We start from the raw sequence: 72089 nt of genomic DNA on the forward strand, positions 1-72089 counted from the left end.
TTTCGGAATATTTATATTTAGGAGTATTCCTATACATTGGGGGCGGGGGTAGGGAGGCGCTCTTGGTGTATGCCTATGGTGACCGAAACCCTTAATCAGGCCCTAGGTTTTCTGTAGTTGTTTTATGTTTTCGCACACAGTCGGAACAGGATGCTTTTGTAATTCAAGCAAACTGATTTGCACAACAAGGGAATTGATCAGGGTGGGCAGAAGACAAAGCGTGATACACAAGTCTGTGCTGCTGCTTAACATGTTGGACTGCATCAGCAACGCCACTTCAGCGTGCAACAATATCGCGCATGGAGCCCACAGCAGGTGGGCCTGTGTGTTTTAAATGCCAGGGCTGATTTTTAGTCCCAGTCCGGCCCTGTTCAGAATTAAGTATTCTTTATATCATTCACCAAATATTCTTTACTTTGTTACAATTCCACAAAATTTACAAAACATTACAAGGAGTGTTACAATTCTTTATTCAGTATTGTGATGTATTTGGGTTAATTCTCTGTTGTTGATCTGTGGTAATGAAAGCCCAAAAAGGCTTTTTTACTTTGATGTATGTTATCACTGCAAACAAATTTAAGGGGGAGGAGGCTGAGGAAATGCAGCACTGCATTTATATATTTATTATCATCTACTTCTATAGCGCCAATCATATTATGCAGCTCTTTACAGGGAATATCTAATCATTCACATCAGTCACTGCTCCATTGGAGCTTACACTCTTTATTCCCTAACAACCACACACACCCATTGAGGTCTATTTTATCAGAAGCTATTTAACCTACCAGTATTGGACTGTGGGAGGAAACAGGAGCACCCAGAAGAAATCCACACAAACACAGAAAACATAAAATTCCAGATAGAGTCCTGGGGGTATATTTACTAAACTGCGGGTTTGGAAAAAGTGGAGATGTTGCCTATTGCAACCAATCAGATTCTAACTGTCAGTTTGTAGAATGCACTAAATAAATGACAGCTAGAATCTGATTGGTTGCTATAGGCAACATCTCCACTTATTCCAACCCACAGTTTAGTAAATCTAGCCCCTGGTCAGAATTAAACCCATTAATCCAGTGTTGTGAGGCAGCAATGCTAACCACTGTGCCACACATTCACCATTAGCTATACATGGTAGCCCGTAGCATGTTAGTCACCTCAACAGCTTCAAAGTTATGCTTACTAGTGCTAATAGAATTTAATTAAAGTTGCAAGAAGGGTATTTTATTTTAAAGGAAAGCTGTAATTCAATTTAATTGTCCTTTGTCAAGACCAACAGAACACCATCAACACCCTTAAGTACCTTCAAGGTCAGTGCTAAAAACCCAACAAAAAACAGTAGTGTCTGCAGTCATTGGAGGATTAAAAACAAAATAAGAATAACAAATTACAAAATATTGAAACAATGTAGTCATCCTATGGCCTGACAAAAGGGTTAATAATAAAAGCGAAACTAACTGTAAATGATATCAGTAATTATATGTTTATTTGCTAATCTATGCGTCTAAACCATTTATTACATAACTTAATATTAGATTCCATTTAGAAGATTATTAACCAAATTAATCTGATTGGCTCTCTGTGTCTATATATTCTGAGTAATTATATTATTTTCAATCATGTTATTGTTTTCAGTGGACAGAAATGACTGCATCTTTTGGTGTAAATGTGGGCAAATCTAAATGGGCCCCAATATTTGGCTCATTTAAAACATCTAAACTCTAGCTCAACCTTTAAATGCTGTTCTAAATCTATAGTATCATATTTTATTTTTATATATTCTTGCGTGTTTGCATGGGTTTCCTCCAGGTGCTCTAGTTTCCTCCCTCACTCCAAAGACTAAGATTAGGTTAATTGGCTTCTGGTAAAATTACCATATTGTATGCGTGTATGTGTCTGTGTGGAGGAAATATAGATTGTAAGCTCCACATTGGCAGGAATTTATGTGAATTATTAAATATTTTCTGTAAAACGCTTCATATTTATCAGGCGCTATGTAAATAACTAATAATACCAATATTAGTAATAACATTTGCTTTTAAATCAAAATCTTCATCAGTTTTAATTTGCATCCTAATTTCCTTCTTTCATTGACCAATATAATGATAGATATATATAAAAATTACAGTGCTTCATTTAATAATTATGACCAGTCTAAATATATAGAAAAATATGTATAATCTTTTTATTTTGATATATTGTGCAATGTATTATGATGCTTTGTTTTATTGTACAATATACCCACTATTTTTACATGCAGTTAACAAATTTCTTATATGCTGCTGATTTGAATTGTTTAAACTATGATCATGTGAATATTGTATGCTAAGTAAAGAAGGCTTCCCCACCACACCAATATACATGTTCTTGTGCATGTACATGTTGAAGAGTCAATATCGTAATATGTTGCTTTGGATACATGTTTTCTGGCTTCCTGTTCTGTTTATCCCAGGTGAGTCTTGATTCATCATCATCATCATCATCATCATTAGCTATTTATATAGCGCCACTAAGTCCGCAGCACTGTACAGAGAAAACACTCACATCAGTTGATAAAACAAATATAGCTGATGTAGTAGGGAGCAGCCTGTGTAATAAGAAAACATGCTCTATGTGCTGTAAAGCACTAGAAACAGCGCTGAATGCAAGAAAGCCCGTAATTAATAAAAAATAATATACAATGTGAGTTCATGAATATAAATGAATAGCAAATTCATTAAAACCTAATACACATAGATAAAACAACTCTCACCAATTCCTATGTAAATTACTGTTCAAAAGCTAAATATATACCTCTAAAATAAACATATTCATATAAAAAAAGAAGCAAACACTCCAACAATAACGGAATAAAGTCACAGTGATCAAAGATATAATAGCTGCATATAATCACAGTTCATACATACAGTCACCATTCAGTGATTGAGCATGGGGAAACTAGTATATGAACAGAGCAGAACATTCCTTTAATAAAAGTCCCGATATGAAGGAAATTTGTAGTCTCATCTAACGAGTTTCGACAACAACTCCTATGACTTGGATGGTATAATGATAATAATGATCACCTGATCCTCCAGCAGAGTCTCCGTATGTTGACGAGAAAGCAACTGATTAGAAAATGAAAACAGATGCAGAATTTGATGCACCAATCATAGAGATATATAGCTTTTAAGGGAGGTACTCCAATGGATATAATAAAGTGACAATTTCCCGTCGAACAGAATAGTATTGAGCAAAGGTATGATGAATGATCACCCTGAAATAGAAGTCCACCTTCACAATTACATGGCTGGGCAAACCGCTAGTGCTATAGAGCACACACACTCACGGTGTGGTATCTCTTTGATCCAGCTCCCTTCCAATCCATAATACAATAGGTGAAAGAACTTCATTTGAAAACAAATAGTCCGTGGCAGGAGTAAACACTGTGATGAATAAACAGTTGAGGCATTCAAATGAAATATTCGTATGATGACATCTGTCCTGATGCGTTTCATCTTTAGCATGATTTCATCAGAGGCAACATGAGTAGTCTGTATATTCCAATTTCCAAAAGCACCTTTATAAAGGCCTGCCCATTAATTAAAGTTTCATCCTGTGTGTCAATCTGAAATTGATTTGTTTAACCCATTAATGGTGGTCCTTAAGATTTTATCTATACGATGCATATAAAAATGACATTATAAACAATAAAATTAATTCATAAACTTGCATTATAATTTCCAAAGAAAATATCCTTCACATATAAATAAATATAGAAAAAAAAGTCCTTGGCGCTCCACAAATAAAAAGAAACTATAGAATATAATAAATGTTAAATTTTATATCAAAATGTAAAACAAGTGAAATCACTCTGGCCAGAGTCTAGCAGCATAGACAGGCAAACAAAAGACACTGATAGGGAAAAAAAAGCAGGACACAGTTGTGTCTCGTAAACAATATGAATCTTCATACTACATGTGCGTAGAAATGAACCTCGGTGTCCCAATTAGTATGAACATCTAACAACGGTGTCCGTAATGTATATGGATTTATTGGATGTGGTATATCGCCAATCCAACCAATAAAATAGTCTAAAAGCAACTCACAGTTTGTTGGGGAATGTGCTATCCTGTCAGTGACTCAAAAGGTGCTTCTTCCGATCCTCTTTGAATCGATCGAGAGTAGTTGCAGCTTCCAAATTTGGTTGGGTTGGCGCATGCGCATAGGATTGTAGTGTCCCGGAGGTAGAGATTTCTCACAGCCGGCTGTGCAATCTGCTCCGAGGACTCAACTGGGTGTTATAATAAATGCTCATGAATGTAAACCAACGACAAGCTTGAGTGATGGACGAGTTGATGTTTGGAAAAATGTATAGACAATATACATTATTATGTATATTGTCTATCCCCCAATCCAGCCAATTTCGGAACACCAAAAAATCCTGCTAGTAAGTCCCAGAATTATGAATATTTAGCTAAAAATCAATTCATTAGGGGAAGTAATAAAATTGAAGAAGAAACCCTAGATAGGAAACATAAACTGTTGAATCAAATTAGAAGAAATTTCAACAAAGAAACACAGAATGTGGAATTTTCTTCTGATCCAGATAAATGTATGGACTATTTTTTAGAAATAGCAGGACAACAAGAACCGTCCCCTCCAACACTGGTAGACAGAAGGTACTACACACCAAACAATCAAAAGAGAAAACTAGAAAGACCATCTAACATGCAATCAATCAAAGGTTGGAAGGAGAGACATTTAAACCCATGACATGCTCTGCACATTCAGACTCTTTATCCCTGAGGAAGCCTTGTTAAAGGTGAAACGCGTTGGGTCTGACTATCGATAGTTTATTTGTCTATACATTATTTCCAAACATCAACTCGTCCATCACTCAAGCTTGTCGTTGGTTTACATTCATGAGCATTTATGATAACACCCAGTTGAGCCGGCTGTGAGAACTCTCTACCTCCGGGACACTACGATCCTATGCGCATGCGCCAACCCATGCCAATATGTAGTGGAAAAATTCGGAAGCTGCAACTACTCTCAATCGATTTACAGAGGATCGGAAGAAGCACCTTTTGAGTCACCGACAGGATAGCACATTCCCCAACAAACTGTAAGTTGCTTTTAGGCTATTTTATTGGTTGTACTGGCGATATACCACATCCAATAAATCCATATACATTATGGACACCGTTGTTAGATGTTCGCACTAATTGGGACACTGAGGTTCATTTCTACACACATGTAGTGTGAAGATTCATATTGTTTATGAGACACATCTGTGTCCTGCTTTTTTTCCGTTTCAGTGTCTTTTGTTTGCCTGTCTATGCTGCTAGACTCTGGCCTGAGTGATTTCACTTGTTTATCGTTGTGATATAAAGTTTATCATATTAATTATATTCTATAGTTTCTTTTCATTTGTGGAGCGCCAGGGATTTTGTTTCTATATTCTGAATCTCTGAATGGGAGGGAGACCATTCACATCCCTAAAGGCAGCACCCACATACATTATTGATTCTACATTGAAGATAGACAGCGCTTGGTTCATTATTCATATACATATAAATAAATGAATGAACATTCAATACAATAACTCATAACAATCCTAAAAAATCTTAAAAAGAATGAAATAGAGAGAACACTTATAATTGTATTATACAGAGGATTAAAAAATAATAATTTTAAAATCATATCTAAGTGATACTATTATATTATAACATAAATTTGAAAAGCAACACTATAAATAAAATCACATATATGAAATAAACCACATACCTATATACAAGTACATATGCAAAGAAACACCAAATATTCATAAATCTGTAAACTATATACTATATGTAGATAAACTTTAAAGCGCTACGGAATTTGCTGGCGCTATATAAATAAATGAAGATGATGATGATGATTATAAAATTGTACCAATAGCTACAACATCTCCAATATTTATACATATGTATTTGTGAGCTCACTTCAATGCACAAGAGAAGCTCAAGAAAGAACTTAATTTAATTCTAACCCTTCATTCAATCCCAAAGAGCTTAGTGCATTAAGTTGATGTATCTATGTGCTGTGACAACTTCATTACTATTGTGAGTGTTATATTATATTCTTTTTAACATATTGAAATCCCCACATCATCATCATCATCATCAACATTTATTTATATAGCACCAGCAAATTCCGTAGCGCTTTACAATTGGGAACAAACATTGATAAAACAATACTGGGTAATACATACAGACAGAAATGTAAGAGAACCCTGCTCGCAAGCTTACAATCTATAGGACAATGGGAGTTAGAAACACAAGGGTATGTGCTACATCATATTGCACAATGGACCAGCTAGAACGCAAAGGTAAAAGTAGTGATTGGGCTATGTGTGTTGCAATGTTGGTCAGAAGGTTGTTGTCTTGCGTTAGCAGTGTAGAGGATGGTAATAGGGTAATCTAGGGAAATTAAGATGATGGTTGAGGAATATCATAACCTTGTCTGAAGAGGTGGGTTTTCAGTGTACGCTTGAAGGTTTGAAGACTAGAGGAAAGTCTTATTGTGCGTGGGAGGGAATTCCACAAAGTGGGTGCAGCCCGGAAAAAATCCTGTAACCGAGAATGGGAGGATGTGATGAGAGTGGAGGAGAAACGTAAATCTTGTGCAGAACGGAGGTGTCGAGTAGGGAGATATTTCAAGACAAGTGAGGAAATGTATGTCGATGCACTTGATCTTTTGCAGGTTTTTATCCTTTGTTTTTGTCCAGTACCATCCATTGAGATATCTACACACATATGGTTTGTGTAGGCAAAACTTTTCTAAAAATTTAAATAATTTCCCTCTCCATCTACATTTGGACTCCACATATATCCTGCCAACTCCCAGCCTTAATGCGCCAAGGCCTAAATTACTGGCCAGCTTCTGGCTTCAGGGAATGGACAAGCTCCTCACTACTATTTACATGAGGTAACGTTATATAAAATATGGACAATCCCTCTAATGTCATATCGATGGTTTTAATAATTTCCAAATACTGGCAAAGTATATTTAAGATACTAATTTTTATGCTATTGTTCGGCAACAACTATAAACCAATAAGCCTTATAAACTATAAGTCTTGTACAGCAGAATGTTTGCAAATGAATTACATTTTTTGTCACGATACAATTTATACGTCAGTGAATCATGGCTATACGCTTTTTCAAGGTGGAACATTTGTGGCATAGATAAGGTGGAAAACTAAACATAAAATAACGTATATGTCTCCATATGTAAAAGTGCTAGGTTGTTTATCAGTACAGTTGTATTTATTATTTATTTGGCTGTAAAGTTAGTATTTTCCATAGTTAATCCATTTAACTGTACATTTTAAGTTACAGATGGCAGAGAGGACCATACTTGTATCTACAGTGTGAAAGAATATGTCACAAAGAGTTGCACTGACAACCTGCAGTAGTATCCAGTAAGGAGCAGACTGATTAAAATGCAGCTGCAGCTATTCATGATTGTGCTTTCTGTGGAGAAGCTGGACAATACCCAGGGGAAGGTGAATCAGCCTCCAGCTGTATTATGTTACAGAAATTATGTCATCTTAGACTTAATAATTGCACAATTAAATTAGAGGATCTGTTTTTATCATAACACACAATCCTCTGTGTTGCTTTTTAATCTTCGCATACCTGAAATCTGTTCCTCATTACCATGTATAGTAGAAATTAAATAGCCTAATATTATAAGAAGTATCTGTCAATGAGATAAACATTCATAAATTCTATATTATGTGTATTGTTATTTCCCAGCAGCCAGTTATTAGGCTGGTTTCAATCTGCAATACTTCACTCCAGGAAAAACATTGCACTGCTAATAAAAATAAAGACATAATTATTATGGCAGCTAATATATAAATATCTATAAAACTCTTATCGTTAAACTAATATACAAGTAACAAGATACAATTAAATAAAACAAGATGTTTATTCTGTTTTTTGTTGTGCTCTCTTGTTTTTCACATAAGGATATTGTGGCTATGCTAACACACATGCGATAATGTACCTCTTATTGTAAATTAGAAACAATATTCTGAAGCCACTGAACAGTTCCATGACCATTTAAGATACATGTGTATGTAATACATACTGATCATGGAAATCTGAGGCGACTTCTAATATCCATACAATTTACTATAAAGCTAAATTAATCCTTACACAGTCATGGCCAAAATATTGCCACCCTTGCACTTTCTTAAACTCACAATTTCCTCTAAACATAATTGGAAATCAAGAACCTTATTTGGGCATCACAATCCTCTCTCTGTTACTATTTCATAGCCGTTGCTTTTAGCTTGAAATTTAGATTCAAATTTTAATTCTGAAAATGAAAAGAAATGGCATTGACAGAATAAATGGTATCACAGCCTTTGGTCAAAATAGCTGCAATCAACCGCTTCATTTAGCCATATGGATGAGCTTCCTGCAGCAATCTACTGACAGTGTTGTCCACACTTCTTGTGCAAACTGGTCCAGTTCTCCCAGATTAGAAGGGTGCCTTCTCCCAACAGGTGTTTTCAGATCTCTCCACAGGTGTTCTATGGGATTTAGATCTGGACTCATTGCAGGCCACTGGAGAACAGTCCAGCTTCTTGTCTTGAACCATTCCTGGGTGCATTTTGAAGCTCTAATTTTGTCACATCTGTCAACAGGGCATTCTCCTAGAACAGTGGTGGGCAAACTCAGTCCTCAAGGGCTACCACCAGTAGGATTTCCAGTTTAGGATTTCTTTAATCATGCACAGCTGAGTTAATCTATTTGGCTGGGTCAGTAATTATCCCACCTGTTTCTACAGACAGAAATCCTAAAAACATGAACTGTTGGTAGCCCTTGAGGACTGAGTTTGCCCATCACTGTCCTAGAATGTTCAGGTGTGTTCTAGCAAACTGTAGCCGTACCTTGTGTCTGAAGGTTAGCTTGAATCTGTTGGTAGATAATGAAGGTGCTTTCTCTAGCAATTGAAAAATCCTGTGCTGCAAATAAGTTTTTTTTGTAGGTTGGCTACAGTGCAAATAAGAACATTAAGTTCTCTGGAGATTGATTTGTAGCCTATAGATGCTTCCTACAATGTTCTGTCTGACCTCCTCAGACAATTATCGGTCTTCTTTTCTTTTTTCCATGCTCATTACAGTGCACACAGAGGGCCTGATTCATTAAGGATCTTAACTTGAGAAACTTCTTATTTCAGTCTCCTGGACAAAACCATGTTACAATGCAAGGGGTGCAAATTAGTATTATGTTTTGCACATACATTAAATACTGATTGTTTTTTCATGTAGCACACAAATATCAACTTTAAATTTCAGTGTACAAATAAGCTATCAAGTCTTTGTGTGTTACATGAAAAAACAGTCAGTATTTAACTTATGTGCAAAACAGAATACTAATTTGCACCCCTTGTATTGTAACATGGTTTTGTCCAGGAGACTGAAATAAGAAGTTTCTCAAGTTAAGATCCTTAATGAATCAGGCCCAGTGACACAAAATAGGAGAATGAGTTCAATTCCAAAGTGAAAGAGAATCCCTTGCTTGAAATCTTACTGCTTCCAAGAGGTGCCAATAATTAGGCCAATTTAAGGATTCATGTGTGGAATAAGCTGCAACTTCATAAATTTCTACATTTTGTGTTTGATTCCACTTCAAACCAAAGAAATACATATGTGGATATCAACATATTTTTTTCTGAAGAAATGGTGCATTATGAAAAAAAAATGCAAGGGTGTCAATATTTATGCCACGACTGTAATACACACACATATGCAATATTTCTTTTTTTCCTATTCTTAAAGTTCCATTTCACTGTAGCTACTGATGATGTGGTTTGCTGTGTGCACCGGTAGTAGGTCTTTCTTCTGAGCTCCATACTAAATTGAGAAGCAAACAAGATGTTTGCATGCTTCCCAGTTGCTTGACGCTCTGAAAAGAAGTGAGTCCTGTGGCTGATGTGCACAGCAGGTTTCTTGACAAGTAGCAACAGCTACTAATGGATAGTCTTTTTATAATCTGTACAATCTGACATCATAAAGTGCAGATTATACAAATATTATTTACAGAAACGTCAGTGGACAGAATCCAATATAATTAACTTTTGGTGTTAATTATCAAAAGTAGTTAATAACTATATCAACGTATAGCCATTTCAGCTGGTGCAACTGTTATGGGCCTGGCAGCATCATGTGGACTTCTAAAGGAAAACATCTGCCTTTAAAGGAATCTTAATCTTGATGATTTATTTATTAATCAAAAGAATTGAGCATGTGCTGAAGATAAAATTAATCTGGAAAATTCAGGCAAAGATTGCAGTAAAGAGGTAATGAATGATTTGTAGTGTTGAGTAATTTTTTACAATGCAGCATAGATTTTTGGGTGGGTGTAAGTTTTGCAATTTAGCAAAGCTATAGGAGAGTAGCATGATGAGACCCGGGACTTTTATCTTCTGCTATGTGACACTGCATTTCTAGTAATGCCCCAAACTATATAGATTGGCAAAATATATTAGGGGACAATTATGAAAACTAGACAAATGAAATTGTGTTGGTTATAGCAAAACAATGACATGCTGTTGTTGCAGTTTAGAAAATGAATGCAAGCATCTGATTGATAGATATGGGCAATACTCCCTTTTATCTTTGATAAAATGTCTCCATTGTGTTCACAAAATTTTCATTTTGGAAGTGAACAGTCAGTTGTTGTGGTGTTTTGTGATTATAGTTTAGCAGATGGACCACAGACAAGAACCATAGTTGAGACATTATTGTTATATTGATTAATTTTTTAATTGAATTTTAAATGTATCAAACGGAATGTGCTCTTTTCTGTATTTTGCAAGAAGCAGTGTAGCTGGAAACAATGAGGAACTACATGATATGTCTCAAAAACAAGTTTATAACTGCAGTAAGGACTAACCAAAATGGTCCATGAACATGTTGTTAAGCAGGAAAACCACAAGTTATTTCTGTAAGGCGCATGATACTTTGGTTACGTTTGACAATATAACATGATAATGAGCTCATATTTTTTAATGTTTAAAGTGTATATAAGTGTTAGCCTGACAGCTGGTGATTAGAAACATCAGAAACACCTTGATATGCACCTATCAAACATCTGAGTTGCATGTAATGAAGATCTATCTACAGTTCTCACTTCCTGATGTGCTTTGATGTGTACCTGTTTTGGAAATAAAGCTGAGAAAAGACTACTGACTAATGATATACCTTTGTTGGGAGGCAGTCCCAGGTATTCAGGAGCCTGATTCATTAAGGCACGCGAAACGAACATATTGTGCATTTTTTTAAAAACATGATTAATGCACGTCCATAATCAACAAGGAACGGATGTAAAGATACATCTGCTGATGAATACAGTTCTAAGTACACTCTACTCTAGTAGACAATACACTGGAGGATACGTCCAATGCATACTATAAAGTCCTAAAAGAGAGCACAGAAAAAAAAATATATTTAGTTAATGTCACCTGCTAATTATATAGTCATGAATGACAAAACATTAAAAAAAAGTTTATTTCCCCCCACTCCACATAAAATATGTTTGCTAGGATGTTAGGAATGTTTACTCTATTTAAAATGCATTTTTACAGTTGCTCCTGATTGCAAACACATGTTCTAGATAGCATACGCGACTGTGATACAAATGAGAAAGACACGTACCTTGGAGACGCCGGAATCTTGAATCAGAGACTGCTGCATGTGCTAGAGTTTGGCATGCCCTTACTGTACATTGACTTCATGCATATGCCAATTCCCCTCTCTGTTCTGCCCATGAACATGTAAGCTATGGTAAGAGTCCTTTGTGCTCAAAGATGAATTGAACATTGCGGTATTTCCTGGTGCATGGTTTGTTTGTGGGTGTACGCAGAGCAATTTTATCCAAAATACGGCATGCATCGACTTATACATGCCTTAATAAATCAGGCCACAGCAGGAAAGGACTGGAAAATTTTAGCTGAGGGGCAAGACTCGACTCAACAGCCTATTAGAAACTTTTTAAATAAAAAAAAAACTGCAGGTGACCCAAACCAAGGTTGCCCACTATGGGACCAGCCCAGGGTAGCAGATACCCCCTGCCCTCCAACTCAGCCTGCCCCTGGGCGCCAGGTGTCTAACAGATGGTTTGTTTAGAAACTGTGGAAGTTGAAAACTTGATAAGTCAATATAAGTTTTCACTATATAACTTCCATGGGAAGAGTTAGAAAGAATATTGGGAAATTTGCTTAACAAACATTTTACATGGGTGTATATTTTGAACAGGCAAAATCTGTCTTTTATATTATGATAACATGATTTGTTATTTTTAAGATAAATGTAACTCTTTCTGTTTTGATATATTTTAAGATATTGGCAAAACATATATGAATAATTTATGGTAAGAACAATGGGCAAACAAATTATATAGAACATTCCAATGAATGTGTTGAAAATTTTTTAAACATTTTTTATGTCATGTAAGTCTGATTTGCAAAATGTCCATATTTCCTTTAGAATTTCCTAAATAAGCATTGTCTGATTTTTTTGTAATTAAGGATAATTTCAAAAAATTCAGACAATGCTTATTTAGGAAATTAAGAAACTATAGGTAAAAGGATTTACCTATAGTTTCTTGGTGTCTTCATTTACCTTACAAATAACATAACATACATTAGTTTTGTTTACAAGTATAATTCTTGATCTAACTTTCTGTTGTAATTTCTAAGGGAAATGCAATAAATTATGAATATCAGGCTTTCATATTACTTTTTTCCTCCAGATACTTTTCCTACTCTCCCCCTAAAGCATCAACAATAAAATTAGCATTTCATTCTGCTGCCAAGTATTGATTTCCTGTCTAAAACTGTCAATATAGTTACCAAGATTTCTGTTTATGTCTACCTTATCCTATTGTGAACCTTCTGAAAACCTTCAAGGAATTGTTAATATTGAAAACAAGGACAGCTGTGAAATCACACAAACAATTCTTTAAAACAATGTATTATGAGCACCTCTAAGTTCTTTAAGTAGAAACAAATGTTTGTTTACTGTAAGCAACTATTTTAGGAAATTATTAACATGTTTATTCTAGTTAATTTTGCTTTATACAGAAAACATGCATAAAGAAAATAACAGTAAAGTTAGAAGCACTTGTGTTTATGTCAGCACTTCTCTTTGATCTTATTTTTTTAGAAATGTAATACAGCAGTAGCAACAATTTCTTATTGAAGCACTGGACTACCCAGTGGTGTAACCCTGGGGCCTATGATCCAATGTCAGGTCTAAAGCAGGCTCCCTAGTTCTTTCCATGTCCACCCCTTTCATCTTGATAACTTGGAATTGGCCATTTGGGTATATATAAAACTAAAAAAGAATATTCATACTTCCACTCATACTCTGGTTCAAGGTTTCTCCAACTAGCTTAGTCTCCCATCCCTGGGCCCTGTAAGTACAAACGGTGAGAACCAGTCTGTTTGCTGATGACACAATCAGGAAGTACAGTTCACATGACAGGTATTAAAAGAATGTGTGCCATACCATATCATGGCAAAGTCCACTGTTTTACTGAACATCTCTAGCACATATTTAGTTGTGGCAAATAAATAGACAACAGTGTCCCACAGATGATACACAAGAGCTGACATTTCATGCCTTGGGGATAGTCACTCTCACTTGAACTCTCTCATCCTACATTGTCTCCTTTAGCATTTTTCCTAATCTCCCAGTTTAGAGATGTGGTTGTTTGCACTTTGCTTGAGTGTCCCTTGCATGTTTTCTATCTTCTACATGGGCATCACACATGTTACAGATAACCAGGCTCTATTATTATGCTCAGGAACCTTGGCCACCTAGACTTACTCATACAACAATTTGTCTTGACAGTTTAGTGTTTGGTGCATTATCAGTTTCAGCATAGCTGTAAATACATTTAATGCTCCGTATAGCATGGCCTTTGTATCCCTTGAGTACAGCTCTCTTGCTGTCTGTATTATTAGTCCTTGGCTCAGCATATTTCTGGTTGACTACAAGACAAGGTCAAGGCTATCATGGGGGGATTGACAATAGACATGCTCAACTGGACATTAGATGTATATTTAGATATTTGTTTGTGGTAACTATACCACTAATATATTACTATTTATATGAAATACTGAAAATAATATGTTAGTTTTTATATTTAATATTCTTGTTGATCAAATAAGTGTATATCCAATATATAAAATGTTCATTGTATCTTTTCATGTTTTGAATGGGTTAAAATGGAATATATTTGTTGAGATAAAGACTTTAGGAATCTCATATTTACCCTAGGATAACATTTATATGGACTTCCACCTGGGTAAATAAGTGTTTCTCTGTTCACTTTTGCCGTAGTTAAATTAGGTTCTAGTGAGTGGTTTGATTATTTATAAATATCTCAATTAGTAGTTAGTTTATTTTTCACTCTACTACAAAGTCTAACATATTATTAAAGAATTATGCATGATTTAAATGATTTATTATCACAATACAGAATCCTTTAATTTGAATAGGTTATATTGAATTAAAATCAATTCTTCATTTTATCATGTATGGAATGTATTATAGCCAATTGTTTTTATAAGGTGGTTTCTTATTGTGTTAATATATTGGCATTATATTGAAGTTCTGGCTAAATGTATTATGAGAATTATATGTTTGATTGCATTGCATTTCTAAATTCTTTGTAGGATTTACTTATATTACCCTTTGCAATTATCTCCTGAAAACGTATTAGATCAGGCCTGTCCAACCTGCGGCCCTCCAGGTGCTGTGAAACTACAAGTCCCAGCATGCCCTTCCAGCTATCAACTGGTTGTCTACTGGCAAAGCATGCTGGGGCTTGTAGTTTCACAACACCTGGAAGGCCGCAGGTTGGACAGGCCTGTATTAGATCTTTTTCACTGAAACATCTTGCTTCTCACAATCCAATAGTTCAATTTTTAGAGCTTTTTATTGACCCTTACAGTATACTTCTACTGTTATTCTAGGAGGCGTTATTGTTTATAAAGTAAATCTTACTTAAAACATTTTGGTACATATAATTAAAAGGCTATTTTATTATGTTTTATATTTTCATAATAGAGTGTACATTATTAATAAAAATGAGTTCTTTTTTGATTATTTTGCTGTAGTCTGATCATGGTTCAATGAACGGCGTTGATTACATACAAACCAGGAAGTATTGTCCATTGTGCTGCTCATACAAATTCTCAGAGCGTTCTATGATTTAAATATATATAACATGAATTACATAGGAATACATTTTAGAATTTTACTATGAATGTATAAGTAACCACAGTATCTGAAGCCTGTCTGATGAATGGTACTTTTTACGAAATTTGGGTTTTCCTTACTTTACAGTGTTATGTTCATAAAAGTCATATGTACAGATAATAGATATAAATTGCATAATATGCACTTATAAGACTTTGAATTTATGTGATATAAATATATGTATGTTGTTTAGATTACATAAGCTCTATATTTAGGGGCATTTGATTGGATAACTAGAAACAGACCTTAACAATATTATTGGTTCAATCCCTGTAAATAGATGCATGTCTTTTTATTTAAGTCCACATATCTGGTCCTGATTGGACAAGAATTTAAAGAGCTTTCTAGATCTTTAGTGTCAGGAAGTATTTTATTTCCTGATTCCGGTTAGCCAATATCAAGTTGAAGAACTTTTTTGTATTGTGATGTTTTATTGCTTGTCACTCATGTCAATCGTGAAAATTGTTCCTATTTATTGATTAAAGACCTGTGCACACATTCTATCTCACATTGTTTGTTCTTGAAACCAAGGACTATAAAATATTGAACACGTTTTGCCAGACATCCCCCTGATGAAGTCCTCTGTGATGAAACCTGTAGAGACATGGCCTAGCATTGTTACTTCTACTGATCCACAGCAGAAAATGGATGAAATAGAAGTGGTTCCATCCCATTTTCATGGTAGTAACCTGAAGTAATATTAAACTGCATCTTCTCTACATGTCTATTTTGTATTTCATCTGGTACAAATTGATTTTTGTATTAAAAGTATATGATTTAGCTATGGAGTGCTGCCCCATTTTTCTTTTCCTTTTCTTAGGTTGTTTTCACCCGATGAAGGAAAGGGTTCAGATGGGGTATGGAATACAGGCATGCCCAGACAGCTGCTTCATCAGAAGATAATTCCTTAGCTCCTTAAAGGCCAACTCCAAGACCAGGGGATGATTGTGACAGGACCAGACAGGGCAGATCAGTGGTACTCTGCATGATGTACATTTGACTTATAGTTGAGACTCGTGTGGAATGGGGAGCCTATGACATACATACAGTCAAAGGCCCCATATGGATTTAGTCTATCACAGTTTCTATCTTAACTAATTTAATTATTGATACTTGTAATAATTGATGACATTTGAGAAGTGTTCACATTATTTTATTGACCCTTTATTCAGTTGACTGTTACAAATAATACAGGCAGACATGTCTATTTATAGCAATTCTGACCAGGGGCGGATCTAGAAAACTGGTGTACCCGGGGCGATTTAGGGGGGGCGATTTAGGCCCCGCCCCTTTCTAACATCTTTGGGGGATCCAGGGGGCTGCTCTGATTGTGTTTTAAACACAATCAGAGCAGCTGGGCAGCACACTGTCCCTGCCTGTCACGGCTGGACGGACCTGCACATACTGTGCAGCCGTCGCCAGCAAGTGTCTGCTAGGGTGGGCGATCACCCCGATCGCCGCTCCCTGGATCCACCACTGATTCTGAACAATTTGCTTTCTATTTTTATTCTATCACAGTGTGGTGTCTGCTGTCTGATTGTTATATCTAAGATAGACAGATTTATTCCCAGAAGACTGCCATCCACTAGAGTAATTTATCATACTCTTCACACAAATATTTATTTTATATTTTTAACCCAAAGTCTATTGTAAATGTGGGTCAATTTTATTTATTGCACTTATTACAGTAGATTTGGCAATAGTTAATTAATATTCATTTTAAAACAGCAATTTTACAACAGAAGAATAAATTACAAATGTAATATTGTGTAAATCTAATTTTGAATAAATTGTAAAACAGCATCAATAACACTGAGCTTTAAGAATAAATTAAAAAAGTAAATACTTTATATCAATGTCCCTGGAGAAGCTGGTGACAGCAATATCTACACGTTAAAAGGTTCATTTAATCGTGACATGCAGCTGTTGGTATTCACTCAGAAAAGAAGTAATTTTGTCGCAATCATGTACTTAATTTACATAATTATAATTTTAGATAATTTAATTACATATGGTATGCAATCAAATGCTGTCTTATGCCAGCGCATGTTTACTTTTATGTTTCAAAATGTCAAAAACTAGAAGGAAACTCCAACTGTATGCTAGGCTTGTTTTTTAAACAGGGAGGTGGTCAAAAAACACATTAAATACTGTAAATAGAGGGATATGTAATCAAATAAAATACTAATTTGATAAAAAAAAATAGTGTTGCTTTACTCACCAAGATTATATCTACACTATATATTGTTTAAGTATTTTATTGCCCTTTAATAGAATAGGTGTTATGAATAGAAGGCATGTATTGTTCTTGGATACATTGTAACAAGTCATTGGAATAGGCATTTAAAAACTATTGTTATGTGCAAAATTATCTTACATTATTATCAGAGATGAATGATTCGGATTACTTAACACCATTGAATGAACAAAAATGATAGTGGTCAATAAGTTTGAAAAAGCAATGTATTTTCTATTTTCTTACTTCCTTTTATTCCGATCTTTTCATACCTTATCTCCCCTAATTGAGCATGGGTGGGCTGTGTAGCTAGGCACCCTTCTTAGACAAATCAACAGATAGGTCTTCACTCCCAGGATTACAGAAATTTCTGCTAGTATATCCCCATGTGCCCATTTGTCACCATTAGTCTTCTTCGCATTTGACATTTTTTGTCAGTCTATTTAACATGAGCATCCCAGTACTATGTCTGGCAGTGGCACTTTTACCAGTAAAAAGATCATCTCAGAAAGTCTTAAACAGGGTGCTTGAAGATCTCTCCAAAAGCCAAAACAACAGTTCTTTCAATCAATAAGAACAAACATAATGTTTGTGAATTTTATTTAAAAAAATAAAAGAAATAGTCTTTATTTGTGAATAATGCTTAAATGATATTTATATACAAATATTTTTATTATCAGATTACCATTGGTCCCAACTGGACTCTGTAAACCCCTTCCTTCCTTCCCTTTTATTTTTTGTATCCCTAAAATTATTCAGTAAACAAATAAAAAAAAAAAAAAAAAAGAAATAGCCAACATCACCAACACCACCCACAGTGGCAATGAAAGGCTTAGACCATAACCACTTTTAACTCACACTGGTCATTTTCTGAAACTTTTCATGCAAAACGTTCTATATCGAAATATAGGTCTATTGCCTCCAATTAGTCCTTCATCCTGAAGAGAGTCTAAAGGGTGTCTGTGATGTCTGACATTTCTGAGTCTCACAGTGTAGAGTAGCTTGTATCCCAATCACTAATATCTCAACAAGTTTTAAAAGTGAAGACGTCTAAGGGTTTCAAAATTGAGAACACTACTGTAGAAGTTACTCTTATCCTTGAGGAACTTGCACAGTAGTGTGATCAATTATTGGCACTCCTCATGAGTTTGGGCAAAAACAATCATATGAAATAAAAAGTACATCTAACGATTCAAATATTTCTCAGAAATGTTAGGAGAAATTGCTTACGATTTATATAACAAACATCATTCTTTCAAGAGTGTTGTATTCTTTCACAAACGTATGGCACCTCTAAAGAATATTTTAAGTAAAAGCAAAGTAATTATCTTAGTGCAAAAAAATATTTGCATTGCTCCTAGTCTTCAGGATCTCCATTGTTGGCTTTGACCATTTCTTGTTTCCTTGAGGTATAAATATGAGGTTACATGCATGTAAAATCTGTTTCTCATCCCTCTACATGGCAAAAAAAAATCCAAATAACTGAAAACTGAAATGAAACAGAAGGTTGTGGATCTGTACTTATAAGGAAATGATTATAAAAACAATAGGAGTCAGTTGAAATTATCATCAAGCACAATAAGGGTGATAATAAAAAATGTAATTGGAACTACAAATGGAATTGTGTGATGTGGTCAGATGAGACAAAAATTTAACTTTTTGGTCATTTATGTAAGTGGATCATTGATGCTTTGGGGCTGTTTTGCAGCTAGTGGTCCAGGCGTAATGAATGACGTAATGAATTCCACTCTATATAGCAGAAAAGTTTTGGCCCAAATTCAGTGTGCCTCTGCCAGAAGGCTGCAGTTTGGCCGTTGCTGGATCTTACAGCAGGATAATGACCCCAAAAGCACATGAAAATCCATACAGAAGTGGTTGTGGGAATACAAAATCAAAGTTTTGCAATGGTCCTCTCAGTCTCCAGTTTTGAACCCAATTGAAAACCTGTGGTGTGTATTGAAGAGGGCAATCCACAGGCAAAGACCCAGAAATATCAAGGAACTATAAATGTTGTGCATGGAGGAGTAGTACAATATCCCTCAACAAGTGTTCTCCAACCTTGTGAAGCATTACAGAAAGTGGCTCAGTGCTGTTATTTGTGCCAGAGGATGATTCACCAAATATATGTGGATGCATATGTTTTTTCCAAAAAATTGTATTACTAAAAAAATCTTTCTTTTGGTGCCATAGTGCAGAGGGAATATAAAAACTAAGCAGTTTACTACTTTATTTATGCCCGAAATTTCACTCAAATATCATTCACTGCATGTGTGGTTTATTTCATAAATTGATTTTAGCTCATTTCCATGAAGAGTGCCAATAATCCTGGAATTGACTGTATGTTAAGGAATCCATAACCTCTGTCAGGACAAAATCAGTAGGTAGAATTGCAGACCATCTAAGAATTTTCAAAGTTCAATTAAAATACTTTATTATAATCACCATAAAAATGAAAATCTTTATGCCAGATAAAAACAATAAACACAGTGGGCCTGTGTCACACTTGGATTCAGAATCTTTAGGACCCTCAAGTTCTTCTTGACTTGGTACTACCTACAGAGAGGCATGGAGTCTAATGGAGCAGTGTTTCACCAGGGACCCCCGCAAGGAGGTATGGACTTCACGGTTTCACCCCGCAGGTTGCGGCCTTCCAAGTAGGTATCAAGCGAGACCGGGTGGAAATGCTGGGAATGAGGAGATGGAGGTGGCTGGGAGGACAGGAGAAACACTGAGGTCCAGGTAAGCTAGGAGCTCAGGATCTGGATGACAAGGAGATGTGATGGTCTGTAGGCCAGAGGAACACAGAAGTCCAGGTAAGCTGGAAGGCTCGAGGTCTGGATCATTTGGAGGTGCAATGGTCTTCAGATTAGTAGTACATGGAGGTCTAGGTGAGCCTGGAAGCAAGGAGACTGGATCAGCAGAAGTGTAATTGTCTGTAGGTCGGGGTACACGAAGGTCCTGGTATGCTAGGATGCTGAAGGTCTGGATCACTTAGAGATGCAATGGTCTGCAGGTAAGTAATACTTGGAGGTCCAGGTGGGTTGGGAAGCCCTGGGTCTGGATTACTTGGCAGTATAAAGGTGTGCAGGTAGGAAGCACATGGGAGTCCAAATATGCTAGGAATCCCTGTGTCTGGATAACTTGGTGGTGTACGGTCTGCAGGCTAAAGGCACACAAAGATCCAGGTGAGCTAGGATGCTCAGGTATGCAGGAGATATGATAGCCTGCAAACAGAGAATCAGCAGAAGCCAGGAGAAGTCAAGTTCTCACAGGTAAGGAAACTTGAAGATCTGGCACCTACGCATAGGGTCAGGTGCTTTAAACAGTCAATGATGCCAGCCTGATTATCCAATGAATGAGGTTGTAAAAAGTCAGGTCTGCACAGGCCCACAGGCAAAATGGCAGCTGCCATGTAGAAGCCGCAGCGCTCAGCACTGAAGATGGAGCCGGCAGAATTGGGCAGGTAGACCGAGTGAGCAAGTGGTCTGCGGGTTCGGTGCATGACAGTCTGATTCATCAAGGCACGCATTCTGAGCACAACCCATGTTTAGTATTATATGCACGTATTTAGGCTTTGCGTACTCCCGAATTCATCAAGGCATGGATCTCAAGATACAGGTGCTTTTGTAATTGGGGGCATGTCTACTGTGCTCTACTACACAAGACACTGCAGGATATATTCAATACATATGTGGATCATAAATTTGCAAAAGAATATACAGGAAAATAAATAATTAATGTCAGCTGTTAATAATATAGGCATTAATGTATTAATTAATCAAATACATTTATTAGAATGTTGTTAATGTCTGCAGAGCATAAAATACATTTTTACACTTGCATGTGATTGCAAGCACATGTTATAGCATGCATACAAGAGTGTCATCACCACTGATCAGGACTTAGAATAGCCCTTTAGCTGGAACAAGAGATATGGCAGAAAAACAAGCAACTTTAAGCTTGATTTGGACATGTCTGCAAGCGCTTGAGTTTGGCACGCCCCTACTAAACATTGAATCCCACAAAATGCTGCTTCCCCACCCCATTCACTTCCCAAAATTGTAGCCTGTAGTATGTATCTTTTGCATTTGAAGACACAGCGGACAAGGTTGCATTCACGGCCGCATCTCCAACTCCTGGGCATGAGAAGGGTGATTTTTTTATACGATACACTCAAAATTGGCAGACACGTGACTTGATGAATCCGACCCAGTATGTGGTTTATGTGGTCTTGGTATCAGGTGTTCCATGATGTTTAAATGTTGCTATATCTGACCTTTAATCAATCATGAACAGCAGTGGATACATCACAATGAACTAATTCAGATTGCATTATTCAGTGAGTGAAAATAGAAATTCATTTTAAAACAGTAATTATTTATCTCTCTTTAACCAATCAGATTTATTCTGGGAATCTCAAAACACATACAAATTATGATGGACACATTTTCCTGCAAATAACAAGTTCCTAATATGTTTATGTTCACCCTTCTGATTTAGAGTGAACAAATGACCATTAGCAAACATAAATATCTTGACCAATCTGATTCTCTCAAAAAATTGCTCTCAGAAATGTGTATGCTTTATTCTGAAACTCCTGAAATGAATTCATTCAAATAAACTTCAACAGTTAATGTTTAAAGAAATGGACTATTTTATTTAGGAGACATAGCCCCACTGTCAGTATTAGGGGAGTGTCCAAGCTCTCTACTGATTGGATCAAGTGCCAATCATAAAACTGAATGCAGAGAGGATTCAAGCTCCCTTAAGCATCTCTGCTTCATTATGCCATGTCTGCAAAGCTTAAGGGACCTCTCTGCATACAGTGCATGGAAAACGCAGGATTTGTAGAGAGGGGTTTCCATGGCACACAACCAATGGGTGTGGCCAGCATGCTTTGGGGCGTGGCTATAATTTTAGACAGTTCTTGGCTGCTCTCCAACTCTTTCTATCCCCATCATATACACGTGCAATGCTTCGTGCACTACTGTTAGGGGCACACAGCTCTCCTTTTTCGAGCAGAGCTGTGTGAAGCGAAACATACCTCCTCCATACCTACAATCAGGACAAAGTCCTGATTCAGTGTGACAGAACAGTTGACACTGTCCTGCTCTCTCCTACCTGTTCTTGCTGCTTTCATTTAGAGATGGGCGGGCTCGGTTCCCCGAGAACCGAACCAACCCGAACTTTGCCTATCCAAGTACCGAGCCCTCCCGCCGGCTCGGAATCCAAATTGAGGCCGAACGTCATTGTGACGTCGTCGGATCTCATGGCTCGGTTCTCGCGATAATTTATAAATACCTGCCTCCACAGCAATACATCGCCATTTGACAGAGGGAGAGAGCAGGGTGTAGTCACAGGCTGATTAGAGCAGGGACAGACAATACAATTCTGATTCTGATTCCAATTCTGATAACAATCGATAGAGAAGAGAGGAGGATAGAGGAGTCTTTTTTTTTTTCACTACAAGTGCTTTGGGGTGTCCCCCATTCTTTTGCATTAATATTTCTGGCTATCAAAAGTACTATCTGTCAGCAGATTTAAAAAATAATTTTTAGCACTCCCAAGTGCTTTTTGGGTGTCCCCCATTCTTTTGCATTAATATTTCTGGCTGTCAAAAGTCCTATTTGTCAGCAGATTTAAAAAATATTTTTTAGCACTCCCAAGTGCTTTTGGGGTGTCCCTCATTCTTTTGCATTAATATTTCTGGCTGTCAAAAGTACTGTTTTTCAGCATACTAAAAATATAATATTTAGCACTCCAAGTGCTTTTGGGGTGTCCCCCATTCTTTTGCATTAATATTTCTGGCTGTCAAAAGTCCTATTTGTCAGCAGACTTAAAATATAATATTTAGCACTCCCAAGTGCTTTTAGGGGTGTCCCCCATTCTTTTGCATTAATATTTCTGGCTGTCAAAAGTCATATTTGTCAGCAGTATCTAAAACAATTTGTAGCACTACAAATGCGTTGGGCTCATAATGGATTCTAAGCAGTCCACATATGAGCAGAATCAGCAACCAGGTTCTGTCACCAGTCCCGATGGTAGTGTTCCCAGTACACCATCTGGGAAAGGCGATGTCAAACTACACAGTTTTTTGAAATCAGTCAAAAAAACACACACCAAAATTTTTTTTACCGTGTTGAAGCGCATAAGAAGTGTAACTGAGGAAAAGTTAACTGCCGATAAAAATAAAATTGCCAACATGCCATTCTACACACGCAGTGGCAATGAAAAAATGAGGCCTTGGCCTTTCTCTATTAGTGGCAGATCAAAAAATTTTACTGAGCCTTTTTCTTGTACTGACACTCGTGACAAAGCAAAACCAAGTAATTTGGAGTCTAAAAGTGGTGCACAAGTACTGTTAAGCGTGAAAGCCGAGCTGCAAGAAAACAGTAAGGCATTCGAGGATAATGTATGCTCTGAATCAGAAATGACACCAATCCCTGGGGAGAGTCCATCCACCAGTGGTATGTCTAATCGTGAGCATTCTGTTAGTGACAGTGTACCCATAAAGAAGGTTCCTTTCAGCAGTTCTGCTGATGTGTGACTTAACAGCCCGAGTGTAGTCAGTGATACACCAATTGAGGATGCCACTTTTGAATTAGAAGAGGATAAGGGGGAGATTTGTGTAGGCGACGAGGGCACTAATGATGATGTTGATGATTATGATGCAGACAGATACCAAATTGCCTTTCTCAATTTCTATTTATATTCTAGACTCTATAACGGCTGAATAGTTTACTATTTTACTCCTAGTGGAGAGGGGGTCTGATGCAGACAGATACCAAACTACCTTGGTCCATTTATTTTTACTTTCTAATTCCACAGTCTATGCAGGCTGCTTTTTTTCTATTCAACTACAAGTGGAGGGTGTAATATACACCCAAAGACGATGGCTGCATTGCCAATAGGCAAAGATGAAGAGGACGACAACCAGGTTTGTGTGGAGAATTAAGGACGGCCTACCAGGGATTAAACTGTTTTCTTCCTAATTTATTAGCTTTAGAATTACCTTACTTATCCAAGAAACAGGTGGAGCACTAAATTAGGTTATTTTATGCCCAAAAACATTGATTTTTAATCAAAATAGCAAAACAAAACGAAACAAAACCAAAACCAAAACACGCATGGGCGGTGTTGCAAAACCAAAACCAAAACACGAAGGTAATCCAGATCCAAAACCAAAACCAAAACACGGGGTCAGTGAGCATCTCTACTTTCAATACTTGTTGGGAAGAGATGGCTGTGAACAGTGCAGGCAGAAACGATCTGCACACAAGCTGCAAAGTGGCTGGTCCCGGGGCAGGGTCCAGCCATCTCAAAGATACAGTACCCCAAGCTGGGAGGGGAGTTTCCAGGCACTAGGAACCCCCCCCCCCTTCGGTTTGCCTATGCAGTGTGGGAACAGAAAAGAAGAGAGAAGCCCTAAGGTAAGAATATTATCATTAGTTAAAAACATTATTGGGGCACTATTATTAACATAACTCCTCAATGGGCATTGTTATTGGTTTAAATCATCCCTGGGGCACTATTATTAATTAACATATTCACGTGGGCACTGTTATTTCTTTATATCATAGGAGGGGGCAGTATTATTTATTTATATCATCCAGATGGCACTTTTATTTATTAAATCATCAAAGTGTACTATTATTTATTTCTATGATCATGGGGCACATATATGTTTATTATATGTTTTGGGAATGAAATTAAAAAAAATCCATTTGCGTCCATCACTTTTCTAAGGTATGTCATTTATTTTATAGTTGCAGTACACTGTTTATTAAAGCACGCATAGAATGAAAAGTTTAACTCTCATTTATTTGATAAAACTCCCACAGTGCATGAAATTTATGTCTTCTCATTAACTATGCTGAGAAATCTCAACCTAAAATTAAGAGCTAATGTCATTAGTGTAATCAAAAGCTTTCATTATAATTTATCAACCCATAGCAAGAAGAAAAGCTCCCATGATGATTTTTAGCACAATCCTGACACTTACGAATGACATTGTGATAATATTAACATTAGATATTCCGACAGTGGTTAGCATTCACTTTTTTATTTTAAAGTCTGGAAGTGAAATAAAATAAATAAGTCGAACAAAAATAAATACATTTTTACACTTTATGTGGGTTACACTTTATGTAGGTTGTTACCAATAAGCAAAAATGTTTTTACCATACGGTTTGAACAATTGAGCATATACTTGTTTGACTATATATGAACAATAAAATATTAAACATTGTAAACAATGTCAACTTGCTCCTTGCGACCTGTCAGCTTCTAGTCAATATAGAGTGGCTTGCTTTTATTGGTTGATGTGATGTCGCTAGTAGTGGTTATAGTCCATGTGGGGTATAACCTCTATGACTTACATTGCAACCATGTAATTAATTGTTGTCCTTATTCATAGGGTTTTTATTTTCTTCCACATTTCAAGCTGGAAGAAAGAGGAAGATCTTCCCAGGATTTAATTTAAGTTTTAAATGAGGATGTGTATTTTTTTTTTAAAAAAAAAACAAAAAACAATTTACATGGTATTGTTATGTGTTACAGAAATTCCTTCAGTTGCACTACAAGTCCCAGCAGGGCACTAGCAAGCAATGGTAATATAATATTGATCTTTTACCAATTTATTACTGAAACACCCACTGCACAGAGCAGGGCCAGATTATGGGCAGTGCAATCGGGCTGGTCGCCCCGGGGCCAAAACATTTCCAGTGGCCCCACACAAAAATTTTAGAAGGGTGCACACAAAGTGATGAAGCATTTCTACTGTATGTAGGTAACACTTGGAAGTAATGCAAACTTACACTATTTATACGCCAAACGGCTGATACTCTCCAACTGCACATTTACCTTCTAATCTTTAAAATAAAGATAAATAATTAAATGCCTGAAATAAGACATGGACACGGATTTCAATTTTGACGAACCAAGGTCACAGTTTTAATTGTATAAATGATGGTGGCGACACCAGTCAGCTAGCCAGCTAATACAATCCAAACAAACATAGGGATGGTCATCTGGCCCAGAATCCCAGATGCTACTTTAAAGGCATCAGGGAGACTACACCCCTTTTGGAGTCTCAAAGGGCACAGACATTCACAGAAATAACCCCAACAGAGACATAGACCGAAGGGGGAAGAATCCTGCAGCCAAACATAACTCTTAGCCACTGACTGTACTACTTTCCCACCAAAAGCTGTGTTATTTTAATGGACACACAGCCTGCCATCACCTGACAATAGATACTCCACCAAAGAGCCAAAAATGTGGGCTATAAAAATGCATAAATATTTGTCAGAGATGTATCCCATCGGGCCTATGTGTCTGAATTTAATTAAAGGGTGTTGAATAACATCTCCACAGATTTTCTCTCAGAGACAGACCGCTTAACCTGTCATCTAACCTTGTCCATGACCAGTCCACTATGGGCACCCGCCAAGTTAGCCTAGGGGTAATATTGAACCAGCATATCTGGCTGGCCAACCATGGGTTATAAGCTGCAAATCAGCTTTAACTAGTGAAATAGCCTTCCCTTTCCCAAAGTCAATTGTCTACTAAGTGAATCACAAGAAGGACTGGAGCTTGGTCTTTAGCGATCATTTTAGTACCAAATCTTTGAAACTAGGCCAGCACATTCCCTGCCTACCAAACCACTGCATGTTCACCGAGATGGAAAATTGTGCCTAATCCTGGGTATTAGATAACTGTCTACTAACCCCGTGGTGATACCCTCTCTTGCGCGACTAGAGAACTTGCATTAATTTACTGTGGCTCTCTCCTGAGTTCGAAGAATCATCCCCTCTGCTCAGTATATCTGAGCCTTCACCCAAAACCCAATCCCCTGCATGTCTCATATACTCACCCAGAGCTAGCATGTCAGCTACACTCGCAGGAACCTTCGAGTTGTCCGGAGCCAGGCAAACATCTTCCTATTGCTTAGGCTGGTGTTGTGAGTCCATTGTGGCATCTGCAGGCTGGAGCCTGAAACAGGAGACAGGCCACTATGGGGGGCATGACATCCACAAGGCGGAAAGCAGAACGTCACTGGCGTAACTCTCGTACCTCTCCTAATGATTTCCTCACATATACTTCTATCTACCACTCCTATAGAATGCTCTTTACACTGCAAAATAAATATGCTTTCATTTGCTCATCTCCACTCTAACCCTAAAAGGATTTTAACACATTTAAATCTCAACCTTCCCCCCCCAAACCCTGACTACTATCAGTGCCCAGCATCTTGTTTCCTACTTCAGACTAGAAATGTTATAATCTACCACAACAAGCAATCACCTAAATTCCTTCCCAGCACCCTCTGACACCCTCTCTTCATTTGATCCCACAAATGAAGAGGAAGTATCTATTCTCTTCTTATCTTCCTACTCTACCTCCTGTCCTCTTGGTCATATTCCCTCACAAATTGGAAGATCCCTGCCTCTTGTGTTCATTCCACCTCTAACTAATTCTGTAATCTCTCTCTCTACTGGTAACTTTTCATCATTATTCAATCATGCAGTTAATACTCCTCCTCTGATGAAATAAATTCTGACTCAAATTCTCTCTCAAATTACCATCCCATCTTTTAGCTCCCATGCCCCTCTAGAGAGACTTGCCTGCACTCACTTCACATGCTTCCTTTCTGCAAACAACCTATTAGATAATCTTCAGCCAGACTTTCCTTTTCCACACTCCACAGAGACTGCATTGACTAATTTAATGTAATAAGTTGAATTAATTAATGACTAATTAATGACTAAGTTAATGTAATTTAACTAATTTTTAACTAATGCTAATTATTTGATCACTGCTAAAACTAAAGGCTAATACACCCTTATTCTCCTGGCTCTCTCTGCTGCATTTGACACTGTTGACCACCCTCTTTTCATACAATCTCTACAATTACTAGGTCTTCAAGGCAGTGTCCTATCCTGGTTCTCATCCTACCTTTCAAATTGCTCTTTCAGTGTTAATTTCTCTGGATTCACCTCTGCTCTTCTTCCTTTATCAGTTGGAGTACCACAATGCTCAGTACTAGGTCCTCTGTTGTCCTCTATCTATTCCACTTCTCTAGGAAAACTAAAAAGGTCCTTTAGATTTCAGTATTATCTCTGCGGATGATACCCTGATTTTTGTATCCTCTCCTGATGTTTTGCCATTTGTGTTGTTCCGCTTTACTGACTGTCTGTCTACCATTTCATCTTGAATGTCCTCTCGCCAACTCAAATACAATCTTTCTAAAATAGAGTTAATAATATTCTCACCCACCAACAGAAGCTACCTACTTGACATTTCTATCTCTGCTGACAGCATAACCATAAATTACACCCCGCTAGCTTGCTGCCTAGGTGTGATCCTTGACTCGGAACTATCCTTTGTTCCCTACAATGGCTCTATATTTAAATCATATTGCATACATTTAAAAAAATATTTCCAGAATATGAATATATCTTACACAAGACACTGCAAAACTGTAATTCATGCACTCATCATCATCCGCATTGACTATTGAAATTGCCTCATTTCTGGTCTTAATGGAATCAGACTCTCAACCCTACAATCTATTTTGCATGCAGTGGCTAGATTAATGAATTTTCCTTGCAAATCGTTCTTCCTCTGCTGAACCATTCTGTCAGTCTCTAAATTAGTTGCCTGAATCCAATATAAAATACTTCTACTAACCGACAAGGCTGCACCAAAATACATCTCCTCACTTGTCTCAAAATATCTCCCTTCTCCACATCTCCATTCTGCACAAGATCTGTGTCTCTTATCCACTTTCATTACATGTTCCTATTTCCGCTTACAGAACTTTTTTTGAGCTGCACCCACTCTATGGAATTCCCTCACTTTCACAATAAGACTTTCCTTTAGTCTACAGGCCTTTAAGTGTTCTCTGACAACCCACCTCTGCAGGCAGGTTTATAATATTCCTCAGTCACCCTCTTAACCTCACTAGGTTATGCTATTACCATCTTTTACATTCACACAAGACAACACCCTTCTGACCCCCTGATCAACAATGTTGTGTGACTGAAACATAGTATACTAATCAGTTTTTCCCTTTGAAATCTGGGTGGACCAAAATGCAATATATATAGACTTGGCCTCAGATATCCAACTCCCATATCCCAAAGAGTGTAAGCTTGTGAGCTGGGCATCCTTACCTTTTTGTCTGTATTACCCAGTATTGTTTTATTAGTGTGTTTATTCCTATTTGAAAATCGCTATGGAATTTTCTGATGCTATATAAATAAATGTTGATGATGGCGCAATAGGGGCATCACAGCAAGTTAGTGGCTCATGATGGAGAGAGCCCATAGGGACTGGTTCCTACTGTGAAAGCGCCGAGCACAGATGAGGGACACAGGTTGACACTGGTGCTTGCTGCAATGGGGCAAGGGAAGGTTGTCACGTAACAGGCGGAATGGGCTGAGTGGGATAAAACTGGGGAGACCAATGGAGTGTGGACCTGGGGAATGGGTGAGCTAGGCCCAAAAACTTAGAACAGGGCCTGATTATTGGATAAAACTTTGCCACATTGCAGGGAGTCGGCTGGGGAGTCTTGTTTTATTACTGTGTTTGTTGCCAACTGTAAAGTACTGCAGAGTATGCTATAAAATAAAAGAATAAACATTGGTGGAAGGCAAAGGAGGTATACTGTAGATAAAGTTCCTCCTGCATCTCTGTGGTCCTCCAGTAGAAAACAAAAAAAACTTAAATTAAATGAAAAAAAGAACAACATCTGAAAAAAACAAATGTCTTTGTCTATGAGATTATAATAAAATTATATTTGTTCAGTTTGCTACAAAAACAAAGTCATATCAATACAAAACTCATTTGGGTAGACTAAAGTAAAACTAGCGAAACCCGCCTTAATTTAAACTGAAATGTAATGACTAAATTGCTTTATTAAATGTAGAAATGGAGCATAATGAATAAATAACTATTTGTTATAAATCACCATATTAAAGTAACTAAAGAATTATATGTATCATTTCTTCCATTGAAGTTACATTGCTGGGCATGGTCACCTTTAATTTTGATAGATGCTTCTGGTTTCATTCAGGATAATGCAGTGTAAAGCTGTCCATGTGTAAACAGCAGTTCTGCTAAACAGAGGCCAACCCTTAAGGGTTTGACTTTGACACTTGTTTATTGCCATGGCGAATGCCATACAGGAAATTGCCGTAGTTTCTGCAAGAAAAGGAAAGAAGTGTAGCTAGGATTTTTTTCGTTATACGTTGATTGTGAAGATAATATTCTTGACTGTAAGATCTGTGAACTGTGTGCTCAGGGCAACCTGTAAGGGTTCCATCATGTCAACGACCTTGAGGGCAGCCTCATCGCATGTTTGTTGGAAACAAAGCGAGGATAAGTGAATAATAAATTGGCAAAGCAGTCCATAACTGAGGTGCCTGCAAGATGCGCTAATATATGTGGCTGCAAATAACTGTCACAGTTTCAGACCACCCAGCAGGTCACATGTTCCCGGTCACCTAACAGGTGCACAGGAAGAGTTCACTAACTATCACAGTTTCTAGACCAACCAGCAGGTGCACAGGTGTATTACCAACTGTCACATTTTCCAGAGGACAATGGTAATGCATTATTGTAAATTCTGGGCAGACATTCGAAATAACTTCAAAATGATGCAACCGATTACAACGCCAATATTTTTCAGCAAATATATAGACCAAGACCATTAATTTGGCATATGATCCATGTGCTCATACAACGGCATCATAGAAATCAGTCCCTCATAAAAGTATTTTTCCCACTCGTTATTCCCATTTAAACTGATGAATCACAGAACATGAAATTTGGGGGAAAAACCTTTTTGTCATAAAGTAGTTGAAGTATCAAACTAGTTTTAATTAAGCTGGTGTTAATTTACTGTATTGAAAAGTAATTTGAATCCATTCAGATTTATTAAAATAGGTGATATCTAAATATATTTCTATTGCTTTAATATCATACCCATAGATTGTATGCTTGTGCCTCTTACCTCTCTGTCAGTCTGTATTACTCAGTATTATATTATTACTGTATTTGCTCGCAATTGTAAAGGGCTACAGTTTTCTGGATGATGATGATGATATTCACCTACTCTCCCAGAATATCGGGTGTCAGGGAATGTCCTCACTGACTCCCGGAAGAGTAGATTACCCTCCTAGATACCACCTGATCTTCTTGCAAAGTGAGGGAGGTGTGATGATATAATTCAATGCAAATTGTATCACCATGGCTTCACTGTTCGATTATGCAAATTGTGCTGTTGCGCAGTGTGATGCAAGGCTGTGATTACGCAAATCTGCTGTACACTGGCTATTGTCAGACTTATAAAAATCCAATCTGTCCTGAAGACTTGGTGATGAAAACATTCAATGTATCTTTCACATTCTAAGCGTTCCTCTTTTATAAGAGAGGACTCTTTAAACTCAGGAAGCTAATGCTCAAACTCTCAAATACTACAGCATTTCCAGACAATTACTGAAGACAAGTAACTCCTTTTTCTATTTTTTAAATAAGCATGATTACAGTCATTGCATCCTACTGTACAGTGCCTACTGAGAAGGCAAAGCTGCCTTATAAAGGAATAAAAAAGTGTTTTGTGCTGTATGTAATACATACATTCACTTTTATTCCTGCTGTTTTATTATTGACATCATTATTATGCCATTTTTTATATACTATAATGGGAAATTTTAGCCCAAATTAAGCAATAAAGTTATGCTTAACATATGCAAACAATAAGCTAATTATGTTTTAATTAGTTTAATGCATTAGAATGAGTAATAAAAAATCAAATTACCTCACACTAATATTTGTGCCTTGAGGTTTTGAGAAATTAAAAATCATACGCTTGTATTCATTGAAATATTTCCATAATAAAACATTCACTCTTTTACTGAAGGACTATATAACACATAAAATATATGTAGATCCAAATCGTAATTAAACAACCAATGGAAAAGAATGTGTATAATGCATGATAAGTTGATTTAAGAATCAAGAAAAAGGGCCTGATTCATCAAGGAAAGCAAAACAAACATATTGCGTGGGGTTTTTTGTTTCTGTTTTTAAATGCACAGAAATCGGGCATACGCAGGTCCGTATTAAACAAGGGGCAGATGTAAAGATACGTCTGTGCATGAATACGGGTCTGAGTGCACTCTGCTCTAACAGAAACTACACTGCAGGACGCATCCAATACATATGTGGAATATAAAAGTCACACAAGAACGCACAGGATTCAATTACTGTCACCAGTTGATAATATAATCATTAATGACAAAACATAAAAATCTCATTAATTATAATTACGTATGTGTATACAGTAACAGAAATATCACCACTGAATGCTAACAAAGATTGTCTTGTTCAGATGAACCACGATGCAATTTTCATATAAAATATTAGTAGCAATAATAGTCATATCAACATTTATCAAACAAGGAAAACAAAAAACAAAAACACATAGGAGCTATGTTACCTCTAATGTACCCCCAGAGTCTAAAATGACACTCACAAGGCGACTGACCACTAGTGAGGCAGGAAAAGTCCCAAAACCAGCGAACCATGTATTAGCATTAGGGGTATTTGCCGAGAAACTTTGTGGTTATTAAAAACACAGGTATGCTAGTGCTCACAAACATAACTTCACCATTTATTAATCTCATGTTTCCTTCTAAAATATGATTAATTATCATTGCAGTGTGGAAGAAAATTACAAAACTATAAACCAGCAGGAAAATTTGGGAATGCACCATCATGCAATTTTAATTTTCTCTAATTTAATATGAACTTCTGATATAATAGCTGACAGGTGTAGAGAGAGGATGGTGTTAAAAACTCTCAAAATGTTCTTTAACTAACTACATACTAGGTGGGATTTCGTGATCTGTTGCTGTATTACAACTTGATCAAGGCTCTTTGTTCTTTAAATTCACTGCTGATAGGTATGCCCCCTTTTATCTCTCTGACTATGTGTTGTGTGGCTGGAGGATAGAGTGATTGCGTGTGTGTACTTTGAGGGCAGTATTTAATTTACATTTCTGAATACTTTCTTCAAAAAAATAACCAATTAGCCACAAGTGTCCCACTGACGTTCCGGAGACACTTCGCAGCAGAGGTTTTGACAGTGATCCCCGCTCATTTTTCCTCGCACCCCATAGAGGTGTGAGGAGAAATGAGCTGATATTTCTATCGTAATTGCCAGCAATGTGCACACGATAATCGGGTGAAAAACCTGTAGTGTGTACCCAGCTTAACTTACGATGGAAACACACTGTTTGATTGAGGGAGACAATACAACAAATTTTCACAATGAAATATACAATCATGAAACAATATCATTTTCAAGATAACATAAAACCTTTAAAATCTTTTTAAATACTGAATAGATTTCCCATTTCAAAGCGCTTTTGTTACATGGAGACTTTTTAATTAATCTTAAGTCGCAAGTATCCAAACACATAAATGCATTGATTTAAAACATACTTGCAAGTTTTTGTTTAAACATCATGCTTTACCAGGCATGAATTTTAAGTGGCTTATTATTATTATTCCTTATCAAAACACTTTGCATATGCATTTCCTCCCTCCATCTCCAACCTCATCTCTACCTACACTCCTTGCCACCCCTCTATTCTACCAGTGACCGCCGCCTCACTACTTCATTAATTACCTCTTTCCACTCCCGTATCCAGGACTTTGCCCGGGTTGCTCCCCAACTGTGGAATGATCTCCCACAACTTATCAGGTTAGTCTGCACTCTCAAAGGCTTGAAGTGTGCCCTTAAGACTCATTTCTTTATTCAAGCTTATCAGCCTTTCTTAACTCCCTTGTCTTGGCTTCCATCCCCCCTAATCAATACCACGCTATATGTGTCTCCCCCTTTCCTTTATGATATAAGCTCTCACAAGCAGGGCCCTCTTTCCTTATGTTCTCCTTCTACTTTTCAATCACCCTATGTACTTCTTGGACTGCTTCCCTAGCCCTGTTTTCTTAAGCTCATACCGACTTCACGCTGCCCACCACCATCTCTCTCACTCACTGCCCTGTAAAAAATTTGATCTGCATTAACGTTTTATCGGTATTTTTGTTTATTCAGTTTGTCTGGTCTTTGTATTTTGCTCTTCGTGTATCATATAATGTGTTATGGATCACTGTTTTCTGTATATGTCATGTACGGCGCTGTGGGCCCTTTGTGGCACCTCATAAATAAAAGATAACAATGATAATTTCCACAATATGTCCCCATTTTTATTATTGACTTATATGCTTTCTAACATTATTGGGTGTAGCTTTAGGGCATTTTTCATTTTTATAGGGGTGTATCTCTAAAGGGTTATTTTGCCCCCCCTGGATTTATCAATCCAGTCCTCTCTCTAAAAATACATAATTGTCTAGCACTACATTCTGTCTTGCTTAATAATTTTTTCTATAGTTGTCTTAATAATAGACAAATATCCCTTCTAGAGGAAAGGGCATTCTTTGTCTTGCACATCAGTGAGTTTCATTCATACACATACTTACATCTTTTTGACAATATTTATGAAACATTATCAAGCTAGGTGTCCCCAAGGGGAATTCTACTACACTAGTGACATTCTGCCCCATAATTATATCCTACCTTTATATAATATGGCGAGTATAAGAACCCCGCAGTTTTCTCATAAAATTATGGTAGAACCGCTAGATGAAAAATGAAAAGCTGAAGTTACTAAAAGGTTGGTAGTAAGATGGCATTTAAAGTGACATTCTCACTCTTTCCACTAAGTGCATTCCCAGCCAGGCATTTAATCCCACAAACGTAAAATTGATTTTCCATGGGCAAGCCCCCAAACTGTAATGTTGGCGTGTACCTAAACATTCTACAAATAGGAAAGTTTGATCAAATATAAACTTATGAATGCCCACATGTTTTTCACTATTGTGAATGACCTTTAGAGACTTTACTTACTTGTCACTTTAATTGTATCTTTAATTGTAGAAAATTATAAACCATGAACAGTATATCATTTTCTTTGAAAGCTTCTAATGATTTTGTTCTTAATAGGGCACTTTTTCTACATTTCACAGAACCTTTGTATTTGATTATAAGATTTAATTAAACATTTTCACCATGTACCCAAGTAGTAATGAAATTGATGATATTTCAGTATATGATTAATGAATTTACAAAAAACTTAACATAAAAGTTTCCTAATTTTAGGATTGTATCATCATGAAAGGTGCAAACATTTGTTTCCAGCATATAAATTATATATTTATAAACCTATGTGATTGACATGTTTTGTAAAATTTTCAAAAGCAGATGGCAATTTTCACAGATTTAACTATGATATGGTAAAACAAACCTTCAGCCAGATGGACCTGTATATTTCTCTGCCAGAACTGTTTTGTTAACCATATGGATTACATGTAATAGGTCTTGGAAAAATACTATATTCCAAATATAAAGACAAAAAAAATGCAGTTTCTCTTTTTTCTTGCTGTAGTTTGATTTGGAGAACAGATCTGCAACATATGCAATGACATAGATTTTATTGTAGCTACATAAAATATATTCAGACAATTTTTTTTTTAGATTTTGGATACAGTAGTTTATATGCACAATTTACATTTTTTAAGAATCCATCTCAACAATCATCTAAATACAAAGAGTATTAACAACAGATGACACATTCCCAAAACATTGTTCTCTATCACCATCTTGTTTACAACTTATATACAAATAGGGCAATATTCTTGTAGCCAGACAGCAGAAATCAGTACTTGTCAGTGTAAGGAACACACATTGAATTGAATACAAAAAGTTTACACATTCTTATTGAAATTACAGGGTTTGTGATGTAAAGCAACTTTTCTCCACCTTTACTGTGACATTGCAAACCAAAAAATGCAACTGCAGAACAAAATGTAGAAAACAATGGTTGCATAAATGTGCATACCCTTTCATAATGGGGTTATAGCAGTGTTCAGAGTTAACCAATCACATTCAAAATCATGTTAAAAAGTAATTAGCATATGACTGCCAGCAATGAATGGTTGTGATTAACCCAAAATAAAGATCAGCTGTTCATGTAGGATATCCTTGCATTTGCATTTCTTGCATTGCTGAGAGGAGTGGGGCATACAAGAATTTCAAAAGGCATTACATAGACCATGGAACTCTGTGAAGACTATCAATCAATAAGTGGAGAACATGTGGCACAACAAGGTCATTGCCAAAGATCAAGATGTCCCTCCAAAGTTGATGACAGGACAAGGAGAAAACTCATAAAATAGGCTACCAACAGGCATAAGCTGTAGGAATTTATGACAGAAACTGGTCACTCCCTGGTCACTCCCTGCATGTGACAAAAAACTTGTGTATGCTGCACATGTTTGGACAGGGCCTGATTACGGGTTCTGGCCACCCTAGACTAATACACCCGTAGCATGTTCATATTCAGGAGTATTTTTTCAGCATTCAAATTTAAAAAGATTGTGCCATTCTCTCTTACATGTACGAGGTATGTTTATTAAATAGCAAGACTGTGATTCCACCTAGTAAACAAAGCAGTCAGAACCGGTTATAACTGCATATGTAATAACCTTAAACCGGTCTGAACCTGCATGACAAGCTGCAACACTATGAATGACGTTCAGTTGATTGTGAGTAGACAATTAGTTTGGTTGTGTTTTCTGTAGAGTGCCGAAAAAATGCTAAGTTTAAAAGTTGAACAACGTGTCAAATTGAAATTTTTAATAAAATTGCACAAAACACCAACAGAATGTTTTCAAATGCTTACTATGGTCTATAGGAAGGACTGCCTGTCTCGTGCGAGTGTGTTTGAGTGGCACAAAAGGTTTAGCGAGGGACGTGAGAATGTCGAAGATGATGAACGCCCTGGACGACCTTGAACTTTAAGAACCAAAGAAAATGTAGAAAGAAAATCAGCCAGATTGTTCGAAAAGACTGCCGACTCAGTGTTCGAATGATAGCTGAATCCGTGAACATTGACAAAGACACCTTATGGAAAATTTTGTGTGAGGATTGTAACATGACGAAAATTTGTGCAATGATGGTCCCAAGGGTTCTCACACCAGAGCAAAAAGAATGTCGCAAGGAATGCTGTGTTGACATTCTGCAGCAACTTGACATAGATCCAAACCTGTTTCATAAAGTAATCACATGTGCTCACTTAGTTTATTAAAATTGATTTATAAAACTTGAAATAATTTAAAAAGGTGAGTACTTCCTGAGTGTGTAATCTATGCTGCTTTTATATAATATATAGGTATATGGATTCTTTAATGACAAATAATGGGATGGTTAGAAGCACATTGCTGGTGCTAATAGTCAATGTTGATTAAAAACAAATAGAAGTGAAGGTAAAAGTGAAATCTAAAATTAAATGAGATGAAGTAAAACAATAAGTACAAAAAGAAAATATAATAGCTATGGAGCAGACATTGTAAAATGAGATAAAAATGAGATAAAATAAATTAAATTAGGAAAACATAATAAAATCATAGAAGTACAAATTGCAATGTTTATATCTCTTTTTGGATACTAATAATGTTGGATGAAGTTGAGTGAGAGCACTTGTAAAAAAGTGAAATAGGACTTACCCTAACTTTCCCTGTATTTTTTTGTGCTGGATCTTCCTCTGGAGCCGCCGATTTTATAGAGTCCATCCTGTCCGGAGCCTGTGTATTGAGTTCGGCGTTACCAGGTGCTGTTGGAGCACAGACTTTTGATTAATCAGGCCCTGTGTTTGGGCTATGGAATAAGGTGGCAAGATGGAAGAAAAAAAAGAACCTTTAAGCTAAATATTGAATATAAATACACTATCACCCCCAAACCGTGTGGGAAAATGTCTTATGGTATGATGAAACTAAAGTTGAACTTTTTTGGCCTTAATTCTAAAAGATATGCTTGGTGCAAAGACAACACAGCTCATCACCCAAAGAACACCATGCCTACTGTGAAACATGTGATAGGTCACCTTCTAACATGGTCATGATCCAAAGCCCATATGCAAATCAAACAAGGAATTACTGTTATTTTTCTTTCTTCTGTCAAGTAATGTATAGCAAAAACAAAGGCTTACCACATCTTTCTGTCTTCAAGAGAACTTATTTGACACAGGCAATCTGAGCATTCTTATCCCTAACCCCATTACCATGAACCTGTGAGCATCTATTACCAAATATGCAGTAGTAGTGGATCTCTAATCCAGTTCCCCATGGGGCAGTGGTCAATAGCAAGGTATGCTTAGTTATGTGCCCCCCTCCCTGCTGAAGTGAGAGCAGTGCAATGAAATGATCCTAAAGGAAAACAATCAAAATATCTTTTGTTCGAGAGGGTCAATGGCTTCAGTAGAAATAGGTGGTTTACTTCTGATGAAGAATGAGGCCCAGGGCAGTGTCTGACTATGCATAGACCAATGTTCAGTAAGTACCAGGGTGATCTAAGATAGATTTAGCTTGGTTTATATACTTTTCTGATATATATTGAACATGGGACACACAGTGCCACATTCTATGTACGTTTTAGCTAATTTTATTAAACATATCATCACACATAGCTTACTGGTACAAGTGTACCAAGTTAGTCCCCAGCAAAAAGCTGGATTGCATGATACCTGATATACCTGGCTAGGGGCTATTCATTTCACAGAGACTATTATTTTCAAGGTTGATCTACACTACACTAAAAGTGGGCATTAAGGACATTAAGGAACCACCTGGGCAGGGTAGTTATTTATTACCCTCTACCCAAAACTGATCCCAGTGACATCTTGACTGGGGGCCACAGCTAAGTAAGTGGCATCTGTGTTAATAGAAATGTAGAAGGATATGATCTCTATATAAGTTGTATAGCTGCCAGATACAATAGAGTTATTATTCTGCGATACAGTGAACATCCACTCTTTTACAGCTCAATAAGGTGGCACTTTTAATTACAATTAGAGTTAGAAATAGTTAACATATACCACTATAGAAAAGCTGAAGCTTATGAATACTAATTCTGCTTTTCATATAAGAGAAGCAGAAAAATAAATAGCAATGGTTGTAAATCATCTCAGTGTTAGGCATTATGAATAAAAAAAATATATTTTGGTAGTGATGCAGCCTGACAGACTTTGAGACATATCAAGAGAAAAATGGTGAAAAGAATCACCTAAAGAGATTGTTGATTGAGGCACTCCAGTCCCTTGGAAAGTATTTAAAAACAAATTTTATTGAAAATTTATTAAAAATTGATATGCCAGATAACATCACAGTCGGCGAATATTAAAATAAAGAGGTGATGAAAAATAAAAATAAGTGATAGAAATAATTAAAAATACCCTTCCGGGAAGCCGGTGGTCACAAAATTGTGACACTTATGATTTACTGGGAATAATACCCATAATTATGGACATTGTATCAATGAGATTCAAAATAACACAATTTATTGGGATTCAATTATATTCCCTATATTCATCGATACATAGTATGTCACATATAACCAGCAAGTGTGTCCACTCTGAATTAAGTAATTGTAGTGTAAGAATGCACTTGTAGGGTTTATAATTTATCAAAAACACTCAGGTATAGTAGTCTGACATAGACATACAGGTATGTTAGGTACAGGTTAAAGGTTACAATTAGAGATATTCACTGACCCCGTGTTTTAGTTTTGGCAAAACCGCCCTCACGTGTTTTGGTTTTGGATCGCATTTTTTTTTCTAAAATCCCTATTTTTTTGCTAAAATCACATAATTTGGCTTTTTTTTAATCCCTACATTATTATTTACCTCAATAACATTAATTTCCAATAATTTCCAGTCAATTTTTGTCAAGTGACAAGAACACTGCTACCCCTCCTGTTTCTGTGTTGGTAATGGCACTGAGCAATGTCATTGGAGACTGGAGAGTGACAAGAACACTGCTGCCCCCTGTTTCTGTGTGAGCAATGACGCTGGATCTCCTGGGGAAGGAGGTGCTTATGCAATCAAAAACCCGCAAGATCCGTCAACGCAACAATGACGCGTTGCCTCGATTCAGATATGAGGACGCGTGAAAGTAACGAGCCGGCTTGCGGGCCTACTCGGATCCCCTAAGTTTGGGTGGGCTTGGTTTTCAGAAAACCGAGCCTGAGCATCTTTAGTTACAATAAAGCTGTTTATTATTTGTGTAGCATAATTTCAACAGTGTAGTGAGTTTTCTTTTAATTAAAACAGTAATAAAATTATATATACATTTTGCTAAAAACCACATTAATTATTCACACATTTTGCAATTTACAGCAGACCAAAGAACCTAACCACTGAGCCACAGTTATAATGTGTAAAAGATAATTATATACTTTATACCAAGAGTAAATGAATGGTAAAAATGCATGTACATGACAAGCGACGCTAAGGAGTGATCAGCAGTCAGATGCGATATTGGGTCTTGACCACACAATGGTAAGAAGACACCTTAGTCAAATACGAGATACTGGCTTAATATCTATATCTTTGCTTTAAAAAGTGACATAAAAAATAAATATAAACACACAGGCATGCATTTGTAAAGAAAAAACATATTTAAGTTACATTTTGTGTCTAATTCTGAGTCAGACCCCCTGTGTGCTTTCAATATTCCCAACCATAAAGTCCACTGCTAAAGGCCACTGTGACAAGTAAAGGTTATTATGCTGCCTCAACATACTGGGGCCAGAGTGGCCAGGCAAAACTCTTTCAGGTTTTCCCAACACCAAGGCGACAAAGCACAAAGAAAGGTGCATATTTATATTTTTTTTTATTTCATTTGTAGTGTTTGAGCGGAAGTGTGCTAGCAATGGACACTGTTGTTTAAAGTCAGATTTACACCATTGAATACCATAGACACAAACCCAGAAAGGTTGAATTTAATGGACCTGTATATTTTTTCAAACATAATAACTATATAACCTTTGACACCTTGAGCTCCAGCCTATCCACTAGCCACAGCTTATTTCAATAGAGAATTATGTGCATAAGTCTATTCTACCTTATGAGGAATCCGGTCCTATTTTTTCTGGGCACCACAGATTATTAAATGAGGGGTGTGGTGCAAAACACGGGGGGTTTGGAAGGGACAATTTGTTATTTTGCTGCTATATAGAAGCATTTAGAAATGTATGAAACCCCAGAAATTCTATTTGCAATGATTCTCCCGAATTCAGACACAAATTTTCAAAATTCAACAAATGTAACAAATTATGATTCATCTGTTTTTTTCTATATTTTAGTGTTTTGCAGAATTTAAATTGCTGTGGGCCCTTCCGAAAAGCAAGTGACACTCTACAAATGTGCACTGTCTATCCCTTTTTCTTATTTCTATAAGCTAACTCCTCAAAACTAAATCCCATTTTTGCATTGATCTTTAAAACTATATACAGTCCTCACTAGGCAAGGAATGTCCTCTGTCCAACTCCTCGCATCAGCCAGTGAAAATACTGCCATCCTTACCACAGAGTTACGTCTCTGCATTTTTTGTGTGTCATAAATTGCCTCCTACTTGTACAAGTCTACATATCTCAAGAGGGTTCTGCTGAAAATTGCAACAAAAGAAATTTTTATGTGCAGTTTAATATCTTATGGAATTTAGTGTCTATTTATTACGGAATATATCATTGTTACAAAAAAATGTACTGCTACATATAATGCAGTAACTTTTATATAGCCTCATTGTTGTTCTTGTAACTCTTGTGCGGGGGAGGGGAGGTGTCTAATTTGGGGGGTTATGCATAAATTTCCATATTTTTGAGGAAAACAAGTCGCATGATTTCATCAGCAGCACTGAACATACATTCAGGATATACACAGTGTTTTATTGGCCCATTTTGATAATCCTGGCCACTGGTCAAGCTTCTACTGCCAATATTATAAGTGGATCAGGTGGATCATTACCTACATTCATTACCATTGACATGAGGTTGTTGTGAACACACTGACTCATTTTTTCTCTGACATATTTCCTATTGCTTGTAGTACAGTATGAATGATTGCAGAGTTTGTTAGAGCATTTCTTGGCAATGCCCATTGATATCACAATGAATTACCTGTTTATTTTTACACCACGATAGTTTATGATGATAATGACAAGTACAGAAAACAATTGTGTTTTGTGGTGGTCAGTGTTTTGCAATGAGGGTTTAATTTTTTATTTTTTTTGAAATGTCTATTTTAGGCAGATATAGCTGCGGTGCAGATATGTAGCAAAAGCAGTTTTGACAGCTGCCAGACCATTGAGTAAATAAAACGTATGTAATAGTATAATCAGTTATATTGTTGCAGCTTAGCGCTTTTTTTTGATGTCTACAATTCACTTATTTACTGGAAAAAAATGTGCATGTATTCAAATCTCAAGACACAATACATAGCCACATGTAACTGGAGAATAATTTAAAGGTTTTTATTATATGGAAATCTCTCTCAGATATCGTACTTTTCATTTAAAAGCTACCCTACATATTTTGATAATTATTGTTTACTACAGGTAAGTTAAGTATATTACTTTGATAGCCCAATTGTGACTACTTTTATGCACCATAAATGGAGTCCCTGGTATAGTGTAGCCTCATTCTGACCTAAGTATTAATTTATTTCATTTTTTTTAACTACAAAGGTTTGTGCTTGATCAGCAGCAACAGCAGGAAAGATATTTGCACCAGGGGTCAAGAACCACCAAAAGATATGCCTACTGACAGGTGAATCTGTGGGTGCATCCACATCTAATTGCTTTGCAACTATATAAGTATGTTCTTCCTCTACTCGGCCTACACATGCATGTCCTTTCCTTGCCCAGTTCCACCTCTCTAAGCACAAGGAGTCATAATTGTAAGTTACAATAGAATCTATATACATACATACGCATCTTTGGTGCGCATGCATGGTACAGAAATATGTGTATTTTATGCAAAAAGGGGCTTACATCCAACTCTACACGATTCTATGTGCCTATGTTATTATTAGAGATGTTCACTGACCACCGTGTTTTGGTTTTGGCTTTGGATCTGGATTAACTTCGTGTTTTGGTTTTGGCAAAACCGCCCTTGTGTGTTTTGGTTTTGCATCCCTATTTTTTCCTAAAATCTTTAATTTTTTTTTGCTAAAATCACATAATTTTGCTTCCCCCCTACATTATTATTCCATCACAACACTATTTTACTAGAAAAGCTATTCCTCACCTCTACCAGAAGGTTCGTAAAAATGTAATTATTGGGCTACAAAAATGCCATTCTACCCACTGTACACTTAACCACAGATATGTGGACAAGCGAAACTGGGCAAACTAAAGATTATATGATTGTGACAGCCCACTGAGTTGGTGATTTAACTTCACCAGCAGGGACAGCAGCAGCATGTACCTAAGAACATCACATTTTTCAGAGGCAGGCTACTCTGTGTATCATCAGCTTCACTAAGAGGCATATTATTATTATCGTAGATTTGTAAAATGTCACAGTGCTCCACAGCACTGTACAGTAGGGAAGACAAGGACATATATAAAACAAGACATACGTAAAACAAGAACAGAAAAAATTAATGGAGACATGAAAACAAAGGGTATGGAGGACCTTGCTCATTAGAGAGCTTACATTCTAAGGGGAAGAAGGCACAGCTGAAACAAGAGAAGCGAGTGTGGCTCAGAGTGGAGATTGGGATAGTTTTGAGGGTGCATTAGTGTGAATAGTGTTATCAAGGATAAGGTCACCTCTAAAAAAAGAGATGGATTTTCAAAGACCATCTTAAGATTTGAAGGCTGTGGGAAAATCTGATTGACCGTAGTAGGGAATTCCATAAGTGGGAAGCAGCACGGGAGAAGTCTTGAAGGAGGGAGTGAGAGGTGGTTATCAGAGATGAGACAAGGCGCAGGTCAGAGGTAAAACCGCTGACAACCTGTTTGAAAAATTAAGGGATGTCATTGCAACATGGCTTATCCTGCTTGGACTCTCCCTATGATATATGATTTCTGATAACACCACACACCAACATTGTTAGAGCATTACAGCGGGGGAAATCCATCACCTTCTTTGTTTTGCTCACACAATCAACTTGGTGGTACAGAACTTTTTAAAAAATGACAATGACATGCAGGAGATGCTGTCTGTGTCCCGAAATATATAGGGTCATTTTCGGGATTCTGTAACAGCATGTAGGAGAATGCAGCAGCTGCAAGAAGAATAGAATTTAGGGGGAATGTACTTTAATCCAGCACAGTGGAGAATACTATCCATGCTGTGCAAGGTGCTGAAACCACTTGAAGTAGTCACCTGTGAAGAGAGTGCAGACACTGCTAGCTGGAGTCAAGTGATTCACCTAATTAGACTTTTTGAAAAGTAGCAAGAGAAATTGAAGGAGGAAATGAAACAAAGCAATTCTGCTAATTATGTTAGACTTGTAGATGAAGTACTTTATTCGCATTGCCAGGATCCAAGAATTATCAACATCTTGAAATCGGATCATTACATTTTGACAACTGTGCTTCATCCTAGGTTTAAGAGCTATGTCTTCTCTTTCTTTCCAACTGACCCAGATCACCAACGTTGCAATGAACTCCTGGTCAGCAAGCTGACAGCTCAAGTGGTACATGACACAATGACGTCTCCTCATTCAGTTTCTCTGGATATTGCTGCTAGGAAAAAACTTAGCTTTCCCAAAACACCCAGTGGTGATGCAGATGAGTATGCACAACATTTTGACATTTGGTCTGGTCTAAAGAATTGCCCAAAAATCGTGACAGTTCTTCCGTAAAATTACAATTACATCAAAGTTCACAGACTTCTGTGATTGTGGATTCCAGGGGATGAATTAGTATTGTTTGAGGATGATGTACACACTGATGAGGGTGAATATGATGACAGTGTAGATTACAGGTGCTGAGATTTAGCTGAGAGAAGGGAGCTAGCTGATGCTTGTATGCTTGGTAATATTTTGGGTAGATTGCCATGTTGGCAATTTTATGTTTTTCTACAGTAAACATTCACCTTTATTTGACAGGTGCTTTTTTCTATAAAAAGGTACAAGCTTTTTATTTACATTTTTGTTTCCCTGACATAAAACCACTATGCACTTAAGGATAGGCTTTAGCACATGAGGTTGAGGGATTAGTATCATCATGACTGAGACTGGAGAGTGACAAGAACAATGCCACCCCTCCTGTTTCTGTACGAGCTATGTCACAGTAGATTGTCACTGGAGACTTTTAAGAAAACTGACAGCTCTATTATTACAATTTCTGTTTCAGCACTGAACCCTGCCACCTCTCCTGTTTCTGAGTGAGCTATGGTACATTAAAAAGGAACTGCAGATTTAGACAAAGACTGGCAGCCCATTTATTTCAATTTCAGCAATGGCAATTAGCAATGGAGCTCTCCTCTTTATGTGTTATCTATATAACACAGTACATGTGACTGCAGATTTAGAAGACCAAGCCTAACAGGTCTATTATTTCTATTTCAGCAATGACAATTAGCAATGGAGCAATGGAGCTCTCCTCTTTGTATTTTACCTATATAACACAGTACAATGTGACTGCAGATTTAGAAGACCAAGCCTGACAGCCCTATTATTTCTATTTCAGCAATGACAATTAGCAATGGAGCTCTCCTCTTTGTGTTTTACATATATAACACAGTACAACGTGACTTCAGATTTAGAAGACCAAGCCTGCCAGCCCTATTATTTCTATTTCAGCAATGGCAATTAGCAATGGAGCAATGGAGCTCTCGTCTTTGTGTGTTACCTATATAACACAGTACAATGTGACTGCAGATTTAGAAGACCAAACCTGACAGCCCTATTATTTCTATTTCAGCAATGACAATTAGCAATGGAGCAATGGAGCTCTCCTCTTTGTATTTTACCTATATAACACAGTACAATGTGACTGCAGATTTATAAGACCAAGCCTGACAGCCATATTATTTCTATTTCAGCAATGACAATTAGCAATGGAGCAAAGGAGCTCTCCACTTTGTGTTTTACCTATATAACACAGTACAATGTGACTGCAGATTTATAAAACCAAGCCTGCCAGCCATATTATTTCTATTTCAGCAATGAATATTAGCAATGGAGCAAAGGAGCTCTCCACTTTGTGTTTTACCTATATAACACAGTACAATGTGACTGCAGATTTAGAAGACCAAGCCTGCCAGCCCCATTATTTCTGTTTCAGAAATGACAATTAGCAATGGAGCATTGGAGCTCTCCTGAATGTCACTGGAGACTTTGAAGGACACTGCTACCCATCCTCTTTCTTTTCTACCTATGACGCTGCCCAACTGCTCTAGAGACTGCCAAGAACTGTGCTACCCCTTCTGTGTCCCTCTGTGAAATGGTGCTGGATCGCCGTGGAGGGCAGTACTTATAGAATCCAAAACTAGCAAGATCCAACGACACAACAATGAAGTTTTTTCCTCGCTTTCAATTCGAGGGCTCGCCTCGGTACTCTGAACTGCTAAGTTGGGGTGTGTTTGGTTCTCGGGGAACCGAGCCTGAGCATCTCTAGTTATTATATAGCTAAATAATAGTACTTGACCACTATTAATATACCTGAAATGAGTAATATACTTATACTGAACTAAAAATATCTAGCCTGCTGACTATTATTGTATGATTGACCTGCTTGCTTCCAAGACAACAGAAGTGATTTGCACAGACTCCCAGTAGTAGTCTCAAAGCATGCAAAACTGACATGTTTTCATTTATCATTTGAGCCTTGTTTCCTACATCAGCAATACCTTATATAGTGACCTATAAATTGGGGTTGTCTTTAGCAATTTAGGAAAGAATGAATCATGTTTGAATTTTTTTTAACAAAGTTGCAATGGAATGTCAAAATAAAGCAATGCACAGTATTTTACCTTCATGCATAATCTATGAACTTTCACGGGTTTAGCTGTCCTTTCATTGTTACTTTCATTTTTTTAAACTAGAATATAGATGTTACATTAACCATCATATGCTACTGATCTTCTGCAAACATGGGGTAAGAGGGGGTAACATTTCAATAACACCATAATCTATATTGTCATTAAGAACCTAAAATTATCTGCTCCACCCACCAATAATTTCTCATTAAACTTTCAAACAGCATGCAGATTCACTCCAAACTGGCTGAAATAAATGTCTGTAAGATCCTTTGAAAGCATTTCTAAATATTCAGTAGGTCTAACCAAGGTTTGGGTTGAGAGGATTGGCAAGAATCTCAGAGATAAGCTTAAATGATAGCTCCAGATTTTGTTTTGCTCAAACAAGTGGAAAAAGTAACTCATCCCATTCCAACCTGTGAGACAATAAGAAAATCAGGGACAGTGAGCATTTATGGAAACAGACTCATATGACAGTGGGATTCAAATCATGTTTTTTGTAGAAGGGGGGGGGGGTGAATTAAGAATCAAATAAAGTATGCCGTTTGGGAATATCGAAACCTCTATCTAAAAGTATATTTTTTAACACAAACCAGATTGTTAATTGGAGAAAACATCCGACAGTGGTTATCTCTAAAACACTTTCAAGTGCACTTTTAAGGTCACATGCGGTTAAACAATAATGAAACAGTCCTTGGAGGAATCTTAAAATGACTTGTGAACCAGAAATAACATTGTGACCTTCTGAATGAAAGTTAATTAGAAAAAAGCTGTTTTGTACACTGAAATGTAGGGTGAAGGTTTCCTGCAGATGAACTGCTGATAGTTAAGCTTGTGCAATCCAGAAAGGTGAATCTACAAAGACATTTTGTAATATTAGCTGGTGTACTAAAAAAAAAAATAATGCTATACAGTATTTTCTGATCATTACAACTGCTTTTGATTAATGCAGTTCTCAAATTAAACTTCCTTTCAATGTAATATTGGAAGGAAGTTTAGCAATATTACAAATCAACTTAGAAGGAAAATAATACTATTTGATCTAAATTGCAATTTGTATAGCGTAGATAGTAGTCTAAGATAAAAAGGCAAAATTAAATTAAACAAAAAAACCCCCAAAAAATAGACATGAAATCTAGTACATGTTTAATAATATTGGATTCCAGTAAAAGTGAATACATTGCAGAAATAGATGGAAGACAAGGATTTAAGGACACAGGGAAATGATCATGTTTCACTATGAAGTGATGTTGTCTGGCTACCTGCTTCACTAATATATACCCTATTGCTTTTTTTTAACAGTAAATAATCAGTTTATTAGGTAAAATAATAGCTGTATTGTTTAGCCAATCGTAGTAATGCTGTGGCGGACACAGCTTTCTAGAAAAGTGACAAGTAACAAAGTGCAGAGAGCTGCCTCCCCCATAAGGAAGGGTGGAGGGAGTTTAAAATCCGTGCTTGGGAGATGTTTCCACAAACTAGAAGTGTGCATAGGTGGGTGGATAAAGAAAAATACATTTCACAAAGTGCACCCTGAAATGTGCTTCTCCACCAACCGGAAAGCGTAAAATGATTCCCATTAAAAGTATAAGACAAGAACTCCAGAGCTGGTGTAAAATTCAGGCTCTTTGTCAGAGTTTACAAAATCTTCCGCACAGCAACTAATGCCCCTATAAATGTACCTTAACTACCCCTACATTTTATTAGGATAGTCTCAGGCTACAAAGAAGGTCATGACTCATTTAGCAACAGGGAGGAAGGTACAAAGGAGCCCAAAATGCACTTGTTTACTCTTTTGCAAGCCCATACAACAACTTTTGAGCAGCTGTGCTGATTTCTACATGTTTAAGCACAGTTCTGCATGGCAAGATGTAATCCTTTTTGGAAAAGCAAATGTTTGCTGTAGATCAGTGTTTCCCAAACCCAGTCCTCAGGTACCCCTAACAGTGCAGGTTTCCAGGTCACAAGTGAAATAATTAGACCACCTGTGGATCTTTCAAAATGTGTCAGTCAGTAATAAATACACCTGTGTTCCAGCAAAGACATATGGAAAACATGCACTGTTAGGGGTCCCTGAGAACTGGGTTTAGGAAACCCTGCTCCAGATGATATGATGTTAATGTTGGGTCAGTTTATACTGAGCCCAGCAAAAAAGAAACATTTTTTGCAAAAAAATATAGTTTAATGAGCTGCAAGAAATGCAAATAAAGCACATTTAAAGGTGATCCCTATATAGCACTGCAGGGTTACACATTTGCCACATGCAAACAGCCTAACTATAAAGTCTGCTTGGATATGGCATTAACCAGCATTTTGAGTAGAATGGTGTTTACACATCCATACTCAGTATGGGGCACAGTTCAGTGACCATAAACCAATATCTTTAGTGTTACAAACAATTATGACACATGCAATAAAGTCAGCCCCATTCTTCTTTATTTTCTGTTGTCAAATGACACCTCAATGAAAATCAAACAAGCAGTTCATTGGAAGAAATAATTTAAAAGTTCAACTGATAATGGGGGAGGTTCAAACTCAGATAAAGACCTTGATACTTTGTACCTGAATTAAAGGTGTTATTGTGATACAATTAAATGCCCTCTAAAATAGGATGCAGCAAATGCACATTAGGGGCATCAACTCAATTGTGGATGGTTCACAAATTCAGCAAATTCAGGTGCAAATGGCTAAAAGGGATAATACAATTTTCTAATCCTCTCTTACACTGACCATCCCTCTGTAACCTTAAAAAAAAAACAATAAATATGTGCCTTGTTATAGTAACAGACTACTCATTGACTTCTAATATGTTTATCATTTAAAGTATACTGTATTATGTGATATATATTGAGTAGAAGGACAGTCTATGGACTGACAATGAATCACATGAACAATAAATGTAGTCCTGTAACTTCAATTGCCAACATCACAAAGATAACCCATGCCAAATAGGGAAGTCTAGACAAAGGCAGAGTAATACCATAAACTTGCCAGATGCCACTAGTAGTTGTTAAATGGAAAATGGAGATAATAGTGGTTGACATGTCAGTTTCAAGTGGGTTCAATTTAGAAAGACTATATTAGTTCTGGCAATTGAGGAGACTTATTAGAGTATTTTAAACTTCACTGTCTCAACTTGGTTAAACAAACAATTAAAGTAATAAAAAAGAGAAAAATAAAATAAAAATGATAAAACTGGTCCAGACACTTGGCTGGGTTGTCTAAGTGCATTATTATTGGGAGTGCAGTCTCAACTTATACCAATGAATAGAGAAGCTTGAGGCAGAGAAAATTGTATTTTTCTCAAATATATGCCTGAGAATATTATCAGAAATTAATTTTTAAAAGGATACTGTAAACAATTTTGATCATTTAATAAATATTCTAATAGTTTGGTGTAGATTATACACAATTTGTTCATTTGATGCACAATGGCACCATAGTCAGCATTGCTGCCTCACAGAGCTGGGGCCACGAGATTCATTCCAGCTAGGGAACTACCAGGTGCTCCAGTTTCCTCCTACAGAACACACTGGTAGGTTAATTGGCTGATGACAATAATGGTCCCTAGTCTTTGTAAATTCCAGTTGAGCAAGGGCTAAAGTTTAAATATTCTCTGTACAGTGCTGCATAATATGGTTGTGATATATAGATGACAATACATTATTATGATGCTATAACATATATAACATAATAATGTGGATGGATAGACATTTAAATACAAGGACTAAGGTTATAGTGGATGCATAATCATCATAATAATAACTTTTAATATTATAACGTGTTAAATATGATTGTTCATGATATATTATCAATTATATGGTGCTTCACAGGGTATGTAAACATACATAGGGGCATATAGAGAGCACAATTACAGTAATACCAATACTAAGACAGAAACATAACTACATAAATGAGCTATACAAAATATAAAAAGACAAGTTGGCTACGAGTAAACAGAGTACACACAGAAAACAAAGAATTGCAGATCAAAAACCGGTTAAACCAAGACTTTTAGTATAGATGGTAAGCAAAGACCACGTGACGTAGGCCGGAACACAGAAGCATGGGCTCAAAATGTTGGAGCAGGGAAAGCAGGCCTAGAGTTGCAGGGGACCGAGTAGAAGGTGCCATAGAAGACCTTGAAGAAAGAGGGCCCTGCTCCTGAGAGCTTACATCCTAAAGAGAAGGGGAAGACACATTTAGAGTGCTACCAAGTGGGGGAGTAGAGGTAAGAGAGTTAGCCGGAGGGCTGGTACGCTTCAGTTAAATTAAAATTAAAGCCACAATAATTGGTTTGTGTTTTCCATCATCTCAATTTTAAAAAAAGTTACATCTGAAACTATATATATTTTTCGTTATTCACAGTAATTTATATATTGACCTCTCCAATAACATTTTTATAAAAAATTCTATACTATAAATAATAAAAATAAATACTATAGCTTTAGTGGTAAAGAACACATGCTTTCTATTTTAACACATTCATTTACAGTATAATTGACAATAACTTTATTGTTGCAATGACTGTAACATTGTTATAGATATACAACACCTTTAAGGTAATTGTAATGAATGAGATTTCAAATACCAAAGTGATAAAGCATGCCAAAATTTTGTATTTTTGTTTGTGACTAAATTTCAGGATCATAGATAGACATGACATAAATTCCTCCATCTGTGCTTAATGTATGATTACTGTATTTGACAGCATCAACAGCAGAAAATGTAATAGTGGTGTGTGTCTGGGGAAATTGGGGGAAGCTTGCATGTGATTGAAGCAGACTCAAGGCTAGTCAACCATGTGTCCTTCTTTTACCCTGAGCCACCTTACCTACTTTTATATCCCAGTAGTTATTAAATGCAACTAAATGCAATGAATGGGCTCTATTTAAATATTTAAATTCTTACTGCAATTAAATAGAACTTAGAAGAGACAAAGCTATTGCATTGCTGTAGGTACAAGATTTCATGGCAGTTATGCTTATGTTGAATATGCAGAGCTAGCAAGTATTGGAACATTATTTTATCACATTGTGCCAGTCATTAGGTTTTTTTTGCATCACTTTCTATAACTTAACTCCCCAAATTACTATTATTGTTTTGCTTGTAGTGCTAGTTCTGACCTCTTGGGGATCTCACTGCACATTGTGAAATTTATTCAGGCTGCTCTGTGATATCACTTAGGGCCGCTATCAGGGAGTTCAGGAGAGAGTCCACCCTACATACACTAGTGACTGTGAAGGCACTCATACAATGGTGATGTGACATCACACTCACATCTTCCCGCCATCACACACTGCATGTTAGAGTTTGCTAGAAGAATAAACTAGGGGTAACATCACTGCAGGCTCTGGCTGCATACGATCTAGTATTCTCAGCAGGGTAGTCATTGACAGTGTGACAGAGTAGCCATATGTAAGTGTTAACAGATGGTTTGATGGCATGTGGTATGTAAGGGTATAGTAGTGGGGTCTGTTGGCATGTGTGTAGGTCTGATGGGCATGTGGGTGGTCTGGTGACATGTTAGTAGGCCTTATGGGCATGTAAAGAACACGTGAAGAGATCTGATTGGCTTGTGGGGAGTTTTGGAATACAGGTGGGTTCTAAGGGCTTGTAGAATCTGAGGACTTGTGAGAGTCTGAGTGCATGTGTATGTATTTTGTAGCAAGTGGGTGTCTGATGAATGTAATGTTAACTATGCAAAAAGTTTATTTATCAGTAATCTGCTGGTGTTTTATTTTGTGTCAATCACCGCCCTCTCCCAAATAAAAACTTTACACAAGAGGTACTTTACATGTAATGTGAGTTGTCTAGATTATTTTCTTTCTGTATTCTAGTTTAAATATTAGTTTATATATTATTAAACTCTGGCCTCAATTTTTATAATTGAGTGTGTGCTTTGTATGTTAAAACTTGTAGAATGCTATTAACTAGCTAAAGAAAGTCAATATTGCCTAACCAAAAACAGTTGTATTTTTTTTTAATAGGGTCTTATCATTTGTTTACATTTCACTAAGAATGTCTGAAGCTACTTACCATTAATTGCAAGTAGGTCACATATGTAAGCTGATGTTCCCTGGCACTTGTTTCCAATTCTTGCACTTTAGAGTACATGCATATATCTTATTTGTAGTGTGTTGTTAAGTTAATTGATTCAAAAACCTATAAAATAACGGAAATGTGTTACATTTAAGACAATATATACTATGCAACAATGTTCAATACTGCAAGTGCAATGCATTTGTCACATTCTTGTAACTACACCATTTTGCTCGATTGCAATCAGCAAAACTCAGAATAGGTGATTTGTTAAATTGTTGTAAGTTCATTACTTAATAATACTAAATCATTTTCACCAAAGGTTGAAACATTCTTGATGTGAGGAAGATGACTTTGCCTCATCCACTGTGCACATGTGAATGCCCAATGGTTTGATGAGGATAACACTGATTTTATCCACGTCATGAGCTTCTCATTCCACCAGATTTTAACTCATTTGAGCATTTAAGGGCTATTCTTAAACAGCAATTGAGACAGCTTTTGCACCACCATCAACCAGAAGTCTATTAATTTCTTATAGAAGAAGCTGCATCTCTCTTGCACAATTCTACACATCATTATTACAGTGTACACAGGCCATGCTGAAAGCATGCAGAGGCACGATGTCCTATTATGTGAATTTATATTGGTGTTTCCATTTCTTGTATACTAATTTTTATATACACATTCCTGTAATGATTTTGAGAATAATTGTACTCATTAATCAATAACTGTTTAGATTTTTATTTACATTTATGTTTGGTTATGTTTAGGTGTGCATAAATAATATTTTTGTATATTATTGTATATTATGTTGCTAAGACAAAGATCTTAGCAACATAGGTACTCAAAAATGCAAATTATTATTATCGTAGATTTGTAAGGCACCACAGTGCTCCATAGCGCCGTACAGTAGGGAAGACAAGGACATACATAAAACAGGACATACGTAAAACAAGAACAGACAAGGCAGACAAAAAGAATGGAGACATGAAAACAAAGGGTATGCTCATTAGAGAGCTTACATTCTAAAGGGAAGAGGGCACAGCTGAAACAAGAGGAGCAAGTGTGGCTCAGAGTGGAGATTGGGATAGTTGTGAGGGTACATTAGTGTGAATAGTGTCATAGAGGAAAGGTCACCTCTAAAAAAGAGATGGATTTTCAAAGGGCATCTAAAGATTTGAAGGCTGTGGGAAAGTCTGATTGAGCATGGTAGAGAATTCCAAAAGTGGGGAGCAGCACAGTAGAAGACTTGTAGGCGGGACTAAGAGGTGGTTATCAGAGACGAGACAAAGCGCAGGTCAGGGGTAAATCTAAGAGGGCGGGAGGGAGAGTATTTTGATATGAGATTTGAGATGTATGCAGGGGTGTTGTTGTTGAGGGCTTTGTAGGTAAGGGTGAGTAATTTGAATTTGATTCTGGAGGACACAGGGAACCAGTGTAGGGATTAGCAAAGTGGTGCAACAGATATGGAGCAGTGAGCAGTCAGTCTTGCAGCAGCATTTAGGATGGATTGAAGTGTGGATATATGGGTGTCAGGAATGCCAGATAGCAGGAGGTTGCAATAGTCAAGACGGGAGTTGATGAGAGAATGGTTAAGAGTTTTGGTAGCATGTTGAGTAAGAAATGGCGTATTTTGACAATGTTTTTAAGGTGGGACTGGGAGAGAGTCTGAATGAGAGAAATAAAGCAGAGGGTGGAGTCAAGTGTGACACCAAGGCAGCGGACTTGGGAGACTGAGGAAATTGTAGTGTTATTGACAATGAGGGAGATTTGAGGGCAGGTTACTCTGACAGGAGGGAAGATAATAAGTTCTGTTTTGGACATTTTGAGTTTTGGGTAGTGATGGGACATACATGTGGAGATAGCAGAAATACAGTTGGTTACACAAGATAGTATAGAAGGAGAGAGGTCAGGGGAAGAGATATAGATTTGGGTGTCATTATGGCCAAACTAGTTACCCAAGAGAAGAGGTGTACAATCAAAAAAGTAAAGGGCCAAGACCAGAGCCTTGTGGGGCCCCAACAGATAGTGGGAGTGGAAACACTGAAGGAGCAGTTCGATAGGTAGTAGGTGAACCAGGAAAGGACTGTGTCACGAAGACCAATTGAGTGAAGGGTGTGTAGGAGAAGAGGGTGGTCAACAGTATCAAAAGCAGCAGAAAGGTCTAGGAGAATGAGTATGGAGAAATTACCATTAGATTTTGCAATAAGTAGATCATTGGTCACTTTTGTGAGAGCAGTTTCAGTGGAATGTTGGGGGCGGAAGCCTGATTGCAGAGAGTCAAGAATGGAATGAGAGAAGAGAAAGTGAGACAGGCATTTGTACACTAATCACTCAAGTAGCGTGGAGGCAAAGGGGAGGAGAGAAATAGAGCGGTAATTGGAGAGAGAGGCTGGATCGAGAGATGGTTTCTTTAGAATAGCAGAGATGAGCGCATGTTTAAAGGAAGATGAAAATGTGCAAGTGGAGAGAGACAGGTTGAAGAGGTGAGTTAAAGGTAGGCATGCAGTGCAGGAGAGGGAGCGGAGTACTTGGGAGGGAATAGGGTCGAGTGGACAGATTGAAAGGGGAGATGATAAAATGAGTGCAGAGACTTCATCTTCAGTTACTGGTGAAAATGAATTAAGGGTGGATTGGGGAGTGTAGGTAAAGGTGGGTAGAGTGAGTGGAGTGAGTGGAATTTGGCATCTTGTCGAATGGTGTCAATTTTGTCTTTGAAATAGGTGGCAAAATCATGGTCAGGTAGGGAGCAAGGAGGAGGTGCAGGTGGGCATAGAAGTGAGTTGAAGATGTCAAAGAGGCAAGGTGGGTTAGAAGAATGGGTGGATATTAGAGATTTCAAGAATATTTGTTCGGCAATTAAAAGGGCAGTGCTGTAAGATGAAAGGATGAATTTATAGTGGAGGAAATCAGGATGGGATTGAGATTTCCTCCAGTGGTGCTCTGCAGTGCAGGAGCTCTTTTGCAGGTAGCGGGTTTGTTTGTTGTGCCATGGTTGGGGTTTGTATTGCTAGAGACCATATGTTGTAGCTGTAGCTGCTTTGTCTAGGGCTGAAGTGAGTGTTTTGTTATAGATAGAGGCAGCCTGATTAGGACAGGACAATGCAGTCATTGGAGAAAATAGTTGTTTTAGTGAAAATGAGAAGTGGATTGGGTTAAGAGTAATTAGGTTTTGTTGTTTACGTGTGTATTTGGGTGCAGGGGGAAGGGCATGAAGTAAGGTGAGGCTGAAGGAAAGGAGGTTTTGGTCGTAGAGTGGGAAGGCTAAATTGGAGAAATTAGAGCTGGAGCAGTAGCGGGAGAAGACACGGTCAGGGGAATGTCCATCACAGTGGGTAGGAGATCAGGTCCACTGGGAGAGACCAAAGGAGGAAGTAAATGAAAGAAGTTTAGTGGCAGAAGAGACAGTGGGATTATCAATGTGAATGTTGAAATCACCTAGCATGAGTGTAGGCAAATCAAAGGATAGGAAATAAATGAGCCAGACCGCAAAGTTGTCAAGAAATTGGGAAACTGGAACTGGGGGATGATAAGTGACAGCAACACAAAGGTGGAGAGGATAAAATGGACGGATAGTGGGGATTTCAAAGGAAGAGAATGAGAGGGAGGGTTCAGAGGGTTTGACTTGGAAGGTACAGCTTGGAGAGAGTAGAACGTTACTCCACCACCTGGTCTGTTTCCAGGTCTGGGAGTGTGGCTGATGGAGAGTCCCCCATAGGAGAGAGCTGCAGGAGAAGTAGTGTCAAAGGAGGTTAACCAAGTTTCTGTAGTGGCCAGGGGGTTGAAGGATTTAGAAATGAATAGATCACGGATGGATGTAGGTTTGTTATAATCAGATCTGGCATTCCATAGTGCACAGGAGAAGGGAAGAGAGGGTAGTGGAGATATGTGGATAAGGTTGGCAGGATTGGAAGTACGGGATGGATGGAAAGATTTGGGGTGCAGCCAGGAGCGTGTGCAGATAATGGGGAATGTGCGGGGCCCAGGCTTAGACGAGATATCACCAGCAGCCATGAGGAGCAGGGTGAGAAAGAGGACATGTGAGGAGGATTTGTGGGTGTGAGGTTTATTTCTGTTTATGTAGGCTGGTGAGTGTGGTATGTGCAAGAGTCATAACAGCTCATGTGTACAGACTAGCAAGGAGGAAAGTAGTGAAGGGGAAATCATAATCGGGATGGGAGGAATAGGATTATGGAGAAAGAAAAGGAGTTTGGAGAGAAGTATGATGACAGTAAATAGGAGAGACAGTAATTTGACTAGGTGTATGATGGAGAGATGTGAATGAATGTGTATTAGTTAGGGTAGGTAATGAATGAGTAAAAAGGAACAATTGGTTCAAATTGTGTTGGGCAATGGAAGAGGTGAAGGATACTTTACTGCCCCCTAGCTGGTGTTAATGGAGTAGGCAGTTTCTGATGTTCTGACAAGACGAGGTCCAAGAAGATGCTGACAGTTGGGTCCTCCGCACCCAGCAGCCAAACAGAGATGGTAACAGCGATCATAACTGAGCTCAGTGAGTAGCTGAACTTATGTTGAAACAGCAATGACAGCTAAGATCTGTGGGTCCCACAGCAGGACAGAGATGATAGTTCTGTAAATCCTAAAGCAGTCTTGTTTTTCGGTATGTAGTTGATTCACAGCACTGCTGTGACGTTTCCAACAGTACTCAGAAATATCCAAAGCGTTATATTTGTGAAAATAAAGAAAAGTGGGAGCTTGGGCTAAGAGCTGAGCCAGTGTACAGCTTAGTCCAACTGCCGTCCGCATAATTACAGAAATGTTTCATTTATTATTTTGTTTACTCCTGTATACATTCTGAAAAACTGTTTGTCAATTCTTGGATTATTCATTTTAAATGTATTTCCTCCACCCGATAGCATAAAGTGGATCACTACCTATTTTCTGAAGCCTGATACTGGATTCCATTGAATGGAGGCACTGAAGCTGCTAAATTTCCTGCAATAACACTGCATGCAAAATCTGAATACTACAATTTATACATAGCTCCATAATAGAGGTATATGTAGCTCTATTGAAGAGTTGTATTCACAGTGGCGGAGTCCACCTCTGTGAACCACGGAACAAGTGTCAGCTTCAAGTAGCAGGTCGACATGTTATATTGAGAAAAGGAGTCTAAAGGCAATGCTAAATTTGATGCTTAGCCATGTATGTTTAGAAGAACCCAAAAAGATTATTTCATATTTGGCAATGTTTTTTTTTCTCTCACTCACTCCTCTGCAGGATTGGTGACATAGAACACCACCCAGAAGAGAAGAAAACAAAGCAAATACACCTGTAAGAAGGAGAGAGAAGAAAGAGAGAAATATCAATAAAAGCAGAATACAGAAAAAATTCTTCAAGAAAAACTGGTACATACCATAAAGAAAACTGATACATTCCTACAAGGATAACTGATACACCCATGACCTTCACATAGATCTGAACATACCACTGAATTTCCCATCACACCTGACACACCCATCACAAAAGTTCCAAAGAACCCAAGAATAGTACACCTCTAATGCAAGACACTACACAACCCAACACACACCAGGATAAGACATCTAAATTATCTGAGTCTTTACATTTAAAATTAGTTACAAAACAGTTTAGAATTGGGTGTGATCAAACAGGCATTAATAGATAAGTGATCTATTAGTTATCAGTTAATTTTCTGTACTGTCTTCATTATATTAATAATAATCATAATAATGATTTTTTTTATGTAACCAAACATATCTATCTATGTAACTATCAACATATCAGCAACCAACCAAAATCTCATATTTGGAATATAATATGTAATATAAATGAAATAGTATTTCTTATATTCTTATTTCTTTCACAATATTACTTTTATAAATGTATTACAAACATATTTCATATTTATTGTATTGAACTTTAAAAAGTTTTGCAATCTCGACGGGCATTTCACCATAATTTTGATTTACATAATGTTTTTACCTTTCATATATTTCATGTGTGAACATATTTTATAAACTGATGAACTGGCTTCCACCATGAATAATTAAACTGTAAAACATATATCAATAAGAGGAAAGATTTAAAGTTGTCACAAGGAGTGCTCTGAGAATTCTTTAAGATTTATGGTTATGATTACTTGAAGCTATAGCACTTTAGAATATGAATCATAATTTTTTATTTGCCGTTTAATTTATGCATTTTACCATACTAATAATAATTATTAAAACATTTTGTTGCAGATATCTTATGGAAAATTATACAACACAGACGCTTTCGGGAAAGTTCCATCCCATTATGGGTTTTCCAAACATTGAGTTGTTGTAAAGCAGTCTTCATTTTTATAACGTTTTGCTTTGTTGCTCTTTTTTCTAGTTATTTAACATTAAAGTATTTTAATGATAAATATATAATTTTCTTCATAACAAACTCCAAAGATGGGCATATTCAGATTACATTAGTCCTTTTCAACATTTTTGTAAACTCCCTGGACATTTCCTTTTATTTTGATCCACTATTCTGTACAAATATGTGCAAGAGACAGCAAGTCAATTACTACTGATCTATGAAGCATAAGGCTTCTTTTCTCCTTGGGTGGAATTAAGTTGCTGACGATGTGTCTCCAGACATCACTGTCCGCATGTGTTTATTGCCGGCGAAAACACATCACAGAATCATTGCTCATTTCCTCCTTGCACCCCTATGAGAGATTTGGCAAAAAATTCTGTTGTGTCTCCACAGAATGTCCCAGAGACACATCGCAGCACCTTGTGCTAAATTAGACTCTGCCCATTCTGTCCTATATTTCAGTATTTCACAGCGATTTCTGATATAAAAGTTCCACCCTATTCCACACTGCACTTTTCAGAGATGTCAACAATATCATAATCAGTAATAATAGTAGTAGTAATAATCCACCTCATCAACATCATTATATGTATATGTTTTATTGTGAAAGAAATGTGTTCCATGTCTGCAATAAGCTCACTCCCATTCATGACCTCTCCCTCTCCCAATCCTCTGGTCTCCTGGCCCTAACAGAAACATAGACCTGCTCCTCTGATACTGCTTCCCATTCTGCACTCTCCCACAGGGGTCTCTCCTTCTCCCACACACCCCATCCTAGGGACCGCCAAAGAGGTGGTATAGGTGTCCTACTGTCTCCTGGCTACACTTTCAGTGTTATCCACCCTGAACCCTCCCCCTCCTTCTCCTACTTTGAAGTTCACTCTATCCTTCTCTTCTCCCCTCTCCACCATCATGTTGCTGTCGAATATCGTCCCCCTTGCCCTTGCTCACAATTTCTTGATAACCTTGCGGTCTGGCTTTCCCATTTCCTCTCTTCTGATCTTTCCATGATTATTATCGGCGATTTTAACATCCCTACTGACTCTCCTATTACTACAACTGCTTCTGAACTCCTGACTCTCATTTCTTCTTATGGCTTCTCCCAATGGACAACTTCTGCCACCCATGATTGTCACTCCTTGGACCTAGTGTTCTCCCATCGCTGTGACATTCTTTAACATTTCTGTCTTCCCATTATCTGATCACAATCTCCTTTCCTTTACCCTCTCTTTATTCCCTGCTCCCTCCCTCACCCCAAAGTCACTCTCAAGCAGCTTTCCATCAACAGCATTGACCCCATCATCTTTGCGTCCTCCCTTGAACCCCTCCTCGCTCCTATTTCTTCCCTATCTTGGCCAAATTGCCCAATGCCACAGTAGTGCTTTACAACTCCTTACTCTCTGCTGTCCTTGACACTGCAGCCCTTTGAGGACACCAGGGTTAGAACCTAAGTTCACTAGATACGTGGCCCTCTAGGTTCATGGAGTCACACAGGAAAGGAGGCAAGAAAGAGATAATGATACCTTTATTCACACAAGTGTTTACACAGAGTAAATGCAAAAACAGTGCTCTACAAAGGAAAAATACTCACATGTAGTACCAGATCTGTCCACCGGGTAAAATGTAATAATAGTACAAGGGAACCAACATCCTCATTCGGGCCCACTCATGAAAGACCGGGTTGATACAATTTTATCCCAATGGGACCCCGTCTTGTCACAAGACCCAATGTGTTCCTTCTCCTCTCAATGCCTATGGAGGAAATCTCCCTCCATGACTGACTTCATCCACTTTAAATTAATTTTTTCCTCCTACTATTCTGCCCTTTCCCTTGCCAAATAAACATATCTATCATCTCCTCCCAGTCCAATAATCCCCAATATCTCTTCACTACCATTAATTCTTTACTGTGTCCTCCCCCACCTCCTTCCTCTTCGTCCATCGCCCCTCTTGAATTTTCTACCTACTTTAAAGACAAGATTGACTCTATCCACAATGATATCTGTTCTCTCCAGACTAACACCCCCCCCCCCACCTGTCCTCTCTATTGCTCCTCTGCCACCCTTGGCTACTACCCTCCTGTAACTGGGCAGCACGATGGCTAAGTGTTTAGCACTTCTGCCTTAAAGCGCTGGGGTCATAAGTTCAATTCCCGACCATGGCCTTATCTGTGTGGAGTTTGTATGTTCTCCCTGTGTTTGCGTGGGTTTCCTCCGGGTGCTTTGGTTTCCTTCCACACTCCAAAAACATACTGGTAGGTTAATTGGCTGCTAACAAATTGACCCTAGTCAGTGTGTGTGTGTGTGTTAGGGAATTTAGACTGTAAGCCCCAATGGGGCAGGGATTGATGTGAGTGAGTGCTCTGTACAGGGCTGCGGAATTAGTGGCGCTATATAAATAAATGATGATGATGTGTCAGATATTCTCACTCTTCCCTTCTTCTCTTCTTTGACAACCTGTCCTCTTGTCCCTGTCCCCTTCAAGTTCCTCCACTCCCTCTCTCCCAATGCCTAGCATCACTTGCTCACCTTGTTATTCCCTGTCTCTCCATTGAAATATTTCCCTTGGCTTTCAAGCATGCTCTCATCTCCCCTATTCTCAAGAAACCCTCTCTTGACCCATCCTCGCTCTCTCTACTTCCCTTTGCTTCTAAACTTCTCAAACGACTTGTATTCAATTGTCTGACCCCTTTTCTCTATTCCCACTCTCTTCTTGATTCTCTCGAGTCTGATTTGCATTAACTTCACTCAACTGAAACTGCCCTCGCTAAAGTAACAAAAAACGTACTCTCAGCTAAGTCCAAAGGTCACTTTTCCCTTCTTGTACTCGACCTCTCTGCTGCTTTTCACACAGTTGATCATTTTCTTCTCCTCAGCACCCTTCACTCTGTAGATTTTCGCAAAACAGCTCACCCCATGGTTTGCCCCCTACCTCTCTGGCCACTCTTTTGGCGTCTCTGCTTCCGAACAATCCTCCCCCACTCTTTCTCTTTTTATTGGAGAACCCCAAGGCACTGTCCTTGGCCCTCTGCTCTTCTCTCTCTACACCAACACTCTTGGTGAACTTATTCAACTTATTCAATTATTTGGCCTCCAATATGCTGATGACATTCAAATCCATCTTTCCCCCCTGACCTCTTTTCCCACCTTTCTAACCCAAATATCTAGCTGTTTCTTGGCTATAACTACCTGGATGTCCCAGAGCTTCCTCAAACTCAACATCACCAAATCCGAGCTCATCATCTTTCATCCTAACAATGTTGCTGTCCCTCCCAATATCTTTCTCTTGATTGACAACAAAACTGTCTTTACTGTCAACCAAGCTCACTGCCTTGGAGTCATCCTCGACTCTGCCCTCAGCTTTACCCCTCTTATCCCTCACCAAATTCCTCACCAAATCCTGCCACTTCCTTATTTATAACATCACAAAAAATCCATCTCTTACACTCTCGGGAAGCAACCAAAATCCTTGTCCATTCACTCATCATTCCTCATCTTGAATATTGCAACCTCCTTCACATTGACCTTCCTGACTCTCAATTTTCTGACCTTCAATCAACACAGATTGCTGTGGTTAGGCTCATTTTCCTCTCCCATCACACCTCTTTCACTACTCCTCTGCGTAAATCCCTTCATTGACTCTTGACTCCCTGTTCTTTTCAGAACTGAAGTTCAAGCTCCTTACCCTCACCTACAAAGCCCTTAACAACACTTCTCCCTCTTACATCTTTGGCCTTGTCGCGAGGGAAATACCTACCCAAATACTCTGCTCTGCCTCTGACCTCCCCCTCAATTCAGGTCTCATTACCTCCTGCCATGCTTGCCTTCAAGACCTCAGCCGTGATGCCCCCATTCTTTGGAACTCCCTACCCGACCTCACTCAACTTTCCCCCAACCTTCAGTCCTTCCAACGCTCACTCAAAACTCAACTTTCAAGTTCACATATACTACCACTTCCGACCATCTTATTTTTCACCTCCTCTTCCTTCACCTTCCATCTCCATTTTCTCCCAGTTGGTTCTAATATCTTTCACCACCCCTACCTCTATAATGTAAGCTGTCGTGGGCAATGTCCTCTCTACTTATTGTCCCATGTCTGCCCACTGTCTGACTCCCTTGTATGTCCTGTCAGGCATTTTACTACACTCTGTGTGAGTCCCCATGGCATTACTCATTCTCATCTGTGCTACTTATGTGTATTACCTCATCTAGTTGCTACTTGCTTCTGTATCCGGTGCTACTGAATCTGTGGTGCCTTATGAATGAATAAATAAATAAATAAATAATAATAATAATAATAATAATAATAATAATAAAAAAAAGATTAGTGGTCAGAAGAAAAAATTATTGTAGCCAATGTTTAAAATACAACATTATATGTAATTGTTTTTAGCTATTTTATTATAGTAACACAATCAGTTTTGGTGGTTTGCATTATAATACAGAAATATAACACTTAACTTTACCAGGTTCATATGACAATCTTTGTCAAGGGAAAAATAATTAGCATATATAATAAAACAAATCCAGCTGAAACTGAAAATGATAAACTATTTAGTTACTGGGTTTCTGTCAAACAAAATACGATTACTCACTTGGGAGATGCTAGATTGTCAGATCTATACTAATACTAGCATGATTTATTGCAATGCAACTTATTATCCTGTCATTTTTGTTTAGTGAAAAACATTTTTAAAATTATTTGTTTTGTTTTCATTTACAGTAGCCCCTGATGAGAAGAGGTCACTCTTGTCACAAACAACATTAACACACAGCAATACTCCTTCAAAATTACAGGTGCATGTTGCTTTTATGCTGTACAATTTTCTTCCCTTAATTTTAATCAGACTGGATATTCCCAACTGACAAGACTATATGATTTACACATGTAATTCTTATACTCTATCACCTTCAGTGATTTTGATCTTTATTGGCACCCAGTCCATTTGATACACAGCTACATTAACTAATAGTTTTCTCAGAATATATTGTGCTGTATTACCTAGTAGTAAATATATTATATAGCTGATACCTTTGTATTTAAAGAAAAGTTGAAAGGTGCTGAGTAATATACACTTTAAATGATAATTGTAGGAATGAATTAATTAATTACTGAATGAGCCAAAAGTTATAGAACACAAAGAACTGCAGGAAATAAAGACATAGAGCCTGATTCATTAAGGAAAGTTAAGCAAAAAATGAAGTATGTTTTCTTACTCACGTTTTCTGTACAAAATCATGTTGCAATGCAAGGGGTGCACATTAGTTTATTAATTTGAACTTAAGTAAAATACTGGCTGGTTTTTCATGTAGCACACAAATACTTGAAAGCTTATTTGTACACTGAAATTTAAAGTTGAGCTAGGGAAAAAAAGCCAGTATTTTCCTTATGTGCAAAATAATAAACTAATTTGCACCCCTTGCATTTGTCGAGGAGTAAAATAATAAGTACTTTCCTTAATAAATCAGTCCCATAGTTGCCTGCTCTGTTGTTATATTTTCTGAAATAGCTGATTGCAATGTTGACATTAAAGGAGGATGAGGACGTAATTAGGTAGGGAGCAATTAAGGTGCAACAATAACGTCAATATTTTTTTGTTTAATTGTTTTTAACTTAAACCTTTACAGCACATTGAAGCACCCTAAAGTTAATAATTATATGGGATACAAAAAAGATAGAAACTTTAATATAGAAGCCAAATCTGTATTTTAATGTAAAAGTATTTAACAACAATAGAGACTGAGTTTAACAGAGACTGCAGACAGTTTTGCATGCTGTGAATATCGCTGACTAACACAGGAGACAATCTGTAGCCTAGGTCTGAAGATGCTCACCTTAAGGAGGAGTTATTCTCCCACCGCTTCGATGCAGTCAATGGGAACTCAGCTCAAGCTTTAGTGAGCTTGAGCCATATTTAGTTCAAAGACCAAGAACAGAAGGCCAGAAAGACCAAGAACAAAGAAAAGAGGAAAGACTGCTAATAAGGACAGAGGAAGAGACATAAGTGAATAAGATCTTCAAAGGGGTGACTAGTGGGAGAGTAAAAGAAAATTGAATGGTAGGGAATAAAGGGGAGCATGGGATGGGGGATCAAGTAGTGACGGAGAAAGATGGAGGGAAAAACAATAAGGGTGAGCATAGTAGAAGAGGATTGTAAAAGAGAGAAGAGCATGAGGAGAGGAAAAGTGTAGAAAAGAAAGACAAAGTACAAGTGTAAGAAGAGGGGGAAAACAGTATCTCTCCTTTGAGATACATGTAACGCCCCCTAGTGGCGTTTTAGTAAACCCTGCACCTCAGTGAATACAGGAGGGGTCACCTAGAGGGCAAGCTAGAAGTTTATGAAAAGTTACATAAACTGGTTACCATGGTGATAACCCAGCCCAGCCTGTGAGACTAAGGGAGAAGATGGAAGGGCTGTCAGAAAGGAGGAACAGAGATAGAGAGAGAGGAGACACAGGAGAGGAGAGATGTAGCTGGGGACCTGGGAGAGTGGGGTGGAAGCTCCAGGATCCCCCAGCATTGCCTGGAAGTCTGAGCGCGGTGACTGCATCAGGGCAAGGAATGTGTGGCGCCCAAATTATTGTGACTTTTATTACACTGCATCACAAAGTGACATCACCTGTGTCCCACTAACTATAAAGAAACACCTGCATGTGCAGGGACCCCCTGATCATTTACACCCATGCCCATCAGCTAGCCAGGGCTTGAGAAGGAGGTGCACTGTGTACCCTTTGCACCTCATACTACACACAGTGACAGGGGGTTACATACATATAAGAAAGAATAGATAACAAAGAAAGAATAGATAACTAAGAAAGAATAGATAACAAAGAAAAAAAGGATAGTAGAAATAGTAAAGTAGGGTAGCGAACAATGCTGAGGAGGGAATTAAAAAAGATTAAAAGGCATTAAGGTATCCAATTGCTAAAGAAGGAGAGCAAAGGGAGAGGAGGAACCCTCATTAAGAGAATGAGAAGTTTTGGAGCGTCAAAAGCAGCAAATAGGAATCTATACTATATACATGGGATATGTCTTCCTAATGGAATACTATTATTTTTTTTTGTGTTTTTATTATATTAATTTATGAATGTCATATATAAATAGGGTCATATGACCTTAGCTAAATAAATAATTTTGTTTTTATATATACCGATTGGTTTCTATATTCATTTATATATATTTTTTTTTTCCTGGTATTTGTTTTGCGCTGGTAACTTTTTTTGGTATCTTGTGTGGATTGTTGTAGGTAATACCTTTCCCACATCCAGCTGCAGGTAATGCCAGGTTATTTTATTGCAATTGTTAGCGCCTGATCTATCTTTTTTGTTTTTTTCGTAATAGTGTTACATTTTGAGCTGCTTTGCCATTATGGCTGAATTCTCTTGCTTAAAGAATAGACTCTCTAGTAGAGATCATTTTATGTTATCATTAGATCTGACTTCTCCCATAAAGACTCCAGAATTGGAGTTTCATATAACACACAAGTTTATTCGATTAGAAACTCTTTTAAAGAACAAAGTTCGCCGTTGGTGGGATAGCTTTTTTTACAAAAATATATTGACTTAGGCAAAATATCATCAAGTTTAAGAATTAATAAAAATCCCTCTATACAGGATGATCCGGACCTAATAGAGGAATGGGAAAAGGTTTTGGACAATTGTTCCGTAAATCTAATGAAAATTCTCATTAAATATAGAGAGGCAAAAATCAAACAAACATCTGAAGAAATAGAAGTAAAAAGTGTAATTGAACATAAAGATAATTTAGAATTCATTATGCGAGATGATAAAATCAACTCTAAAGTAGAGATATATGAAAGAGATATTGTACAAATAAGAAACAAAAACTTTCAAGAGATATTAACGATTATAAGAAAGATAGAGTCAAATCATATAATAAAAAATATTGGCAACACCATTTTACTGGCAGATACAGAAATATAGTTGAAAGTAACTCCTTTATTAGAAAAGGCCCTCATACTAAAGTCAAAGAAGGAGGTTTGAATATATTAATGAGAACCAACAATCAGAATTAAATAAAAACTTTAGGTCCTTATCTACCTTAAAAGAAACCACTAGAGATAGAAATAGAAAGAAGTATAGGGTTATAGGAGCTAGACCCAAATTAAAATCTGATAATTGCCAAAAAGATTTTTTAGACAAGGAGGATACACAAGGGTGGCAATCCCATCGAAACAGATTCGAACCATTAGCACAAAAAAACGCCAAAAAGATCACGGGAATACGAGGAACGAGAGGGAGAAAGAGAACTAAGAAAATATCAGAGGCTGTAATTGAACTTTCTACTTTAAAAGGGTTTAAGTTTTGCCCCCAGTTCTATCCCAAATTTATTTGAACTTTTTACAGAATTAAATCATTACCTTAGATCTTTATGTAGACAGAGATATTTTGCAACAAAAAAACTCTCAAAAAGAGGCGATGTTGGTCATCCAATTTTATTAGATACACAATATATGGAAGGTTTAGATATACTAGCAAATCTGTGGGACGAAATTAATTTAGAAGACTCTATAGAAAAAAATCAAACAAAGTACACTTATGTTTAATGTGGATTTTTCCCTACAACAAACTTTGGGATCTAAACTTCGAAAAAATCAGAGATCTTTCCATTAAATCAAAAAAGTCCTGCTGTCTATTTGTTCTATAAAAGTACTTTGAATGACTTTCAGAAGATGTGTGCTAAAGACACTAACAGAGATCTGGGTAGACGAAACTTAACACATTTAGAAAGACAAGCTTTAAAGTCTCTACAAGATGAGATTTCCCTTGTTATTAAAGCTGCAGATAAGGGCGGGGGAGTTGTAGTTATGGACAGAGACTTCTATATAGAAGAAGCTCTTAGACAATTAAATGATCAAACTTTTTATCAGATATTATCTAAGGATCCCACTGAATCATTTCGATCTTGGTTTCCTTTTGGATTCCGTCCTCACTGAGAGGATCATAACCAAGGAAGAACATGCTATTTTATTTATTAATCACACAATCACACCTATTTTTTATCATTTGCCAGAAATACACAAATCTATCACACATCCCCCTGGGCGCCCTATTATTTCGGGTTTTGGTTCACTCACTTCCAACTTATCTTTTTATGTTGATCACTTTTTGCAGAAATATGTCTTGTCACTAAAATCTTACATTAGAGATACTATGCAAGAACATTTTTTGGCAGCCTAGTTATGGTTTTTTGACCCTTCATGTGCAGTCTTTGTATACTCATATTCCCCATCCAGCAGGTTTAGCAGCTATAAAAAAAAGTTTTAGAAAGAGATTCCAATATGTCATATAGTCATCAAAAGTTCCTTCTTGATGCCATCCAATTCATTCTTACTCACAATTATTTTTTGTTTGCGTCTACTTACTATCTTCAGGTCATGGGGATGGCTATGGGGACCTGATTCACTCCAAGCTATGCTAACCTCTACATGGAGGAGTTGGAGAACGACCTTGTGTGGGGGGGACCGTTCGGTGGGAACCTGGTCCTCTATGGCCATTATATTGATGACTTATTCCTTATTTGGGATGGAGGTAGAGAATATGCTCAACAATTTGTTTCTTTTGTCAACACTAAGTCTTATGGGCCAAAATTCACACACTATTTTGATTTTGATTCTATCACCTTTCTGGATGTCACCCTCTCAGTGAGTGATGGTTTGATTATATCAGCATGATATAATAAATACAATAAACTGGTTGTTTCCAGTTCATATCTTCATTATACCAGTAGTCATCATAAACCTTGGATAACGAATATCCCTAAAGGACAGGTAAATAGACTGAGAAGAAACTGTACAAAAGTTGAAGATTTCAATGCACAGGCTGATATTATGTCCAATAATTCCTTGGATAGAGGTTACCCTGACAGTTTAATAAAGGAAGCTAGGTAGTTTGCACTTCAACAAATTAGGTGCAATCTATTAGTTCCCAATAAACAAAATATCAAAGGTATATCTGAACAAAAAGGTTTACATGCATTTATTTCTAAGTTTAATAATAAATCATACCAAATTAGAAATATTGTGTCCAGAAACTATAGAGCTTTACAACACGACCTGATTTTAGGAAGTATACTGGAATCAAAACTGAGGGTTATTTTTAAGAAAAACAACAGTTTAAAGAATCTCCTAGCCCCCAGTGTTCTAAAAAGAAGAATAAAATTGGTTTCTAATGATACTAATATGGATAGTAATGTATTATGGTTGCCATCTAAACCAATTGGATGTTATAGATGTAACAATAGTGTCTGTTTAACTTGCAAATTCTTGTAAAATGGAAAAAAAGGTTATTAAGTCTGTTAGTAATGGATCCGAATTTGAGATTAGACATTTTATTAACTGTGAAGCCACGTTCATTATCTACATACTGAAGAGCCCATGTGGCCTCCAGTACATTGGTGGAACCACTCGGTCCTTGAAAACTAGGTTCCACGAACATAGACTAAATATTTTACGAGGTTTGCTTATACATAGTGTCTCTTGACACTTTTATTATAAACATGAAAGCTCCCCAATATTGTTAACTATGGTTGGTGTGGAGAAATTTGAACATACCCTTAGAGGGGGAGATAAATATAAGAATCTATGCTGGGGAAAAGCATCCTGGATTTTTAAGTTACAAACCTTATCACAAAATGGGTTGAATGAAATTGACTAGAATTCAATGATTGGTATCTGTAAATATATCATACAGATCATAGTCTGTGGTTAATGATCCGTTTGGGTTTGTTTTTATTGTCCTGAGCTTTGACATATGTAATCAGGTGTTTTTGAAATAAAATATTAGTTCCACACTAGAGTGTTATTTTTACAGCCAATTTGAATTCCATTGTAATTTGATTTATTCATAAATGCATCTTAATATCTGTTGATGTTGTTATTTACACTTCTGGCTCTTGGTTCACACGTCCAGATGTAATGTCATGGGGAACAATTAGAGGAGTGTGGATTATGTTGTGGAATTATTTCTTTCTGAGTTTGGGCATGTTTGATTTCAATATGCCTACATTGTCACTATTAGAGACATTGGACTAGAATTCATTTTTTTTTTGCATATTGACCTCTATGTATATAAGATTTTTGGCATTATTTCTCGGTATTTATTGATCTTAGTTCTTGTCATATTTGAGCTTACTTTAGCTCGACATACAATTGGAATTATATGTTTGTTTATGTAGAGTATAATTATTATTTGATTTGTTATATTTTATTTTTATGTTCATTATTATTTTGATCAATTAGGACATATTTTTGGTCTGTATTATGATTTAAGATTTACATGTTATATATAATAAATAATAACATTACTTTATATGGGATAAGTCAGATCTTGATGAAAATTTTTTAAGGAATTTTTCAATCAGTATATTGGATGTATTTCCTTTGTATTGTTGTGTTATTTAATCCAATATTTAATATTTTTAATTATGGATTTTGGTATTTCTATGTATTGTAAGTTATTTTCATTATTGTTTTCAATTTTTGCATAATGTTTTATTTTAATATTATTTATTAAATTGTGGTTTCAAGAATTTGGCTATCTAAGGTATTGCTAATGATTTAATTTTCTGGTTTCCATGAAAGTGTTCTCAGATGTTTTGAATCAATTCATAAACAAACCACCAATTATAAGAAGAACAATAGCTATATATAGCCTGACACCATATGGATGATCTTACTCCTTTGAGAAAAGTCTGCTACAGCCAGACAAAACGCGTCAGGTAGTTCTACCTAATACTATTGTGGATCCGAGAAACCCTTACTTTTGAACCATATTTTCCTACACTTGGTTGTAGTGGAAGTAACCTATCATCTAGGAACTGTTAAGATAATTATCTGCTTCCGCACGGACAGCTCATAGGGTGCGCACCCAGTCACATGATCGATGTGCATTAGAGAATCGGAAAACTTCTGCCGAGCGGAGAGTCCGTGAGTCATTAAGACCATTAATACAAATTGTGTTCCTTTTGGTTCCTAATCCCAATGCATTGCTTCGTCATTGCTCTTAGCTTAAAGACATTTATATGACTGGGATATATCTCCCTTAAGACGTTTAGACCATTGGAGCGGTTCTTAGGTCCTGGATCCCTAGTGTTATTTGGTATTTATCAGTTGGATATATCCATACCTAATTTATTACCATCTAGTTTATATACATATATGACTTTTTTCTGGTTTTGTTATTATACTCATTTTATTTCCACTATCGTATTGATCGAGACTTTGCTATACTATATACATGGGATATGTCTCCCTA

The sequence above is a fragment of the Mixophyes fleayi genome, chromosome 4 (assembly GCF_038048845.1).
Source record: "Mixophyes fleayi isolate aMixFle1 chromosome 4, aMixFle1.hap1, whole genome shotgun sequence".
Taxonomy (NCBI): domain Eukaryota; kingdom Metazoa; phylum Chordata; class Amphibia; order Anura; family Limnodynastidae; genus Mixophyes; species Mixophyes fleayi.